The 71,724-nt window shown below is 43.7% G+C and overlaps 2 protein-coding genes and 1 long non-coding RNA gene across 3 annotated transcripts; 1 reads left to right on the forward strand and 2 right to left on the reverse strand.

The window, feature by feature from the left end:
• The first annotated feature begins 3,050 nt into the window (after window positions 1-3,050).
• TMEM179 (transmembrane protein 179) lies at window positions 3,051-18,781 on the forward strand. Its single transcript, XM_071426323.1, has 4 exons — window positions 3,051-3,706; window positions 7,822-7,959; window positions 9,464-9,542; window positions 10,467-18,781. Exons 1-4 carry the CDS (start codon window positions 3,405-3,407, stop codon window positions 10,644-10,646), a joined length of 699 nt encoding a protein of 232 aa, XP_071282424.1. The 5' UTR covers window positions 3,051-3,404; the 3' UTR covers window positions 10,647-18,781.
• A 2,871-nt stretch (window positions 18,782-21,652) lies between these two features.
• On the reverse strand, window positions 21,653-30,302 carry CUNH14orf180 (chromosome unknown C14orf180 homolog). The gene is given in 7 exon segments (XM_071426007.1): window positions 21,653-22,982; window positions 25,702-25,728; window positions 27,455-27,581; window positions 29,847-29,968; window positions 29,971-30,117; window positions 30,120-30,183; window positions 30,234-30,302. Coding segments are annotated over 7 exon segments (759 nt in total). The 3' UTR covers window positions 21,653-22,779.
• A 914-nt stretch (window positions 30,303-31,216) lies between these two features.
• On the reverse strand, window positions 31,217-39,497 carry LOC139590658 (uncharacterized). Its single transcript, XR_011679387.1, has 3 exons — window positions 39,205-39,497; window positions 32,133-32,233; window positions 31,217-31,312 (listed from the first exon to the last, which is right to left on the reverse strand). It is a non-coding gene; the product is annotated as an uncharacterized lncRNA (long non-coding RNA).
• Between the last annotated feature and the right edge of the window lie 32,227 nt (window positions 39,498-71,724).

Raw genomic sequence — 71,724 nt, forward strand, 5'->3', positions numbered from 1 at the left:
GGGAAGAATAGAGGACTCTGGAGATATAGAGGGATCATTTTGTGACTCCACATTCCCAGCAACCTGCTGTGAGGGAATCCTGAGCTGAAGGTTACTTCCCCAGCTCTGCATTTCTCAGGTCCTTGTGGAACTCTTTTTACCAGTAATTCATCTAATATCTTTTGGCACCAGTATTTATTTTTTGCCCTCTGCAGTGTCCTGTGATGTGTACCACAGAACAATTATATGAAGGGAGAAAAATGTGCATCTTTTCCTGTGTTTCAGGGTTTCTGCCTGGCCTGTATATATGGTGGTGTTTGTAGGGGTCTCAGGACTAGGGAAGAGATGAGAATTTGACTCTATGTTTCAGAAGGTTGATTTATTATTTTATTATATATATTATATTAAAATATATTAAAACTATACTAAAATAATAGAAGAAAGGATTTCATCAGAAGGCTTGAAAGGAAAGAAAAAGAATGGAATGATCATAAAATCTTGTGACTGTCCAGCGAGTCTGAGACAGCTGGACTGTGATTGGCTAATAATTAAAAACAACCACATGAGACTAATCAAAGATTTTCTTGTTGCATTCCACAGCATCAGATAATTGTTGTTTACATTTTGTTCCTGAGGCTTCTTAGCTTCTCAGGAGAAAAAATCCTAAGGAAAGGATTTTTCATAAAACATGTCTGTGACAAGTATATCTCATGTTTTCCATTCCCTGTGATAAAAGAATGAATGAATGAATGAATCATCATTCACCTTGCCTTTCTCCCTCACTTTCACCACGCTGAGAAAAGTAAGCCTATCAAATTTACTCCACTGAAATAACTCCATGTTTCTGAAACCAAGCCTAGCAGGATTTTTTTTTAGGATTTACATGAGAGAAGAGTATGAGAAATCCAGGCAGCTCCAAAGTGAAGGCTGACAGGTTTTATCTCCATCCCTTTGCTCACTCCAGTGTGTGCTCACTGCTTAAAACCAAGCTCCAGTAGCTGTCAGGCTGCAAAGTGCAGCTGTTGTATGTGTCTGCTCACATTTGTAAATGCCTGGCTGTGTTTTCTGAAACTCTCCAATAAATGCTCACTTGAGTTAGTTCATCAGCCAAGACAACTTTATCTGCTCTAGAAGTGTCCCCACATTCCCCTGTGCAAACACCCTCGTGCAGCAGAGCCCTGTGGCTGCTGCTGGCAAGATCTGAGCACTGGGCTTGCCCCAGGCAAAGAGCCCTTGGCATCTGCTGGCCCCTTCTCTGGGCTCCAGTGTAAGCAGTAACTGGGCTTTTATGTTGGTGCTGACCTCCCAAGGTAAGTTCAGAAAACATTATCTGGCAAATCTGATGTGTCACATTTCAAAGAAAAGAGTTTCCCACCTCAATCCAGGTCTGATTTCTTTACAGGTAAAGGATAAAACCCTTTGGGAAACAAGCACTTCTTGGAAGCAAGGTTAAGAGCAATATACTTTCCTCCTTACCAATAGACTGAAATATCTTTTCTGTTAGGAGTGCACATCTATCCCCACAGGGCCAGGTCAGTGCTCTATAACTCATCTTACAAAACTGAAATACAATTTTTTGATGATCAGAGCTGGGTAAGGATCAGAAAACTGGCCTGACACATTTCATTTGTACTGAAAAAAGGTTTTATTGAAGAGATGTGGCATTCACAAAGAAATGCTTCCCCTGCACAGATAGAGGGAGATTTCAAGATAATATGCATTACAGATGATTTGCAATGAAACTGTGAATTAATGTCTTCTCTGAGAATTCCCCCAGTGCCCTGCTCTGTATCTGGACTGTATCTGTAACCTCTTACCAGCACACAGAAATAATTGTTTGGTTGCCCAATGGAAACACCAGCCTGAATTCCCATGTGCACTATGTTTGGGATCTCTGTCCCTCATCTGCTTCTCTAAACACTGCCTGGGAAGTGGCACAGTGATAAAATGAGTGGAAACAGCCCTGGGATTAAGAAGTGATTTGAGACCTGCAGCTGATCTCAGACTGGATGTGGTTGGGAAATTAAATTAGGAAATTACCTGGAACTGGACATTAATTGTGTTGTCTTGTGCTGGAGAGAGGATTCATGCCAAGATGGAAAAATGAAATTGGGATTGTGGGGAAACTATAACTTGAGGTCAGTTAAATTTGGATTTTTGTGCCAGAGTGATCTGAGCCCAACTCACATTCCCCTCTCTGATGCCTTTTGCTTTCTGGCATCCTGGCCTTGCAGTTTTGGGCCCTGCAGCAGAGGGGGTGCTCTGGTGTCTTCCCAAGCATGGTGTGGGGCAGGGAGCTGCTCAGCCCCAGGAATAAAATCCCATCTGTTCCTGCCATGTGTTGGACAGCAATGTCCCATTGCTGTGCTGGTCTGTCTCAGCTTGATGCCCAGCAGGAACTTGCTTAAGGTCATTTTCTTCCAGCCCTGTTCCACCTGCCAGCCAGGGAATAACAGAGCTGATCCCAACCCCAGGCAGCCCCTAAATGACACCAAGGCTCAGGAAAAGTTATTCCAGTTCTGGTGAGCCTTTGCTCCCCTTGCAATGCCTTGGTAGGGGGGCGACAGCCTGGGCTAGGAACAAAACCACTGGGTCTGGAGGGGCTGGGGTGGCTGTGGGCTGTGCACCCTGTCTATTATTGCCACCATCTGAGGCTGCTGGCCAGAGTTTTAGAAACTTGGGTCAAAATTTCCTGGGATCCAGCAGCTAGGATGAGGCCAGTCAGCTGGTTTGGGGTATTTGTGTGTGTGTGTGTGTGTGTGTGTGTGTGATGGCATCAACAGGGCAATCATCAGTGTCCTGTGTCATTTGGGGGATCCCCCACCGGCGGTCCCCGGCCCTGCTGGAGACACACGGGCCGATTTAACCCCCTGGGCGCCAGAGGGTAGCGACAGCCAGATTTTCCCGAAGAGAAAACACAACAGCTCTTCCTCTCCCTCTCCCCTCTTCCCCTACAAGCCCTGAAGACATTCACAGGGGCAGCTCGAGCTGCGGGCGAGGGAGCAGCCGTGTCCGGAGGAGGCATCGGACCGCACTGCAATCCATTGCATTGCACTGCGCATCCTCCCTCCCTCCCCACCGCCTGCTGCTGCAGCCTGCCTTCCTCCCTCCATCCCTCCATCCTCTCCGCTTCCCACCTCACATTGCTCCCTCGTGTATCCCTCCTCCCGCATCCCTCCCGCCTACATCGCTCCCTCCTGTAGCGCTCTCTCCTGCATCCCTCCCTCCTCCATCCCTCCTCCTGCATCCCTCTCTCCACTCCTCCCTCCTCCATCCCTCCCTCCTACATCACTCCTTCCTGTATCGCTCTCTCTCTGCATCCCTCCCTCCTCCATCCCTCCCTCCTCCATCCCTCCTCCTCCATCCCTCCCTCCTGCATCCCTCTCTCCACCCCTCCCTCCCTCTGCCTGCGCAGAGCCGCGGACATGGCGCTCAGCAATTTCCTCTTCGCTCAGTGCATCTGCTATTTCCTGGCCTTTCTCTTCAGCTTCATCGTGGTGGTGCCACTCTCCGAGAATGGCAACGACTTCCACGGCCGCTGCCTGCTCTTCACCGAGGGCATGTGGCTCAACGCCAACCTGACGGTGGAGCGGCAGCGCTTCACGGTGCAGGAGTGGGGGCCCGAGGCCGCCTGCCGCTTCAGCATCTTCACCGGGCTCCTGTCCCTGCTGCTGGCCACAGTGCAGGCCTGGAGGACCCTCTTCTTCCTCTGCAAAGGGCACGAGGAGTGAGTATCCCTGGGGATCAGCCCATCCCTGCCACAGGCTGGGGCACGTGGGAGCAGGCTGGGGGTGAGGCGCTGGGCTTGGCACCATCCAGGTCATCGGGCTCCCCGGAGGGGTTTGGGGAGAGCTGGTGTACCACCCGTGTCTGTCTGTCTGTCTGTCTGTCTGTCTGTCACACACCAGGCCGTGTCCAGGGCCCTCTCCAGAGGGTGCACCTGTGGGGTGGGGGGGCTCAGATCCACTGCTGTGCCCCCACTGCCCCTTGGCAGTCCAGTGTGGGCACTCAGCTGCAGTGGGCATGGAAGGATTTGGGGGCTGTGGGGTGATGCTGGAGGCTGGGGCTCGCAGGGGCCTGGTCCCACTACACATCCATGCCAAAGGAGGTGCACTGGGCCTGGGAAAAACCTTGAAACAACATGGTTGTGTGTGGGGGGGCAGAAGGGAGAAGCTGGTGCCTCCCCTCTCTTTTTGGTGCTGCTTTTGCTGTGTACATGGCAGCTACTGCAGACAACAACTATTGCTTGGTTACAGCATGAGAGCAGCACTGAGCGCTCCTGTAGCAGCTCAGGGTGGCCCTGGCTGCTGGCTCCTGGGCTCACATAAACCAAGGGACAATCCCCTCCTGCAGCAGCTCAGGGTGGCCCTGGCTGCTGGCTCCTGGGCTCACATAAACCAAGGGACAATCCCCTCCTGCAGCAGCTCAGGGTGGCCCTGGCTGCTGGCTCCTGGGCTCACATAAACCAAGGGACAATCCCCTCCTGCAGCAGCTCAGGGTGGCACTGGCTGCTGGCTCCTGGGCTCACACGAACCAAGGGACATCCTCTAGCAGTGTGGGGAAGGATTTCACAGCATCCCACCCCAACAGGGGTAGTCAGAGGCTTGGTGGGCCAGGCAGCAGCTCAGGAGCACAGTGATGTTCTGTGCTTGCCTCTCTGGGAGGGCAGAGACCCTGGTGCAGGTAACACAGGTGCTGCAGGGCCAGGTGTAGACAATGCACTGGTGGCTGTCTAAACTAGGAAAATATTTTTCCCATGGTTTAGGATCCATGCCAAGGGTTAATCACTCCTGTCTAGGTCTATTTGGACTAGAGGTTTCTTGAGTAAGGGGCTGTTGCATCTGGGCTTGGCAACCTTGGAGACTGGGTAGCAGTGTTGTCTTTCTGGCTCTTTCCAAGCACTCTCAACCTGTCTCATAAACATGCTGCAGTAAGTGAGGACCAGAAACTTATTCCATATTAAAACATACCTTACACTAAATACAACCACAGAGTTCTTAATATCTTTGAATTCAGCTTCCTCAGGTGATCCAGTATCTGTAGAGGGTTAATTGAATCTCAATGCTTTGCAGGTCAGAACTAGCTAATTTTTAGAAGAAACCAGCAGTGAAAACCTTGTAATGGTGACATTTGGATCAGATGTTTGGCCTGCTTCCCAAAGTGGCTGTTATCTTCAAAACTGTTGGGCAGGCCCCTGAAAAGTGTCCCTTTAGGAGCTCCTTCAGGCTCCTTTGGGAGTTGTATAACTCTGTTCATAGCTGCTCCAGGCAAGAAAGGCAGAAGGCTGTGGGGTGGTGGGGAGCAAAGATGGAGCAAGTTGGGACAATGAGATACCCACAGAAGACCACAGGAGGGTACAACATGGCAAGATGCTTGGGAACAGCAGTTTCTTGGTAAGAAGGAAGGTCTGTCCTGTTCCACATCAGCCACCATGTGAAAAGCAGGCAGGGCTCATGCTGTCCTGATTTTGGGCAGCCATTTTTTAATGGTTCAAATGGGTGCAAAACCATTTCTGTTTGGATGGAGAGATAAATGTGAGCTCCTCACCACCCATGATAATTGTCTGTTCTGATTAGAGGTAGTTGAGGAAGAGCCAGAATGTCCTAACTGATGATCCTATCAAGGAGGATCACTGCTCCTGGGCCAGCTCCAGGGTGAGCCAGCCAAGGCAGTCAGGGTTGGTTAGCACCCTTTGCATCTTTCATGCCCAACGGCTTTGAATGATTGCTGACATGCAATCTAGCAGTTATGACTGCTAAAAAACCTTAAAAGGGTCTCAGCACCCCTTGCCTCAGCAGCCTGGGGGTCTTCAGCTCAGCTGAAGGGTAGAGGTACAACTCAGATACTTCATTGCTGGGATTGCAAAGCAACTTCAGGTGTAAACATTCATTATTAAAGGGCATTCACTCAATCTGCAATGCATAGCTTGAAGTTCTAATCTAAGGAGGAAAAATCAGGTAATCTAAAGATCCAAATAAGCAGTCTGTCACGATGCCCTGGCAGTGATGATGGCTTCTCTTGCCAGATGCAAATCAGGTGCAAGGCTGAGCCCTGCTTTGTCAGTGGAAAGTCAGATCCTGGACCATGGAACCTCTCTTGATGCAGGGTAGGAAATAGAGGGACAACTGGAGACTCTGGGCTGTGATGACCCACTCAACAGTCCTGGTAACTGCTCCTTTTCTAGAGCTGTTACTAATTCTGGTTCCAGGTCTGTTTTATTCTGTGAACAGCTCAAGTCTTTTCTGCCTCCCAGGACAGCATTCCATGCTAAGGTGCACACAGAGGATATGATCTGACTTCAGCAATGCTTGGGATGAAATCTAGGCTAGGTGTGAAGTCAGGGCAGAGAACATGCAGAATTCTGGAATCTCATAGCAGCTCTCACTGTATGGGTGACCCCAGCACCCAGCAAAGCTGAGCTGATCTACTTCAGCAAGCCCAGCTAAGCCAGAGCAGGATTTGGCTTATTGTTCATCCAGAAGTCAGGTATCCTGGCATCCAGCATCCATTACAGTCTATAGGGGCACTTCTTGAAGGTGATTTATTTCACTTTTCTATCAGTCTTGGGGTGGGACAACTGTCACTTTGAAGAGAGCCTAGACAGTCCCTCTAAGGCCTCATCAACCCAAGAGCAAACATCCTAACTCTGCTGATAATTGATTCCTCATCTCATTTTAAAGAAGTTCTCCTGAGGTCACAAATGTATAGTGTGTAACCTGTAGAAATTAGGATTGTCCAGCCCAGAACCTTCCAGGACTCAGGCACTCATTTAAAAAGCCTCTTGGCTTTTCATTTGATGAGCAACCAGGGAAAAGAAATGACTGAGGTTTTTTTTTCTTCTCTGGGGTAAGTAGATTCATTCTATCACCAGGACAATGAGTGGCACTGGTGAGAAATTTGTCATATTCATCTTTACCACACACTGAATAGGATGACCTGCCTCCTGGAGCTGCCAGTCGTTCCCCAACCTGGAGCAAATGTCCAGTTTTTACATAATGTGGCATTCCAAGGTGTCCTATTCTAAACAGCCACTTAGAGAAGTTGCAAGTAGAGAAGGCCTTTGCTGGGTGACTGGGATTAGAAACTTTTCACGGCTAAAATTCAGGTGAGGTGTTAAAGAGTGAAAATGAGAGAGTGATTCCATGGCCTTATGGGAAATCTGTGAGCATCCCACCCATCCCACTCCAAACACTGCATGTACTGAGGGCAGGCCCTGGTGGGGCAGATTTAATGGGCACCATCAACTTCTCTCAGATGAGAGAAGTTGATATTCAGCTGGCAGACACAGCAAACTGACACCAAAGCCAGAGAAATCCTGGGAGAATCTGGCCTGCTCTGCAAATTGCCCATAAAACTGAGATTCGTGTCCTATGATGCCAGTACCTTGTGTTACATTGCTTAAAGTGATTATAGCTATCAGTTCTGTGTTTTTTATTTTTAGTTTCCCTCTTCTAAGCAATTTTTGTCCCAATTATCACTTAAGTCATGAAATAATTTTAGCTGCAGTTACTACATAATTTGAGCTAATGACATTTATTTTAACAATGGTGATTTTCATCATTACAGCTAATGAAAGCCACATTGTGTATGAACAATCACCACTCATTATGTAAAGCCACATCTTATGGTTAAAAAAGAAATCAAAATCAAAAGCATTTGCAAGCGAAGGTAGTGTGACTCAAAATCAAGCCCATAGTGTTTCAATGTATTAGGTGTTCTTAATTAAAGATGTGTTTTAAATGGAAACTGATATCTTTGTGCCCACTCTGTGCTGCTTACAGAGACTGCTGATGTTGTGTTTCAGCTGTTTATGAGTTACATTTTTCTTCCCTTTTATTACAGCTCTTTCTTTTACGCCTTCCTGAATCTGCTGATCAGCGCCTTTGTGGTGTTCATCACATTTATTGCCAGCACTATAGTGAGTGTAGGATTTAACATGTGGTGTGATGCAATTACTGAAAAAGGAAGCATGCCAAATAGGTTAGTATTGAAGAATACATTTTATTCCTTTTATTTTTTTCATATAGGCACAATTGAGCTGTGCTGTTACAAAGTGTAGTTATTACACACAAGGTGAGCAAGGGGGAGAAGGCATCTGTAATATGAAAATCCAGAGTTTTTTCATGTGGAACAAAACATAGAAAATCAAACTTCTTTTTGTTTGTTTATTTAGAAGGCCACAAAGAAAAGTGTGTTTCCATCATATTTTGTGGTCATGATCACATGAAAAACAAATCAATTTTGTTAAATATTGTTTTATTTCCAAAGGAATGCTAGATTTAGAGTTTTTCTAAGAATGGGGGAAGTGTGGCCTTGTGAGCAGGACAGGGGGCTGGGGGCCAGGGCTTCTGGCTTGCAGTCTTGGTTCTGCCCCCAACCCACTGTGTGACACCAGGCAAGACACTTATCCTGCCTGTGCCACAACTCATCATCAGACAAAACATTTGGGGTAGAGTTCCTTGCCTTGTAGTGATGCTCTGGATGCATTGAGAGCCACAGGATGGAAAGCACTTTGTAAGTGTAAAGTACAGATGGTTGATGCTTTGTTACAGTCACAAAATGTACAGCTCCTAAAATGGTCCCCTGTATCCCACGATGCTTATGCTCCTTATGGGGAACATGATAAGTCGAGGAAGATTTGCTCCTGTCAAACAAATAATGATGAAGAGAGAGGAAATTGTGACATTTTATGTCATATGATATTGAATAAATGTACTACTTAAAGCATACATTTATGTTGCTGCACATTGTCATATGTTGTAAAATGCCATAGTGAATGTTCTGTTTAGGGCTGCAACGATTAATCGAATTACTCGAATATTCGGTTAAAAATTCAGTTACAAAAAGCATCTAATCGAATATTCGGGTAAGAACCCAAGATGACCGACAGCACTGAAAAGGAGAGAGAAGAGGCTGCAGAAATCAACCAAGAGGTAGAATGACAACCTCAAAATCCTGGGATATTTTTCACACCAATAATGGTCCAAGTTATTTGTAAAATCTGTAGGCAGCCCCTATCTTACCATCAGAGTATCGTCTCCTTGCTGGAGCATCCGAAACAAAAACACAATTCCTTCTTCTGAGGCTTTTCCTGATGAAGTCAAAAGGTAACAGAGGATCATACACTTTGTTTCATTGAGGGGTGAAACTACCAACCTGGGTGATGCCAGGGGCAAATCTGTGGGAGGCGAGGGGGCAGTGGGAAAGAGGGGTTTAAGGATGCTGGTCATAATAACTATTACAATTCCACTTATGAAAGATTTGTGTTATCATTTACATGATTTTTTTTTTGTAAAAGAAAGTAATTTAGAGAAGATCAGCAAGCAACCTGATGATTGCAATAACTTAATTATCCTCTGATAGAATGTGCCATTGTGACTGCTCAAAATACATTTAATATGTTGTTTCATTTTATATTTGATTTGCCTAGAATATTTTAAATTTTTTTCTTTTGTTTTTCCCTTCCAAATGCCTTTCTGGGTAGCTGTGAAGAGTTGCAGGATATAGATCTTGAGCTGAACTTGGAAAACTCTGCTTTCTATGACCAATTTGCTATTGCACAGGTAGGTCAGACTAAGTCATGGTTCTATTCCAGTTAATTTGCCATTTGCTTATTGTCCTGGGATTACTGGAGCTGAACTACCATTCTCAGAAATCAATGGGAATGTTTCCACTGACTTCAGTAAGTGCTGAATCAGAATGATAGTGATGGGCACATTTGCCTTTTAAATTCAAAACAGACAGTTTTGAATACAGATATGTCAAAGCTTCACCCTGCCACTGATCTTGTTAATCATGACAGAAAATTCATTGTTCATCCAAAGGATCAGGTCTGCAAAAGTTGCAGCAATCTGGTGTCCTGGATCTCATCATTACTGTTCAAAATAATTTCTGACCTGCACAACGTTGTGGGGTTCCTAGTTTTGCCTTCCTTGACTTTGACTGAGATCACCTAAGCTATATAAATATCAGACCCTTGAAAATAAGCAAAGATTTATTCATTCAGATAGGGCTGTTTTCTGATGAACCCATGAGAATTAGACCTCTAAGGCTGTCAGACCTTTCTATTGAATATTCTAGCTCTAAGTCAATGATCAGCCAGTGAACACTGGGACATGAGCACACAGTAATTTTGCAGGGATGACAGGCACATCCCTGCAGGGCTGCACCCTTACAAAAGCTTATGTTGTCCCACATGGAAAGAGGCATGGACGATTCCTTGAAGGTAACCCTGCCTCTTGGGTGTCAGCAAGCTTTTTGCCTTTTTGGCCAATATTGGCACCTAGATGCCCAGCTCAGGCATAACTGCATTTAGGAATGAAATATGCCATAAAAGTGACTCCTTTACCTGAAGAACCCAGGACCTCCCTGGATTTGGCATGACTCCATGGGTTTTGGTCCAGCTGAGGTTTGCATAACCACATGGACAGCTGACTTTGTTTTCACAACACTGTCCTGACCTCTTTATGATTTCTTTCCTTCTCCAGTTTGGTCTCTGGGCTGCCTGGCTGACCTGGCTGGCAATTACCATCCTGGCTTTCCTGAAGGTTTATCACAACTACAGACAGGAGGATCTGCTAGACAGCCTGATCCATGAGAAGGAGCTGCTGCTAGGAAGGTCCCCTTCACGATCCTCTTTGCAAGATGACAAAAGTGGCATGATCTAAAGTGTAAGCAAATTTCCAGGGCAGGATCTAGATTTTATTTTTCACTAATGTGAGCTGAAGCTGAGTCAGGGTATTGAGTGTGTGAGATCTTTTCTTTTCCTGAAATGAAATGTAATTGTGAATTACTCACTTCCCCCATGAGAAATTGTTGGCAGAAATACTGATACTAAGATAAAGAGAATGAACTGCCCTATGTGCCTGTGGCACAGCAAACTTTCTGTCCTGTGCAGGCAAAATTTGTAACCTGCCCTTGTCAGCAGAGCTCCCACGTGCCATGGCTGGCTTTTGGGACAGGGGCCATTTCTGAGGACTGAGCTGGCAAGACCAGGCTACAGCATCCAGGCTATTTCTTCAAACTATTCTTCAACAATAGATGTAACTGGAGCTGCATTCAGTCTCTCCTCTCTCCCTCTCCTCCCTTTGCCAGTGGAGCTGCCCCTTGTTGTGTTTTTATCCTGGGAAGCTGCAGCTCTGGATGGGGTGCAGGCTCTCGCTGTCTCTGCTTTTGCTGTGTATGGATGCAGTGCTGACAAACACGTTGCTCCTGCTCTGATTTTATTTCAAACATAGAGACCTGTGCTCCAGACTTGATATTTAATATTGGACAGTGTTAATGAATTCCATGAAACCTGTGTATTATTATAGCACCTGTCAAAAACTGTGTGTAATATGGAAGGATGACGGAGAACATTTCTTTCTGGTTGTGGTTTTGTTTCTTCTTAGATTTTGGCATGAGCAGCATTTATTATGACTCCTGAAGTGAACTGTAGCTAGAAATTGCTGAAGCTTGCATACTAAGAAATTAAGCTGAATAGATAGTGTTAATGCTTGTGCATTTATAAATGTAACTTGATCCCTAACATTGTATACTATTCTGTTTTGAATATTCGAATTTATTTGTGATATTTATTTCATATAGGATATACAAAATTACTGTAAGCATTTGCATTGTAGGTTTCTATATATAAGCATAGCAATGAGTTCAAACAGCTGAGTTATTTTATTGATTGTTCAGTGCTGAATGGGTCCATTCTCCCCACTCATGGGCAGGAGTTCCAGGGCAGATAAATTTCCTGTGAAAAGGATGAAGGATTGCTGTTTACACAAAGCTCACTGGTGACTGTGTTGCTGATTTCAGTTTTGCTTGGCCAGTGCTTCAACAAATCAGGTGGATTGTTGAGATCAGAGGTAGCTCTGATAATTAAGAGGAGTCACTCAGAGGAGTGTGGGATTTGCATGGCAGAGAAGTAAAGCTGGGCTAGGATTAAGCATTTATCCCCAGGTACACATTGCACAGAAGACCCCAAATCAGCAGAAAACTTAAGCAAACAACTAAGTTTGGACTGAAGATTTTTTGGGAGTACACTGACACTGCCTGTGGTACCTGTGTTTGAGTTGAGACTAATTTTATTGTAACAGAAGTGCAAACCACACATGATTATATGACCTGGTAAATCAGAATGAGGGGAGAGAGGACAGCAGGCTTCTCCCACATCAGAGCTCAAGCCTGGGGTTAGCACAACTGTGCAGATTTACTGTTGTGTTCTAGGGACTCTCTGATGCTTAGTTAAGTACCAGCTTAAGCATTTCATTGAAACAGAATTTGATGTCATGACAAGTCCCTCAATTATTAAGCATTTTAGGGCATAAAATCTGACATTGTATTTAACTGCCAAAATATTCTCATAGGCTTAGAGAAAAAACCCTCCATGGGCTCTAAGCAGTAATCCAGCCCTGTGAACATTGCTTACAGCCCCAGCTGAACATTGCTTATGGCCACAGCTCTCTGTAGAGAGGCCTTGTTCTTCAGCATGATTTCTGCCCACAAGAGAATTCAATTCCTCTGAAAGCTTTGCAGCAGTGGCTTTTTTTGTAGTTGGGAGTTGACATCAGAGGAGGACTCCTGGAGAGGGAATCAGAGACCAAGTTAATTAATGCCAATTTAAAATTCGGATATCAGGACTGTTAGAGTGCCTTTTTTTAATTCATTTGGTCTAATAATTTGGGTATTAAGAAAAGTTTCTTCACTGAAAGGGCTGTCAAGCACTTTCACACACTGAACAGGCTGCTCAGTGAAGTGGTGGAGTCAGCATCCCTGGGTGTATTTAAAGGAAAGGTGGGTGTGGCACTGAGGGACATGGTTTAATGGTGGCCTTTGCCATGCCAGGTTAATGGTTTGAGTGGATGTTCCTAGAGGCCTTTTTCAATCTAAGTTACTCTGTCTCTAGTAGGAGATATACTCTTGCAAGTACTTGAGTCCCTTGCCGGGGAATGACCTTCTTCATATCCTGAAGAGCTTGGGTCTTGTAAGTTAGCCTGTGTCCCCAGTTTCCCCATTTTCTCCAGCTGTAAAAGGCAGTCTCACTTTCACTCAGCAGTGATGTCTCTTCCCACAAATTACTTCAGTGCACACCTTACTCCTTGTGTGGAACCATGATGCTGCTTTGTATAATATATTTTATGTATATGCCAAATCAGGCTTAGGCTGAAGTGAGGTGTGGGTTGGGACCACTGTTCCTGGTGTTGCCTGAGGGTTTGAAGAACCACGAGGCAGAAGATAACAAGTGTCTTCTTGTGGTTCTTGCTCTGAGGTACCAGGGCCCAAGCCTTGTCTCTGGCTCTGAAAGAGAGGATGCTGCTTGTGGGTGAGGCTGTCTGGAGCTCATGTTCTCTTCTACCTCTCCTGTCTCAAAGTCTTTTTCCTCCTTTCCACTTCCATGAGAAGCAGCAAACACTGGTCCTGGGTTTGGAGTTGCCATGCAAAATGGAAAGAGGCTGAAGCTCTCCTATGAGTCCCATGTGAATGGGGCTGTTTTTCACAGCTTTCCCATGCCAGTCTGTTTTTCACAGCTTCTCTGCCTTGGCCAGGTGAGGTGAGGCAGGTACTCCCTGGCAAGCATCAGTGATGCTTAAAAGCAGAGCTGTTTTTGATGGAAGCCCCTGTGTGAGTCAGAAGGCAGAGCATGTAGTGAGAAGCTTCCTGGCTGACCCAAAGGGAGGAAGGGTATCCTGCAACTCCCAGTTTTTGGACACACTTGGTGTTTTTTATTTGCACTAAGTTTTCTGTAACCTCTTCTCCTAAAGCTTAGGCACTCAGGCCAAGCTGGTGATGCCAAGCTGGAAATGGGTAAGAATTGTGGTGTAATTCATGCACACACACATGCCTACCTGTGGTATAATTTATGCACACATACATCATACCTGTGCACACATACATCATACCTGTGCTCTCTCTCATGCACTTCTCTCTTCTGTACATTTCTGACGCCTGATTTTAGTCACCCACAGCCCACCAGCACATCGTGGGGCAGAATCAAATTTTGCATTTCTGTGACATTTCAATACCTTTAATTTGCCATGTCTAAAGGCAGGGAACACTCTAGGAAGAGTTGTATTCAAAGAACTGGAACACTGTATGGTACTTATACTGTATTTATTTATTTATTGTCACATAGTGCAAGGGGGAAAAGCTTTGTGGCCTTTCCAAGGCACTGGGCTGTTGCCACACTATTATTCTGTCATACCAAATATATTCTCTGGCTACCATCTGTGGTTTAATTCCCCACCAACTCCCTGCCAGCAGTCCTCAATGGGCTAGGAGAATCTGAGCTAACAAGTGTCATCTGAGCTTTTAGATCAATGCTGTTTATTATTATTTTTTTTATAATGGAGAAAAAACTGGAGCCATCTTTTGGAACAGAACTTCCTCATGAGTGCATTTATGCTCAAAACATCTTATACCACTAACTCATGAGGCATCTTTCAGCTGGGAAATTTCAGTGGGAATCACAAAAATAAGAGCATGATGGTTTACTGTAAAAACTGAAGGACACATTTGTACTATAGCAACGATTCTATGGCCCCTTAAAAAAGGAGGTGTTATAAAAACCAGTGATGGGATGGATGATTGAGTGTACAGACCTTGTCATGAAAGCATTCTCTGTGTATGTACAATGTACACAGATAAATGCCAGTTCCACTGCTCTTCTGTGATGTGGATTTAGGCTCTTCTCAAAGCAGCTCTGGCTGGAGTAGTTGTTAGAATGCCTTAAATTTCTGCACTTCCTTTTACTCAGCAATGGGACTCGTGCAATGACAATTGTTATTATGATACCCAGAGGAGGAATTGATGTGGGCAGAGTAGGAAAGCACTGGCCAATGCATAACCTGCCAAAGGCTGAGATGAGTTTCTAATGCAGGTTTGCAGGTGTTTTAATTACTCTCCTTTATCTGAGTAACATCCTGCTGCTAGAATAAATTAGTCCAGTTAGGAACAGAGTCAGATTTCCCTTCAAGGCCTTCACTCCCCAGTATGGAACACTGCTGATTTAACCTGTGTGGTGTTCAGGATGGAAGCAGAGTTGCAAGGAAGAGGAGCTCACACTTTACAGTCATGTTGCACACAAACCTGGCATTGGGTGTGTGTGGGTTTTGTCATCTCCCTTTTTCAAAGCCTTCTCAAACATATTGCATGTAAAATCACTTTTACCATTTAAATTATTACTTTAGCAAAAATCCAGACAGTAATTTTTACTGGAAAGACTGACAGTATTTTGTGAAAAACCAATCTGGACTATGACAAAACTTTTGAGTTTTTTTCTGTATCCTTGAGTGAATGAGCATCCTGGCTGTGTCCAGATCCTAAGTCTGTGCCTCAGACCATTTCCTTTGCTGATGGAAAGAGCCCATTTTTATCTCTTGGAATGTTTGCTTTGGAGACCACAAATATCCCTTCCTTCTGGTTAGGCAATCTGGGAAAAGAGGAAGGCTTTACCTGCAGTGACAAAATGCTAATGTAACTTCATAAGCACAGAAGTTGTTTTCAAACTATTTCTATTCATGGCACTAGTGCCTTGAAATACATGTTTCTATTTTTGTCCTCCATAAGAAGGAGGAAAACTATCCTGAGTTGTATTTTAGTACTCACATATCTGCACCTAAATGTTTTTTAATGGATTTTTTAAATAACAAAATTCAACTCTGTGATTTATGAAGTTAAGAACTGCATAGAAAACAGGACTTTGATGCTCTCCTGATGTTGAAGGGAACTGCACTCTCTCAGAAAAACTATTTTTGTTTCTGAACAAACAGGAGGTTAGAACAGAATTTACTTAGGATATTGCAAGTACTGCTTATTTCAGTGCAGGCACTTTATGAATGTCTTTCCATCCTGTTGTTAGGAAGAGTATTAGCATAGCCATGTTTTCTCTTTAGTTTTTTTTTGTCCATGCCAAAGAGTGTAATTTAACTGCTATTGCAAACATAGACGAATCTGAATGTATTCACCCCAGTGCTTAAAGATCTCTACCTCTCACAGCTGCCATAACTGCTTGAACTGTCATTGCACACAGTAGAGAAAAAAACCTGAATCCATGTGAGAGTCTAAATCCTATTTCCATAGACAGCTAAAGGATTTAGGATTTAATGCTTATTAGCTTGCTGTAAAATCCTCTTTGCTAAAAACCAGGCATAAGTACCTGAGAAGTGCTGTGTGAATAGCACTTTGCATTGGTCAAATAATGATATCATTTTAGTTTGGGATTTTTAAATTTATTTTTTTCTCACCAAAATAAAAAGACAACAACAGCAATTCATTAGACGTGAAAGGTTATCCTTGATCCCCCTTGAATCCTTCTGCTGGAGCTCTTCTACTTGGCTTGAAATTCCTAAATAAGAATTATTTAAAGTGCTGGCTCTGGTGTTTATCAAGGAGATAAACTACTTGGAAGCAAGAGCTGCTCTCTGAAATAGCTGGAATTTTTTTGTATGTGGTGGAAACCCAACATGAGAAGGTTTTGTTCCCTCTTGCCACTTGATTGTGTTGTAAAGTGAGGGTTGAGCCAACCTGCCAGGAGGTGAGAATGATGATTTGTAAGTACTGTTGGCATCTTGGATGATTTCTCACACAAGTGGGTAAACTGTCCTGAGACTAAACTACTCTTCATCTCTTCCTTATTTTCTCCTTGTTTTCCCCTAGATTTGGGCAAATTTGACTCCACTGTGGGTACAGACTCTGAAGTGTACTTATGAATGTGAGAAAAATTGCAGTCACTATGGAAAATTTTGTCAAAAAAATAACAAAAACAGTCAAGGATTTTCCCTGTTCTCATTCAGCCTCTCTGGATCGTGCCACTGAACCCTTCCCTTTACATAAGCCAGGCCTGATTTGGGTAATGTGTTGCCCTGGGAGGTTTCCAAGGCTGGTGCCACCAGTCTCTCCAGGAACCTGGTGGAATTAAATGAGTGCTATGTTAAACCATAAAAAAACTGTTTGAAAATTGTCATGGTATCCCGCATTACACAGTCCAGAACTCTTCACCCCATCTCTCCTGCAGCAGAGAGAATTATTTCTCCCAATTAACACTGTGAAGTCCAACAGTTTGTGTCTGAAACACAGCACATCTTCCTGGAACACACAGGATCTGGGTTGCATCAGTGATTCCATTCCACTTTCTAGGCTGCTGCAACACTTTTAGCCATGGTTGTTGAAGCAGGGTCCAGCATTTGACTTCATAAGCTGCTGGCAGCCTCCTTATTAAACCACATTCTTTGAGAGCAGCAGGCAACCCCTTTGCTCAGTGGTTCTGAGAAGCTCTGTACTCAACAGAATCCTTCTGGAGGGGACCCCTCCACTGGGGTCCACAGCCAGTGCACACTGATGGTATCAGAGCAATTCTGGTCAAACACAGTCTAATTAAAACAGTCTGAGCTACACAACTGAGAGGTCAATATATTGTGATCTGAAATACACTCCAGAGAGGTTTTTGAATGCTTATAACCAAAACAAAAATAACAAAACAGCCCAACAGTTCCACTGAAGTTTCCTCCCTCTGCATCCTTTAATCTTCAAAAACATTCCTGCAAACTTCAGAGAGTATTTTATTGCTATCAGGCTGATTGGGTCTTATTTCTCACATCTCTTCATGACAGAGACAAGGACAGCTGAGGTGTGCAGAACAGTGGCATCAGTCTGAACAGAAATAGTTAATGAAGAGTCAGTGCATTTCCTGTGAGGGATTTCAGCTTTTGGGCTGTGACATGAGGGAGTGGTACTGACACTGATTTCAGCCTCTGCTTGGCCTGCTCAGCCCCTACCTGCTTGTGTGGCCTCACAAATTACAGAGCATCCTCTTGAGGCATGTGCTGACCCAAAGTCAGCTTCTGGAGAGAGCCACCTGTGCCAGCTGTGCAGGAATCTGCTGTAAAGGTGCTGACATTGCCACCAGGTTTGGAGGAAAGCAGATCCAGATACTCTGCTGCCCTTTGCCCAGTGCAGCTCTTGACTTGCCCAGGGAAGGACTGGCTGTTCCCAAATCTCTGTAGAGTTGGCATTTGTGAGGACAGCTCATTAGCACCCATAGTTTTAAAAGGTTTAGTGGTTTTGTGTGCTACCACCTGCAAAGATCTGAAGCAGATCTTTATTGCTTATAAGTGAGTGCAGAGCCTGAAAGCATTTCAACCTCTCTGAAATATGTGTTCTCTGATGTATGAATTCATGAGCTCCTGTCTCTTACAGCCACCTGGGAAAAGCTTTATAAGAGTCTAGATTATCTAATTTTCAATGTCTTAAAATTTTTTTTAATGCTGCTTAAGAGGTTCCTACAGTGGGTATTTGGGGAGAAAACAGAACACTTTTTCATAATTTGTTTAACCACTGAAAGCAGTTGAGGAGCAGATCCCTCACCAGTGTACATAGATTATCCTGTGAGCAGCCACACCAGTCCACACAAGCTGAGGGTAGAGCCTGGCCTGTTTTGAATATTATCTCTGTTTATTTGTATGGTCTTTTGCAGTGTAATGACTGCTTCAATTGCATGTGTTTGACAAAACCAGAAAGGGAGTGAGGTATATTATTGTTTTGATACAGTCTCAAAAGGGAAGCTTTTTACTAGCATTTTAATACAGCCCTTTGTAAACACCCAGCAAAGAAAAATGCTGAATCCAATCCTTCTGCTAGTGCAGTCACTGACTTTCCTGTGGCTTTAGTAGGAGCTGGACTGGGTTCAGTGTATGTGGTACTCTCCAGCATTACTGATAAAGAGTTAATGTGTTTTATATATTGATGCTTTTTGCTGAACAGTGCATCGGCTTTTTATGATTTGGTGAAATATAAAAATAAATTATTTGAAAATTCATTGTTTCTGTGCCTGTTCTTTGAAGGTGAGTTTAAATTGTTACAATATAAGATAAAAATATGTTCTCAAAGTCAGTGGTAGAGTCTTTGTAGTCATTCCCCAGCCTCTCCATGCCACAACTTGTGTAGTCAAGGGTATGCCCAGCCATCCTCAGCTGCCTGAGCCCTTTTGGCATCCCCTTCCAACAGTTCACCCTAATTCCATTGGAGACAAGGAGAAAATGGTCCTGTGTCAGCATGCAGCTGGTTTGTTACCAAATGTAAAGGGAGACCACAGGCTGCATGGACAGGCCATTTTTCCAAATGCCAGCTGGTTAATTTCCCTCATGTAGCATCAGTCTTTCTCTTCAGAGGTGGGCATAAAGGTTCCCAACAGCTATCTTGGAGCAAAGAATTAATAAGAAACAAGTCTACACTATTATCTTATAGGTTCCTGAGTTATTCCTTGAGGGCAGCTGGTAACACCCATTTGTGGTCATAAGCTGCCAGCTCTTCTGCTTGTTTCTAAGTGGCAAAAGGCAGAAATGACAATTACAATTGCTGCTATGGGCTCATTTCCAGACTATCAGGGTTGAAGGAGATGAAGGGAAGGAAGGGGACTCGAGGCAGTCTTTGGGACTGCCTTTCACTGGTGCTAATGCTGAGTGCATCAAAAGGTTAATGCAAAACCATCCAGTATCATCTCTGTGTGTCTTTTTCTATCTCCTCTGATCCTGTGGGTGTGGATAGTGCTGCTGCAATCAGATGCTGTCGATGTGCTTGAAGAGGGTGTTGGCAGCTGCCCTCCATCCGTTCACACTGCAGGAATGTGCTGAACACTGTCAAAACAACACTTACCCTTCTGCTGTGCTCTGCTTGTTTCTGCTGTGTGTTAGTTACATACTCCCTGCATCAGGGAATTAAAGCAGCACTTTTACCCCTACTAGGGACTGCCATTAGTCCATTGTCATGCACAGACACCTGCTGCTCTCCCCTGCCCTTTGTCTCCTGACACTGCTCCTGGGAATGCCTCCTACCACTGTCTGCTTCAAAAACTGCCCCACGGGCCCTGTCCTACATCACTCCCTCTTTCAGCCCTCTATGTCTAAAACACAGCCCTTTACAATTCATATATTTGCAGTACAATTACATTCATTATACAATTGCCCAGAGCTGGTTGGCTGCAGCACTTTTGACTTCTGAAGCAATTCATCATGCTGGCTCCAATGTGAATTCTGGTGAGCATCTCCACTTTTTGCAATAAATTATGTATTCTCTCTCCTTTTTATCCTCTATTGGGAAATTCTCAAGAGTTGTACCAAAGGAAAATATTACCCAGCATGGCCAGCAAGGGGATTATTACCCAACACAGATAATTTTATTTAACTTTAGAGAGCCAAACTCATAAAGGTGTCACACCCAGAAAAAAACCCATTGAACAAGAATAAGGAGAAATCACATCCAGCTCACAGTGATGAGGATAAAGCTGTGATGGCTAAAGAATGAAGGGGCAGAGAGGGAAAGGGGGTTGTGTGTGCTTAAGCAGTGTGGGTGAATGGAAAAAGAGCTTCACTGTGAGAAGGAAATAAAAGAGGTAAGTCCACAGTGATGTTGTGCAGCAGTAAAGAAATGCAGACCCACGAGCTGGAATTTTTCTCCTATTTCCAGTCATGTTATTGACTCACTTCATTCACTCCCACATGCAATGGCTTTCTTAGCTTCAGTTTCTTCACCTACAAGATGCCACTGCTCTCCCAGAAACAGGTTTTAGCTTTCATTTATTTCAAACCTCCTGGCTTCAAGGCAATTTTAGTTTGGCTTTCTGCTGCCTGCCAAGTATCTGACTGAGCACAGTAAACAATCCTGACCCAGGAGACCTTTTAAAGCCATGGTGAGACCTCAACAGTGGTCTCAAGATAACTCGAGAGCTGCCTTTTCCCATGCCCAAAACAGTCCCAAACAGAGCCAACACAAAAGCCAAAAATAACTGTTCCTCTGCTGAATATCCCTGACAGCCCAGATGTGATAGCAGTTCTCCCTCACACCAATAAATTGTGCCCCAACAAGAAGAATGTGGACATTTTCCTTTTGCAGCAGGCTCAGTGTAAAGGTGGTCCTCTCTCCATGCCCTGGGGAGCTGTGCAGGAAGGTGAGCACATGGATGGTCCTCACACCACCTCCACATTTTCCCTCACAGTCCTAAGAGGAGTCAGTCCAGAGCCAGAAAGAATCACCACTGATTTGCCAAAGAGTTTCAACATGGACAGTAAAAAGATCACAAACGTTCAAAAAATGCAAACAGAAGTCGAAATCACCCCCCTGCCCCATGCAGGTCCCAATCGAAACCTTTTCCCCAGAGATTCACCAGCACACAGGTTTAAAACCTTTCTTCTTTATTACCTCAACAGCAGGACTGAGGCAGGGTAGAGGGGAGGGAAGCAGGGGTGGGACTCACCCTTTGAGCTGGGGTACCTGAGAGATCTGCACACAACTCCTGGGGCAAACCCTGCTCCTGCAGCACCCTCTGCTTCCCAGGCCAGCTGTGTCCAATGCCTGCCTGTGGCTTTGACAGCTTAGGAGAGGCAGGAGAGCACCCACTGAAGGCACTTCTTTGTGTCTTGGGCTGAAATGTTTCTGACTTGTCCTCAATCAAGCTGCTGCCCCCTCTTCTCCTGAGAGAAGGTTGCAGGTCCTGTTCCTGTTTATCCTCTCCTGGTTAAAGTTCTTGGGCTGCTTGGGAGAAGGTTGTTGGGGCAGATGTATGGCCCTCTGTTTAAAAAATAACTAGAAATAAAGCACCATTTTTGCTTTTTGATGGTTGCAATGGCAGGGGGCATATAAGCCAAGGTCTTGCAGACATCTCTTTGTCTTCTCTGCAGTGTTTTCCCCTCCCCTTTTTTTCCCTTTTTCTTTTACTTACAAGTTCTGATGTCAATCTTACCATACAAAATAAACCCAAGCACACATCAGGTGCTAGCTGAGCAGAATCTAAGATCTAAAAAGCTGGTTGTGCTGGTTCTTTAAAGCTCAAGAACTTGCAGTCATTTGTTCTCTCAGATACCCAGAACACCATTTCACATGGTCTCCATTAAAAGGATTTCTCCTTTCAGAGAAATGCATAGTATGGTGGGACAATGATAAAGGAACTGTGCATCCAACACCTTCATAAGCAGTCCATATTATCATGATATAAGGCCTTGGATACTCAGGCATAACCTGTCTGAATACAAGCACTATCATAAATCTTGCATGTCAGCCTGTGGGGTTTATGGACTGAATCAAACCCAGAGGATTAAACTACTGTTTTGATGATTAACCTGGGTTTCAATGCTGCTATTTATTATGTTAGGCAAATAAACTATTTTCTGTTGAAATGAGTTTCCATGTTCTTTTCCACACCTGGGAGTCAAGTCAAGCATTAAGAACCAGCTTTTGCCCGTGGATGAATAAAATTCATGAAAGGAAACAAGAAAACCATTTACTGTGATTTTACTAATAATCATTTCAGATGTATAAATATAGCAGCTTGCCGAGCCTTTGGCCACCAGAGCAGTGTCTGTGCAATAGCTCAGCTTTATTTTAACCTTTGCAGAGTAATTCTTTGGAGACTTGAGGAGAAAGATGGTTTGGTATCTAAAGTCTTGACCCGAGACTCACAAGACTTTTCTTCTGAGTTCGCTGCTGCCTGCACAGATCAATGTATTCCTCTCTCTGCTTTTGCTCCTCATATCAGCAGCTTATAAACTCTGGGTAACCAAATCCAGATACTTGTTTGCTGTTCAGGGTGATATAGCATGAGTTTGGTGGGACCTCAAGGCATTAGTATGAATGTCCATTGATGTGAAACAAAGAAAAACAGCAAAGAAGGAAAAAGGAGAACAAGTGTTTGCTGGATGGTGCACAGCAGGGGTGATTTCCTTGCTCTTTGAGGTGGATGCTCATGTGTTCCTTGCATGTGGCTGCAGTAGGCTGGGAGCTTTGCATTGATGTTTCTTAGCAGTGTCAGGCTGGAGGATGCTGCTACTGCCTCAGAAACCAAGTCCAGCACCTCTGAGCAACGTGTCTTAGGTGAAGAAAGAAGATGACAAGTCGGGATTGAAATTCCTCCAGGACTGTGACATCCTGCTTCATGCTGGTGTAGTAGAGACTCACAGCAAGGATCAGCACTGCACAAAGCAAGAGCCACAGGAGCACAGGCAACCCAGATGATGTCCTGTCATCTGCTGAATGGTGATGAGAAGAAAAAAAGGAAGCAGCATTATTTTAGTGCCATCTTAAACACTTCCCAGATTTGATCCCCTGCTGATGCCTTTGTCCCAGTTTTGTGGCAGCAGCAGGGTACAGAGGGCTCTGGTTGTGAGCACTTCTGTAGGCATCAGTTAAGTGATAGTGAGTCACACCTCCTGATGGAAGGTGGTGAGCATGAAAGATATCATCTAATGGAGCATTTAAAGAGTTTAATTACATACAATAAGAACAGATTAGCATAGCTAATGCATGATCTCAACTTCCCCTACAGCAATTATTTTTTATACCTTTACCCTAAATGTTAAGTTGAATGATAGGAGAATATGAAGCTACTTGGTCTAATTATTTAATGTTCACAAATGCCCCATAAAAGACAGAAGCTATAGATTTCTGTCCTTTTCCCTGGTAAGTCAGCTTGTTTGGGACTCCTGCTAATTATGGGAAGAACCCAAACATGGCTCCCTTAACTAAGAGGCATGTTCAGAAAGCTCTGGCAGTTTGAACCGCTCTCAGAGTGCTATGTGTGCTAATTACACCACAAGATCCTCTGCACTTGCTCTTCAGCAAGAGCATACTGTAAAGATTTTTCCTGCCTTCAAAATATTTTTCAAACATTTTTAAAGGTGGGGCACAGCACACATGTGGAAATCAGAAGGCTGCATTCAGCCTGCTGACAGCTGTGTCCCAGTCCTTGCCTGTGTGTATCCATCCCTGGGCCTTGGGAATCCAGTTTTGATTCAGCCCTGGCTGCTCTGTCTGACTGCATGGCCATTGCACACTCGGCACTATTTCATAAAGCACTTAGAGTATTAAACATGCAGTATAAAGCCAAAGTCATGCCTGAATAAAACCCATAGTGTGCAGCTATTTTCCTGCCATATGCACATAATCAATAAGGAGATAAAAATGTGGAGTGTATTATTATGGGTAAAGGGCCAACATTAGCTGTAACATATTTAAATTAGCTTCTACTCCGAGCCCTGGAATACACACCAGTCAATTAAACTGTCACACAGATGTACAGAGAGGAAGGTAAAAGTCATAAAACCAAGCCAGAAACACATAATAATGTATCAAAAAGTGTATGGGGAAAAGGTAAAATGTTAATAGGCAGTCATTTTATAGCTAACCAGAAACCAAATCAATGTCCCATAATAGACCTGAGTGAATTATTTGCAGCAAGTAATTTATTCATTTGAATTTAGCCCTTCTTTCTGTTTTCAAATTATCCATGTGCAGGCTTCAGATTTTATAAATTTGTTTATTTGGCATTATTCTATGCAGGGTTGATATGAAGGTGTTTAGCCAGGGAATTGCTCACCACTTTCTGGTTTTGCAGAGATTTGTGAGTTGGTGTTTCCCTCGTGAGATTTCCCACACCACAGGCTAGAGCCCCTGACTGGGTGCCCCACCTGCCTTTTCCAACGTGGGCCTTGGCTGATGGGCACACATGGGAATGGGGAAACCTTCCTGTGGAAGCTGAACAGCTTTTCACATCAACCCTTTCATATGAAGTGCTTGTAACCTCTTTCAACTTTTAAAAAGTTACTTTCCATGTGAAATTTCTGGGAGATCTCAAATGTAAACTTGGGCTTTCCTTATATCCTCTCAGCTATGAAATATGTTCTATCTATGAACAGAAGAAAATAATGCAGAAGAGTAATTCCACTTGCAAAATTATGATGAGTTAAGCTTACAATAGCTTCAGCCCATCATTTAGGTGTTGAAAATCAAATTTGCTTTTCTAGATTACAATTAGAAATTTAATGCTTAAATTTGTTAGTTAAATTGCTTGTTGGAAGAGCACAGACCTGTGCCCAGTCTCATAGCAACTCATCTGAGAAGAGCACTGGACCTGAATACAGGAGATTTTGTTTCAGTTCTTGCCTTGGGTACACATTTCTATCATGCCCTGAAGCATATTTGATCTTTGCCTTTCCCCCAGGCCCTTTTCTGGCTGTAGTACCCTGATTCCAGCCCAATAACAGCCCTAGATGATGCCACCATTGTCATGAGCACACAGCCCCCATTCCTGGACAGGAGCAATAGCTGAGGGATATGGGGATATCTTTTTGTCCTCCCAAAACTACAGCTCGTGTGTGTATATAATACATGTGTATAGGTACCCCTCTCCCCTTCACTGCTTACAGCAGGGGCTGCATGTTGTCCAGGGCCTCTAGAAATGATCACCATCATCAGAATATCCACATACACTCATTTGCTTGGGGGGTCTGTGAAGCTGCCAGACCTCAAAAAAAAAAAAAAAATCAGAAAAAACCTGATTATTTTTATTATTTCTACCCTGCTGATAGCATATAAATGAATTGTCTCTTCCCCTCATACAAAACTCAGCAGGGAGAACTATTGTTTAGCTTGGGGTGCTTTCCCTGCATATCTTAGTGAGAAACCTGTACCTATTCGAATGTCATAAAATATATTAATTATATTTAAATTAAAAATAGCTTCAGGGATTTAATTTTTGTTTCCACTATTTGTCTTACTAGATGTCTTGTTTAAAATTGCACCAGACCTCATCAGCACCTTGTGCTGCTTATGCTGAGAAGAAAAAGCAACAAAACAAGCTGCTGTGCATATGGAGGGTATATTTGCACAGTGCATCCCACCAGCTGCAAAAGCAAACTCAGGTTAATGCTATGGATGGCTCACAGTTATAATGTGAAAAATTCAACTTACCCACTACGTAGTCACAGCAGGAAATTACTAGAAAACAAAATGAAAATGCTCTTACTTGCCTGGAAAGGTCTCTTGGCAGCGAGTGAACAAGAAAAGCCAGGACCAAGCAGTGTCTCTGAAATTGCCTGTCACCTTGGAGATGCTGGGCAACCTCTTACACCACTTTTGGCTCTGGGTGAGGACCTACCCAATCCATGCAAACATGCAGATGCAGGTGCACTTCAGGAAAGTGAGGAAAAATTATTGTGTGAGAGAATTCAGAGGCAGGATGGCTGCTGTTGCAGAGAGGTCAGGAAACAGCTCTGCTGGAACTCCTCCCTACTCCACATAATTCCTAGAAAGGAAAGGATTTAGACCAGCAGGCTGAAAGAATGAGAGTTAAGAAAGCACTGTCAGGCTAACTTTCATCAACAATATCCTGGAATTGTGTCTGCTTGGCAGCCAGGCCCAGACACAATCCAGGATGAAAAGTCCTGGATTGGAAATGGAAAAATTTCAGTGGTGCCAGAAACCTTCATTTTACCAGCCTTAATGTGAGTAATATTGTGTGGACAAACAGCAAATAAACTAAATCACAGACTGTTTGCAACACAGAGTACTAATTATGGGTTGGAACATTTCTCATGTCTCCACGAAAGAGTCTCAGAGTTTTCTCCATGCCTGCAGCTCCCTGCATGAGTTCCAGTGTGGCTCTGCTGAAGTCAGAGCCAGGGGGAGACCAGCCTGGCTGCAGGATTCCCAGTGCTGCTGTGGGGCATGGACTCTGGCAGAGAGCTGAGGGAGTTATTAATTCCCTCCAGAATCCTGCTCTTGAGCAGTCAGATGAGCTTTGAGGAATTTAAGGCTGACTCCCTGAGTCTCTCCAGGAGTTCAGTTTTGGTGGGAAAGCCCAGGCCATGTCAACAAGCTTATCAAGAAACAGCTTCCCCTCCATGCATCAGGAGGCATCCCAAACAATGCATTGCCTATCAAATGAGAGTTCTGTTTATAGACACAGCAGATGCCAAGCCTTATTTTCAGAAGCTGTAGCAGTCCAAACAGGTGGCTGACAGAAATGTTACCATTCTGCCACTTGTGTTTTGACCAACTGACATATCAAACTCACATAAGTTTAGTTCTCTACCAATAAATACCATTTTCTTGGTTGGATGGGTTTGGGAAAGTCAGAAGGTAACACCAATTATTATTTGGTATGGCATAAGTGCAGAAGTGTAAACTGGATCCTTGTGCCAGACCCCTGCTGAAGGTCACTCCCAACTGACCTAATTGCAATATTTTGGCTTATGAATGAAAAGACCAGAGGTTTTGTTAGCTGTGTCAGTCCTTGGGTGCCTCTGTTGGCAGAAGTTATTACATCCTGGCTGCTAGGCTCAGACCTCTGCTGTTGTATTCTGTGGCATCCTAGTTACACACAGTGACATAATTATGTTTAAATTTGGTCTGAGTGGAAACATTGCTCTGGGGAAGCCCTGGGGCCCAGCCAGGCCCAGGGTGTACAATGGCCCCTGTGGGGGCTGACTCAGGAGTCACTGTGACAGCAGCTGAGGGTGAGGCAGCAGTCTGTCCATCCCAGGGCAGGCAGGCAAATGGACCAGATGCAGTTCTGCAGAGCACAGAGCAAGAATCATCCATCCTCTGCTCTGTGCTGAGCTGAAAATCACAAATTATCAGAGGGGGAGGCTGATGCAGACAGACAGAGTGGATGTTAAAAGCTGGAAAGGTCATGCCAAAATTCCTGATAGCTTGAGCATACCATGTTCAATGACTTCTTCTGGCTCACGAAATCGAACCCTTCGCTCTGCTCTCCGCTTCTCCCCCACAGCTTGGTCCACAGGTGGCCTTTTCCTCAGTATGGAAGGAGGAGAGCTGCTGTCATCTGTCTAAAGAGTTGATCAAAACACAGAACACGTGACCACTCAAACAGGGTGAAGCATCTGGGTGAAGTTTTGATCTTTGGTGGATGTGTTACCGTGTCCCTCGAAGGACATGATATACAACACATCTGCTTGGACAGACCACTGTCATATTTACAGCCAAACAAAAGGGATATTCCTACATTGCCATAGATCTGCAGTACTCTAAACTGTATTCTAAGGGAAAAGGATAGTTAAAGCAATGGACAGCAAAATGTTCAAAAAGGGTTTCTCTAAATTGTAACAAATATTTGCTGAAGGTGGCTGCCCAACAGCCTTGGGCTGCTCTTAGAAGAACATAAATGTGATGTGAAATATATGAACCATATCATTTGGAGACCTTTGAAATGTTCTGAGCTAAGCAGTTCCATTCAGAATGCAGCATTATCATTTCAACAACTGGGACTATGAAGCTGACTTGGGTTTGGACACTCCTGATGGGTACAAGAAGGTAATTTATTTGCATTTCAATATAACAATTATGATGTTGCTCTGACTTTTGCTTGGAAACCACATTTAGTCTTTGACAACAGAATCATAATGCTGTGGATTCTTTGAAATTACAAGAAACAGAGCTGCAATAATAGTAATAACTCACTGTTCTGCATGGGAATGCTCCCACAGTCAACTGCCCAAAGTGAATCCAAAGAACCTTGATTCACACACCCACTGCCCTCTGGCAGTAGAGAGCAGATGGCAATTTTTCTGCTTTTCAAAGTGAGGGGTAGAGATTCTTAGCATTTTATTTTTAAGACTGAAGTAATCTTCTCTAGCCCTTTCCATCTCTCCCCTCTGCTCCTCTGCTAGGTAAAGGTTATTATTTCTTCTACATTTCTCTCTGCTCCCTTTTCCCCCACTTTGTTTGTTGTTCCCCCACTCAGTGAATGCATGCTCCTAACTTCAATTCTTCTCCTTGTTTTAATCTTTCTACTCCTCAATTATCCACTTTTATCCTTTTTTTGACCCAAATGCCATTGCCTTTCCTTCTCATTGCATGCTTTCCCCATGCTCACCATTTCACACATCCACTGCTTGGGCTGCAGAAGCAGGATTAGATTCCAGTGACTGCAATCTGGGGGTGTCAGACCCCAAAATAAAGGGGATAAATAGGTTTTCTGACACATCACATTCTGGATAACCTCAAAAGACATATTACATAGCCAGCAGGAACTGCCATAGGGTGAGGAATGTCTTTGATCCCTTCTCCTGAGAGATTCATAAACCCAATCTCATCACTGATAAGGATGCTTTCTCTGATCCTGGGGTCATATCACCTCTGTCTCATGACTGGGGACAGTGTGTGTTGTTCATTCAGCAGCTAAGAATCTGGAAGCCCCATTCAGGTTATGGCAAACCTGGATTTCACTTCTTTCTGAGTCCAAAGAAATACAAAGCTACATCTTATATACATGCCCTCATCATCGGGGTTATGGTGCACACACAGGAGCAGGGAATCTCTGTCTCTGCCACTGGAGCTGTCTTGTTTGGCCTTGAATAATTAAATATTCATTGAGCTAAAGAAAGAAAGAAAGAATGACTTTACAGCCTCGTGTTTGGGTGCTCCCTTGGGGGTGGCAGAAGCCTGCTCCTATCCTTGCTCCAATGAATACTTAATATGTGATACTTAAATATTCATTGGAGTGGTCACTGGGAACAGGGTCTCTCATCTGCCAGGTGAACACCCCAATCCCTCTGCAACAGCCACACACACATTCATTCAATAATCAATGAATATTTGATTATTCTGTGTAAAATGAAACAGGTTTAGGGAGACACAGCCTAGCTCAGGCTGGGGGTGGTTATAGCTATAAGGGCTTCTCCTGTGGCACAACCAAGGAAACTGAACCTTGTATTTGAAGAGATTTATAGCTCAAAGTGCAGCTGTTGCCCATATGAGCTTTTCCAAACACTTAGCAGAGACTTCACATCAGAAGAGAAAAACAAGAAACCACTGGCTGGTTGGATAGCACCTAGCCAAGGAAGACCTTAAAAAGGAAGTGATTTCATGATATTCACTACTTTAATAGCTTACAGAAATCAAAGCTACACATTGTCAGAACAAACAAAACACTGCCCCCTCAGACAGAAATCTGGTGTTAGCATACTGTGACAAGAGCTGGAAACCTACCAAAGTGATAGCTGGGCAATTGTATGACCCTAAAAACAACCCATTTGTAAAAAGCTGCAGGCACTGCACACAGGGACTTCATCCCCCATGAGAAGATGACTTACCTGCAGCTCTTTGGCACTAGGATCAGGAAGTGAGGCTGGACATATTTGGGACATGTACTCTGGATGCCAACATGAAGCCTCCCACATGAAGCTTTGGATGGAAAGCCTCTTGCCCAGAAACTGAGAAGGAGCAGGGAAAAGCTTCAGGAGCCCCCTGAGCAAGGGGACGGAGCCGGCGGCGGCTCCGCGCAGACTGGAGCGGAGAGGAGGATGAGGAGGGGGAAGAAGAGTTTGTGTCCTTTGTACCAGGGCTGGCGTGGGAAGGATGAGATGTACTCAGGAGCCAAAAATAGCACCCAGTGATAATACTGGCTGTGCAGCTGGAAGCAGGGCTGTTCTGGCAGCAGGAGAGGGACTGAATGGAGCAAGTCACAGATAAACACCTACGTGTTTGTTCTGCCTGAATGTGAATTGGGGGTGGGCTTTTAATAGCAATTGCTGCATTTCTGTGATCATGTTAGTTTCCTTTCCAGAATCCATTCCCAATCACAAAAATCTCTCAAGTGGGATTGCTTTTAATCCTCCTTCCATTCAAAAAATGTGGGTAAAGTCACCAGCAAATTATATAAATATAGTGGGATGACAGATATCTCCCTCCAGAACAGTTATGGCCTCACTTTATATGTTTTACAAATTAAATCCATTATTATAGTAATAAAGTGGGATTTAAACATTTGACATTTCTACTCATATTATAATAAGATTATTGATAGAAAGAGAGGTGATTTACTGTTCAAGAGGCTTTAAAAGTCCCTTGTCAAATGCTGAAGGCTCAGCATCATCAAATATACAATTTCTAGTTAGAAATACCTGCCATGATTGCTGAAATATACTGGTTTGTTGTCCCTGCAAGCACAAGCTTGTGCCTTTTTTTTTTTTTTTGTTCTTTTCCTGGAGCTATTTATTTGCAGTGCCATGTGTAATGAACATGGTTTGGTTTTATAGCAGGTGGTTGGATGGACATTTCCATGTCATGTTCAGGCTGGCCCTTGCTCTGCAGGGCAGAGAGGGTGGCAAGATGCTCATACTGACACTGGGAACCAGAGGGCACAGCTGCTCTCTGGGCTTCACTACTTACTCCCTTCCTTTCAGGGATGTGGGGAATGGGTGAGTAGATGAAAAGGGTTGGGATCCTCCTGCAGAGAAAACTGGGCCAGAGCAGCAGAAGAGGCTTCTGTGGCTGCTGTGGGGTCAGCAAACCCCTCAGGACTTGCTGCCCTCCCGCAGCTCAGCCTCTGCATGGGTGCTCTGTCCTCAAGCCTGCCCTCAGAGACATCAGCATCCACGTGGAGAGGAATGGATTGTGCTGGTCTGGGGCTCTCCAATGAATGCACCATATCTAAAAGTCCCCTGCAGAGAGTTACCTTACCTTCTCTTTCCTGTGCATTGGGGTGATGGAGGGCTTTTCCTCATGCTGAAACCAGCTCACAGCTGCAGGCCTTGTGAAATCCCCTCTCTGCTGTGTCCTGCAAGTGTTCCACAGAAGTTATTTCAGGAAACCTAGGATGGCTTTTGGTGGGCAAAGGACAGTCTTTAAAATTTTGTTCATAGGAGGTCCTAGACAGGAAGGTGACAAAACCTGTCAAACCATGGTCCCTGGCTTCTGTGGCTCCTCCTTCCTCCAGTTGTGATAATCACTTACTACTAATTCATGTAAAAAGGAATTTACCTGCCTGCCTTGGCCAGCAAAACTGATGAAGGTGGGATTAGGGAAGTCAAACTCTAGTCCTCATATAACTTTGACTTTGTCTATGGGAATTGTCTCATTTATTTTTATTAGTGTAATCCAGCAAGGCACATAAGGATGTCTTGTGCAGCCTCTTATTCTTGCAGGATGGGGCACTGCACTTGTCAGCTTTTAGATCTGAATGAAAAACCTTGTTCATGTCTTCTTCACTGAACCTGTCTTTGTTCAAAGAAAGGTTTTACAGTTTTCTAAGTATTTGGTCAAAGATATTTTGGTAATTAAAAAAAAAAAAAAAACACCAAAAAAACCCCCCAAAACCCCACCAGAAATGGACATATGGAGAAAAAATTTATAATTTTTCCTGCCAGAAACTCTTCATGCCAAAATTTCTTTTCAGTTCTAGATTCCCCTTAAATGTAAACATTTTTTTTTGTTCATTTGATTGAAAAATAATTGGGCAGCTTATAAATGTTTTCATGAAAGATTGCTATTTGAATGCCAGGGATGATAATTTCATAGTGGCATTCTCACTTTTATCTCAAGATGTGCTAATTATATTGATAGTAATGGTTGTAAATGCTTGAATAATTAGTAGTTACCTGAGCACTCAAGTTTCAGTGGATAAAGATGCCAGGAGTTCAAATCTCATGACAGGGACAGTTCCATTCGTACTAAGTGCTTTTGATTGTAGTTTAACAACCTAAAATTGGATATATGTTAGGAATAAAACACAGCCCAATGCTTAAAGTAAAAGAACCCAGGAAAATAACTTCTCTAGCCTCTGAAATCACTGGTAATAAATAATAGTTACTATAGTGGGATGATTTCTGCATTAGAAGCTGTAAGAATTTCCTTTAATATTGCCCTTCTTTTTAAAGTAATTTTTCATCTAAGATTTGATCTCATTTCATGCAAAGGACATCAGAAACAAAGCTGGACAAATAATTCATAAATGAATTATTTAGCTTGTGAGTGTCACCTCTATTTCTTTCAGCTAATTGTTCACAAATAGATAGTGACTTTTGTCAATGCATTCATTATTCAGATTTATTCAGTGGATAATTGCTGGGAGTAATTCTTTGTCTGTAGATTGCTTGGAATCATTTTGCTGTGAACATTTAATAGTAAAAATCTATCCAGGCTTTCAGAAAAAGACAAACTAAAATTATCTATAACTACTGATGTAGCCCTTAAACACGAACAATATAATGCAGTCTTAAAGAGCAACACCAACATTTTAATCAAGAAATCCACAACTTCCCATGCTACATAGGAGAGAAAGCAAAATCATTTCAACTCTCTGTGTAGCACTGACATTGAATGGTGCACATTGTATATGCAAATAAGTTTTTACAAGAAAAGGGTTGCTTAAATGTTTGCTCAGCAGAAAAACAAAACATGCCTAAACAAAACATGATTGACTTCCCAGAGAATGAATATGAACAGTCCACACAAAGGAATTAACTGCACAGCCAGTGTTTTTTCTGCAATACCTCAGTGGAAGATGTCTAGGAAATAAACATAACATGATAAAACAATTTTACACTCAGAGGATAGCCGTGTAACCATATGAACTCTTTTTCCATTTCCTTCTGTGGGAATAAATATTTTAGACAAGCAAAGTACTTTGTAAATGATGCCTTTGTGGGGATTCATCTGGCCTGGTTCAATTATTCTGAAACCTAGCAATTTTCTCATATCATTGAATCTGCTTTTATTGCAAATAGGGTCATAGAAATAGTCACTCATTGCAATAATGGACTTTGTTTATCTTAACTATTAACACTTGCAGTGGGTTTACACACACACACACACACGTATATATTCAATATTTATGGATATGCACAGTGCATATATATTAATAATGAAGTAACTTTATCTCCAACAATCTGAAAACAAAATCACGTAATCCCATACAGTGTGGGGTGCAGTGGTAACTGGAAGCAGCATATCAGGATAACAGAACAGAAAAGGAATAAATAAATTAGAGGGGAGTCTTCCATATCTTCCTCAACTTCCAGGGTGTCAATTGAGCCTTTGTTCAGTATTCCACCTTTCGCAGTTCAGTGTACTCTTGATTAATAATTTAGAGATGCACCTTTTGGAAGCAGGGTAAGTTTTGTGTTTGCCAAGAGTGATTTTCCACCAGTCAGGGAGTACATCAGGAAATAAAACAGCAAATTGCCCCACAGAGTATAATTAGCTGTTGCCTCCTTCCTTTTTCTGCCTCTGGAGAAACAGATTTACTGCTGAGAGTTCTGGGACACCCATGAGATATCATACAGCTCCATTTCTTCTCCTCAACCTCCCAGTAAAGAAAGCACTTTGTAAATCCCAGCCTCAAGACAAAACTCAGCTCTTTGGACTGCACGTTTCCATTCCACATCCAGATTGATCATTAATCTGTTGGTCAATCCAAAATGGGGCTTTTTCGTGGAGTTGGTGGAAAAAAAAAGTCAACAGCAAAGCATAATGGAAACAGAGCACTGGATGCGAAGATGATCTGGTAACACTTGGTGTGTGTAGCCAGCCAGGATGAAAGCAATCAGTTTTGCTTCCTGTATATCTGTGAGTTCCTGAGATGGCCAGAGAGCTGTGAATCCAAGAGTGGTTTTTCCCAAGGAAGTGCAGTTGGGGTCAGTGCAAAGCGCAGCACCAGCAATCCCTGTGGTGCTCCATGAAGGACCCACAGCATTATCCTACAAGTGGGACCTCTTTGCCCTTGAGTTATTACTGCTCTGTGCTGGAAGCGTTCATGGTCACACAGATCTGTAAGTACCCCTTTGATGGAGGTGGCCAGACCTGGGCCATCCACCCAGGACCTGTGGGCCTGGACTGCTGACCTCTGTAAAAATTGGGTTGGGGTGGTGGTGCTGCATGTGGCCATCTGACCCATCACAGCAGAGCTCACTTCTGAAGGCAGAGCCATGGCCCTATTTGCAGATGTAGCATCTCAGGATTGTTTTGGTTGGAAAAGATCTTTAAGGTCAGTGAGTCCAACTGTTAACCCAGCCCTGCCAAGACCACCACTAAACCACATCCCCAAGTGCCACATCTAAAGGTCTTTTAAATACCTCCAGGGACCACGACCCAACAGCTTTCCTGGGCAGTTGTTCTAGTGCTTGACAACCCTTTTGGTGAAGAAATTTTTCCTTATATCCAATCTAAACCTCCCCTGGTGAAATCTGAGGCCTTTTCCTCTTGTTCTCTTTCTTGTTAATTGGGAGAAGAGGCCAACACCCCCCACCTACAATCTTTGTCCAGGTAGTTGTAGGGAGCGAGACCATTTCCCCTGAGCCTAATTTTCTCCAGTCAAAACTGGAGCTGCTTCCTCATAAATCTTGTGCTCCAGACGCCTCCTCAGCTCCATTGTCCTTCTCTGGATCTGTTCCAGTACCTCAATGCCTTTCTTGTAGTGAGTGGCCTAAAACTGAAAGCAGGATTCAAGGTGCAGCCTCACCAGCCCTGAGTACAGGGGGACCATGTAGCAAATTCTTCGAAGTGATGATCATGTTCCTGGAGCTGTGACACCAGTTTAAAATCCACATTGTGCACAGGTTTTTCCTTGTTTTAAACTGGGCTTTTTCTAAGACAAAGATAGAAGCATGGAGCAGAAGTGTTGCAGGGTTTTGCATTATGGTGAGAACATCCCTTCTGCAGGGCAGAGCAAGCTCTGCTCTATTTGGACTGACTGGGAGTGATTTAACTCTGTTGAGGAATTTGGTCTCAATTTATCCCTGGCATGAGTTCATTGACTTATAAAAGGCATGAATCTGTCTCCATTTCTTAAAATTGCCTCTCTTATTCATGTGTCTTTTCGGGTAGATGTTACAAATAACCACAGAGGATTTGTGATGATGTATCGTAAACATAGAAGAATTTCTGGCTGCTGAAATGAACTTTCTAAATAATTACAGAATGATTCCACATCCATTTCATAATTAGACTCCTGAGATTGCAGCCAAGCTATTATTTGTGATTCAACATGCATTTTTATTTTAGAAATGTCCCACAGCCATTAGGTTTATTCCACCTGAGATTTTATAATTTGTTCTGATCATCCTGTCACTGGGACCTAAAATGTAAAATATGTATTGATCGAGTAAGAGTTACCAAGGAACAAAATGCTAATTTCTGCTGTTGGCTCACTGATTTCAAATCAGTCAGTCCTGTTGATGTGGGATGTGGGAGATGGACAGGGCTGGAGTGAATGAGGTCATTCTGAGTCAGCTTTTGTTACACACTCTTTGTATTTCAGGAACAAAAACTAGTGGAACAGTAACTTCTGCCCAAAGCATTTGGGCTGCTGTTGATGTCAGGGCTGCCATCAGCCATGAGATGAATTAGGAGAAACCCACTGCCAGCAGGAGGACATCTGAGCTGGCATAAAAGAGAAAAGGCATGCAAAGAAAACCCCTTAGAAATAGGGAAAGTGGAATTATCTTCAGGAGTTCTATTTTAGCAGTAATCACTCTGTGCTTGATGTTGTGTTCACTGGGGCTTCCTGCCCACGTTCCTTGGTGAGATTTGACCTGAGGAGAAGTCCAGCTAGGATGACTGCAGGTTACAGCCTCAAAAGGGGATTAGTGGTTTTGTCTTAATCCCTGGTATCAAAAGACTCCAATTGACTTCTGTGAGCCACTGTGCCTCCCCTAAAAAGGATTTTAGAAACCTTGCAGCCATTAATGCCAAACTGTCCCTGAGAGGGGCAACAAGCAGGGCTGACAGCAATGGGAAGGGAAGGAGCCAAGGGAATCCCAAAGCACCAAGACACAGGCAACTACATAACATGATTTGAGGGCACTGATGTAAATGCACTTGTGGTCCATTTGTAGTGTCACCTTGGAAGAGGATTAGATTAGATTAATGACATGAAAGAACAGAAGAATGGAGAAAAGAGCAGATTGAAGTGTAACAAAAGCCCAAATGAGTAAAAAACCCCCGTGAATTGGAAAGCATTTGGATGATGATATTGGATGATAAAGATTATAAGAAGAAAGTGGCAAATCCCTCTGTCATTGGCAACTGCTTTACATTAATGTTAAGTCTATTAATGATGATATTTGTTTTTCTAATTAGCATATAAGTCTCTCTCCTCCACCTCTCCAAGCCCTGGAGACTGGTGATTTCAGAGAAAAACAAATAGGTTTAACAAAAATTAATTGGTACAATTTTCAAAACTGGCTGAGAGCTTCTGGAGCTTATATTCAATTTCATCTCAGTTTAAGCTGAGGCAAAGAAAATAAGCAAGGGAAAATTCAGGCAGAACATCAAAGTACACTTGTTGGCATCAGGCTACACAGATAAGTCAGGTTGAAAGCCAGTTATGTTTTGCAGAGGCAAGCTGAATATTTAAGTTGTGCTTTCATCCCAAAGCAGAGCATCCTTTGGCATCCCTGCAAGAGATTGTAGGATCCTGCTCACTCCAAGACAATTTGTGTCTTACAATGGGGTACCTGAGAGCAGGATGTGCTTTGAGAGCAGAGTGGGAAAACAGGGTCCAGCTTTGACCCCTGGCAGATTTTAATCAGAACCTTCAAGTGCAATGCCCCTAAGATGCTGTTTCTTATTAGCTGCCTGCTAACAGCTCAGCTGTCTCTCTCTCTCTCCCCCATTTCTCCTTCATTCTTATCAGAAATTTGGTCCAGGACCAGGAAACCTCTCAGCTTAAATTAATATGCTGGTCAGAATCACCTCTGCCTCAACAAATGCATATTTTTCTTAATGTGGAGCGTTTTCATCAGTATATTTTTCATCATCTCAAATGTATGAGCCTTTCAATCAACAGAAATTGCTTTGCCTTTTCTTTTAAAGGCAGAGAAATGCAAAGGCAAGGAATGAAGCTTCATGGAACTGCTGTGGAGATGCTGAAATAATAGTGTCTGAAGGGAGAAGCATGGAAGCTGAGCTCTTGTTCTATTATGTGATTCTGACTACACGGCTGTTCCCTGACAAAGACAAAACTTCTGGGTACACTGAGCTGGTGCAGTGTCTTGCATTCTCTCTTTCATGCATTATACCCACTCCAGAAAGTGTTTTTGGGAGAAGTTTTGAGACTGGAGTGTTCCTATCGTTAGCATTTCTTCCTGTGTTGGGGAATCTGGGCAAATATTAGATTCTTTCTGGAGCATACTGGGCCAAAAGGCTCTTGGAAACTTTAAAGTGAAGATGATGGAGAAGTGACACCCCCACTCCTCCTTCCCAGAAGTTCTCTCCTGCCTTTGTGACACCTCTGTAGACCTGAAACACATTTTCCTGACACTCCTGCTTTTGGCAAGGTTTGTTACTTGCTGTGTGGATAATGCCAGAAGTGGGAGATAGTGTCAGTTTCCTCAGTGGTACATTTGAGAGCCCAAATCAAAAGGTTCTTAGCAAGGGATGCTCCAGGAGCCACCACTCTGTCCTGTCTTTCAGGAGGATCCAGTGTGAGCCAGCATCAGTGTCAGAGATTTGGACTAAGAAGTGCCAGGTTAATCAAAGCTGGTGGGTTTGCTCTTTTCTGTGCTTTCCATTGTCATTTCAGAATGGAGACCTTCAGCTCCTTTGCCTTTACCAAACACAAATCAAATAACTGCAAGGCAGCAAAATGACACTATGACCCTCCTTTTTTTTTTTTTTTTTTTTCTATGAAACATAATATTTTAAATATGAAACATAAATAAAAAATAAAGAGGACGAAAAAGTGAATTTGGAGAATTTAGAGCAGGTGGCATTGGTAACTGTCACCTTTACTTGTCAGTTCAGAGCTTGATTTTGGGGCAGTGTGTGGTGGAAATGGGCTGGCACTGAGAGGAGAAGTTAGTGCTCCATGTAGCAAACACCTCACAGAACTCCAAGCTATCTACTTATCTCTTTTACAAAACCAAGGCTGAAGATGTCCTGGGGATGATTTCTTCTAAATCTTGGCACTACCCCAGCTCATGCAGTGGTAATTCTGGCCTTTCTAGCTGAAATCTTTAATGTGTTCCCCAAAAAGTAAAGTAGCTGCTCCAGGATGAATATATAAAACTTTGTAAATTGAGATACTTCTCAGAATCTTTCATTGCAAAACATACTCATCTGAATCATGATCCATTCATCCTAGGTACTTTATCTGAGCAAAATAGAGTTTAATTCCCAGGTTTGGGTATGTCATTAGGAAGGGAACATGGAGCTTTCCTGATCCACAGCATGTTAAGCAGACCAGACCTCCTTTCTGGAGATAAAATGGGTTGTTTGGGATTTGAAATGTTGATATTCTTCTTTTCAACATTCATGAAAAAACCAGGCTCAAGGGAAAACGATTACTGTATTGTTTTTATACTGATTCAACTCTAAAAAGTCTGATGAGTTATTTTATTGCAGCTCCTAACAAGGGTTACTATTGTTCATAAATAATGTGCTCAATTTCATCAGCCTTGTTTAAGACCAGAGCTGTACAAGAGCTGCAGACACTGGCAAAGAGGCTGTTCCTACCCTGCAGTCTGTACAAACTGAAGGAGCAATGCCACTTTTTCTTTTACACCAGCACAAAGATCTGGCCCACAGTTTTCAGAGAGGCTGAATATAGAACACAAGGGAAAAGAAGCCAAGAAGCTGCAGTGTTTGGACAGGAACAGGTTAAGCAGTTTAACAGCAGAGGTTCCACACTGGCCTGTGCAGCCTAGAACACACAACCTTTTTTAGACGTACCTGTTGGTCAGGATGAAAGATGTAGGCAGCATCTCACACTGACATGTCTGGCTTGGGAGGCCTGCTCAGAAAAATCCCTCATCAGGGCAGCAGCTGTCTTCTTCCCCAGGGCAAATTCCTTTAAAGCTGTCAAAGATGCTGTAATCAGACTAGGTCATCAAAACCGGTCCTCCTGAGGACTGGAAATAAGATCCAGAGATGAGCATTCAGCTGCATGGGCAAGGTCTAAAACACTAAAGTTTCCATTGAAATTAAATGAAGAGACTGTAATTGCTGTGAAAGAAAAGAGAGGCAATCATTGGGAGAGGCAGAGAGCTTTCAGAGCACCTCCTGAAACGATGCTTGCTGGAAAGCAGGGATCTGTGTCCTGAATAACAGAATCTGATAACTGAGCACAGCTTTTACAGGGAAACAACTTTGATAACTGCTGGAGCATTTGACTCTGTGGCTCCTGGAGAGGCAAATTTTAATTGAGATTTCACCACACAGCTGAGTAGTTTTATTACCAGGTTAAATAAAAAAGGTTAATAAAGTAATAAAAATGGATTCTTTGCATTCTTGACTTCAAAACACGGAGCCATGGTCAATATGCTTAATAATTTGTAAATAGAGTGAAACAAAGCACAAATAGCCCTGGTGACCATGGAGAGGGGATAGCTGTGAGCTTGCACCCTCCTTGCACTTTTGCTTGCATTAGCAGTATTTCAGTTTCCATAAATAAAGTAAGGTAAAGCAAATGAACTGAGTTCCTCTCTGTCCAATGTTTACTGCTGTTACTGGAGTTACATCTGGTACAAATTTGACTTGGATTTAACTAAACTCTATCTTGGATAAAATAAAAATGTATCAGTGTACTTGATTTTAGCTGTATTTACTGTAAATTATTTACAGCATCTCTGATTTTAAGTGATTGATTCCTGCCTGAGGAATAGTATCAGAGTAAACAGATCAAAACAGATCAAAACTTGTCCTTTATGCTTCTCCAGTGCTCTGGCATTACACCAGATACTGGCTGCCAGCTCTTTCCTACTTTTTAAATTAAAAAAACCCAACAAAACACCGCCATACATGATGTGAATGTTCACATAACTACAGAAAAAAATGAGAAATAAACAACCTCTCTGCTAAGCAGGAATAGCTGGGAGAAATCACTGACTGAGCTACCCATGGGGGAGCAGGCAGTGCCTTGGCTGCTGTGGTGGGTGCAGGAGAGGGCATGGGGAGCTGCAGGAGCTGGAGTAATTAACAGGAGGAATCCCAGGAGAAGGGGAGAAAGGAAATGGAGGAAAATATGCTCCACTGGAGCTTGTGAAAAAAGATAGTTGGAGCAGAGGTTGCTGAAGCACAGGAGAGGTGGAGGTGTGCCAGGGAGGGGTGGGGATCTCTGAGATGGGAGAGCTGGCACAGCAAGGCACGGGAAAGCTGGGGCAGACAGGCAGGCAGCAGTCCCAGGGGATGGATTGTGAGGGATATCAAGGAATCCATTTCCCATTTCTGATTGCTGTATTGGTCAAAGTGCCCAAGAATATGCTATGCCTCTGTACTGATTTTTCCATCTGTCTGAATGGGAAAGAGAGGCACCAGGTTGCAAAGTAACTTGCCCTCTCATAAAGGCAAGAGCAGAGCTGAGTGCTGGGATCTGCTTATTGCTCATCCCACTGCCCAAACCTCCCCTGCTGCCAGGGGCAGGTGACTGCTCTGAGACACTTCAAGCAAAGGCTTCTGCAGGCTGTGCAGCTCACAACCATCCAGGGAAAGCACCCTAAGAATAAGCAGATCATAAAACCTGTGGGAAATGCTGCTGTCAATCCTGTAACACTGAAGAGCAGCCCCGTGGAAGTTTTGCAGTGAGGCAGAGCAGAGTGTGGAGCAGGAGCAAAGAGGAGCAGTGCAATAGATACAAAGCCATGTACTTGCCTGAGCACCCACCAAAGGCTCTGTGTGAGTGAGCAGCAGGGCTTCCTCAGCTGTTTATCCTGCTGAAGGATATTTAACCACCCAGTCCACTGGCTAGAGCTCAGCTGGAAACACACAGTGCCAAAAGCACAGGAGATGGAGCCAGTGCAATAAACACAAGGCTGCCTTGATTTTTTTTTTTCCCTGTCTAATTATATATCCATGTTCAGTGTTCCTGGGACTGAATTATAACCTTAAATTTGCTTTTCCTTCCTCAAAGGCTGTGTCCCTGAGTTAAGTGACCAAGAACAAAACAAGAAGTGATTTTACTCTGCAATCTCCTTGTTGCATTATCCCCATATCGAACCTGGCAGCTTCCAGCCCTCCCAACACTATAATTAGAGCATCCTCAGCCATTGGAATAGCCCTGACCCTCACCACAGGGCTGCCCTGCCTGCTTTGCAGCTCTCATCTCTCACACACAGCAGCTCCTTCCCCACACAAAGCAAGTTCGTGGAGGGGACAGGGATTTTGCATTTTGGCACCCTGGACCTGCACATCATCCTGCACACCCTGCCCTGTGTTAGGGGAAGCTGACTGTGCCCCAGTTTGCCACTGAAATGGGGGAGCTGGAGGAATTAAATTTGACATTTGACATCTCTTCAACCAGGCTGCTTCTTGAATTAGTGCATGAAATTCAGCTCTTGTGTCAGCATTTCATTCTTGTTTGATATATAGGAACAGGCAAGCAGGCTGTGGCTGGCCGTACAGACTGCTGATTTAGGGAGAGCTGAGACCCCAGGATCAATTAACACAGCCTGGTTTTCCTCAGTCTGTTCTCTTTGTTGGGCTTCCAGCTCCACACTCCCCTCACTGAGGGCTGGGAAGCCCCCATCAGCTCCCAGACTCCCTGCAGGGTCTGGGATAAGAGGAAAGAGCAGAAGGTTTCCCCACCCAGCAAGGATTGCCATCTTGTGCGTGGATGGGCTAAATTTGCCCTCAATCTGCTTTCTCCAGGGGGCATTCAAAGTGCTCTCAGTATTTTGCTGAGTTTCATTTAGAGGCATTTATCCTCCTCAGCAAATGGAATAATCAGCCAGGAGAGGTGCAGGCAGTCACAGGGAGCACCGTGCTCATCCCATTCCCAGAGCCCTAAACCAGATGAGCTGATAACCCCTGCCCTGGGCTAGGGGGGAGCTAAAAGCTTTCTGCAGGGAGCCACCATGCCTACCTTGGGTCAAATATCTCAGTTTGATGTAGCTGAGAACACTCATGGGCTGGCTTCCACTCTGAGTGGGAATGGGCCAGAGCAGGAGCCAGTGTCAGGGGTTTCACTGCTGGGCACACATTGTTCAGCTGCCTTGGGAACTGCAGGCTCTGAGGGTTCAAGTGCTCTGCTGAGATGGCCAGGACTTCTGCATCTTTCCCAAAATTCTTTTCCCAAATGAGCTCTCATGCCTTAAGCACAGCATCCCCTTCCTTTGTCTCCTGCCTCTTCCCAGTGGAAAGATGCAAAAAGAAAGTTCAGCTCCCCTTCATATCAGCTGATTGGCAAATCCTTGCTCATCTGGATGGAGCAAAAGCATGAGTCCTTTCAACCTGTGTGGGATTTCCCCCACCTCAGTAAACACTTTCCTCACTGACTGCAAGGTCAGGATTCAGCTGCTCAGACATCTGCTGCCATGCAGGTGTCCCACAGCTCAGCAATCACCCCAGACTGCAGTCAAGGAGACAAACAAGCACTTTTAGGGGCAATTCATCCACACTAATTAAAAACCCTAAAATAAATAAGCTGTGGGTGAATCCTATCCTGCAGGTGCCTTTTCCTCTCTCCACAGCAGGGAGGACTGGCTCTGGTGCTGATGTCTCCATCCAGAATGGTGGATCAGACCTACCCTGCACTAAGGCAGAGAAAATTGCTTTTCCTGAAGGCCAGAATGACATTTTAATACATACTGCTTGAGGCAGGGGAGGGGGAGATGTCCCCTGGGTGACCTTGCACTGGATGTGAGTTCTCTGTGGTGAATTTTCTGGGCTGCAAGGGGAGAGGCAGGGAGGGGTCACCAAAGGGAAACTGCCCCCACAGTGAAGCCTCAGTGCAGAACTACCCAGGTGAGCTGCAGGTGCCCTGCACCAGCATCTCCTTCTGTTTCAATGTCTCTGTTACTGTGTTTCAGAGAGTTAATTTTAAATGTAAGCCAAGGCTTTCCCCCCATTCTGAAGTCTCTCTTTGTTTGTCAGAACATAACTTACATTTTCTTTTACTTTTATGGGAGGTTTGCATTTCCACGTATGTCAGCAGTGCACGGAACCAACATCTGAGTGGGTGAAGTGGAATTTTGATTTACTGGAGGAGAGTGCATTATCAGTAAATACAAGAGACTAAATCTGCCATGGAGAGGACTTCTTTTGTTTCCATCATCAAGTCAGACATTATATCCTGTCAAACATCCCAGGGGACACTTTTGCTCCAGGCACCAGAGGTAATAACTCAGAAATGTGTACTGAACCCTTCATCTTACCAAGCATTCAACTCTTGTTCAAATGCAGAACACAAGTGAAAGAGAATAAAAATAGGAATGAATCCTTAGCCTTACCAGCCCAGTGATAGCTCTGCTTTTTTAAGTGCAGACTGTGAAGTTCTTAATCTGAACTTCTTCTCCTGGTATGACCCATGGCTGAGGGTGGTGTTGTGTGATGAAATTTTTAGGTTTGGATACACTGTCACAGCATGGCAAACATCATCTGGCAGTGTCTTATCACTCCTAGGATGACTTTATCACCTGCCAGGCCTCAGAGCAGCTACAATGCTTGTAATTAAAAGATGGATGGGTTCTCCTTCTTACTTTTATGCCCTTGCCTGGTGGTTATGCCATGGAGAGGTGGCCTCTTGCTCTCCATTGTGCCCCCTGGCATTGCTCCTGGTCCACGGGCTCAGCATGGTGCCCTTGCACAGAGGGTGGCCATGGTCAGATCCCCTGCCCCAGTCTCTGTTTCACTGACACCAGTGCTGACTACAGCACCCACACCGTGTGGGTCCCTTGTGCTCTGATAGAACATTTATTCTGTTCAATACTGTTCTGTATTGAACTTTAGTTCAATATGCTCAGCTCTGGTGGCATCTGTGGAGAGCCACCAGGTCACCCCTGCAACTCGTCCTTCACCAGAATGTTCCTTTGCCAAAAGCATCCTTCCTTTTTTTCTTTTGATTTTTTTTTTAAAGAAGCCAATGAGACCTGTGGTGCAGCAAAATACCTCAGACAGCAGCATTTTGCAGCATGTAATGAACAAAGTTCAAAGGGAGTTTCAACCCTTCTGCTTCTTCTAATGCTTCTGTGGAACCCTTCTGCTCTTGACAAAGGTGTGGTGACCAGCAGCAAAATTTAGTGACAGAATTTTGACTCTATTTCAGGCTTCACAGATCATTGAGTCACAGAAAGGGTGGCTTTCTGTGGGTTGGAAGAGACCTTAAACCCCATATAATTTCCAGCTCCCCATCATGGGTAGTGGTCCTTCCTTCCAACCCTCCAGATTGTTCAGAGCCCCATCCAACCTGGCCTTACACCATTCCAGGGCTTGGGCATTCACAGCTTCTCTGGGCAACCTGTTCAGCTGCCTCACCACCCTCTGAGTAAAGAAATCCTTCCTAAAATCTAACCTAAACAGTGACCCAGTGTTGGCTCACTGGATGAAGCTCACAGCAGCTCATACAGGGATTGTTTGGTGCAAATTGACTGAGGAAATATATGGTTTAGTGAGTTCCACAAAGCAGAGGGAGACTCACTGAACAGCCAGCTATTTATGAATAAATATATCTATTCAGAGGGGGAATCACATAAAACAATGGGCTGGCAGTGGCTGGTAATTTAAAATGCAGCAGGCAGCCTGTTGCTGGCATTAGTAACCTACAAGACACATAGCTTAAACAGCACAATCAGCACCAACCAGCTCCTTGGGAATTACTAAACCATTTGTGCTTCTGTGCCTCTACTTAGAGAAACTTGCTCTTCAGTCTCTATTGCATCTGTTTTCTTTATTTACATAAACTTGCTAACTTTATGTGACTATGGTTTCCTTTAAACCATATGCTATTGTTTTACAGAAAGCCACATATAGTCAACCCTCAGTATTACTTACTTTGGGTTCTTGGTAGGATAATAATATTTAATAGTCCAGTACTATGCAGTTTGTTTATTTTTGTAATTTCTTTTCTTCTCTGAAGTGCATCATATTCTCACCTCCAAATTTGCAGTTAAACTCCATGAATTTCCCATGTATTGATTGTGCCTTTTCCTAATCATTTCCTGCTTATAACATTTCCTTAATTTTTGCAAATACCATCTGCTGTACCACAGACACTGTAATGATGGGCTGTGTTTATCTGGTGGCCTCTACCAAGGGGCTGTGAGGAAAATGGAGGTTGGGTCATATGTTTGATGTTAGAGGTGGATTTTTGAGAAGCAGCTCTGTAGATCCTCACCTGCCCTCAAGTCCAGATGGAATTAGCTCTGCTAAATGCAATGAAAGGTGCTGATTTGGCCCAAGTTGTCCAAGCATGAACTTGGATGGGATCATAAAGCAGAATAATCATTGCTGGGATCACCACTGGTGATGTTGGTCCTGCTCAGCTTTTCCTTTCTTTCCATTAATTGTTCAGTCACCCTTTTTCCATCAACTACATCAGGCTGAGCTGAGCTGAAAAATAGCAACAACAACAATAACAAGGCAGGAGTTCACCCAAGTGAAATAAAAAGAAATAAAAGCTTGTTTTAGTTCTCGTCCTTAAACATTTTAGTGACCTTTTTTTTTCTTTGTTCAAACAGACAAGATATTGACATTGTTAATGGAGATTAAATTGTCTCAAAATGACAGTTCTTAACATCAACAATGAAGAAATGAATTTAGAGACTTTCTAAATGCTGACTGAGAAGGAAAAAGATGCAGTAGGCATTAAATCCAGTCCCCTATTACAGGCAATCATATCATACAATTCCATTTCTAAATGTGGTAGACTTCACACAGTGGAGCAACTCTCAGTGCCCAGAGTCCTTCAGAAGCCTTTTTCAGACTTTCCTGCATCCTAATCATCATGTTTAAAGTTATTGATGGCTAATTTCTAGTAATTTATTCTCATGGCAACATCCTTTGGCTTCCACAACTACTCCACAAAAAAAAAAAAAACTGCAGTGCCATTTTACTTTAATTTTTAATTATTCACATTAGAAATAATGCTGTTAAGTGCTAAAGATCAGGATGAGACCTAATGTGTAGCTGTGAAGGGGGAAATCATTCCCAGATATCCTGCTGGGCCCATATGGTAATTCCTATGTTTGGGAATGCTTGTAAATGTCTGATTCAGCATCAAGGGGGAGTGACAAAGTACTGAGGGAACAAGAGAAAAGACATTGCTGAAGACATTTTCCCTCCCTCCCTCCCTCCCTCCCTCCCCCTTGGCTCTCCTCCTCTGAATAGTGAGCCTCTTGCACGCCATCCTTCAGGAGCAAGAGCTGCAACTGAGATTTTTATCTCCTGAGGCATCATTTCAGAAAGTCCCTCTGCTGCACTCTGGGCAGCCCCTGTGATGTGCCAGCAGACAATGGTGCTGTGGCAGCCCTTGCTCACCAGCACAGCTCCATCCCAGCCCATCCCAGAAGCTGAGACAGAAGCTGATTTTACTGCTTCTTCCACATCCAATTTCATCTCACTCTTGTGAGTGACAAGGCTTACGATATGTTCATTATGCAAAGCTGCATTTATGCTCCAGCCTGCTTTTTTGGAGAGGGCTTGGCCAAGACAGTGTCTTTGTGGTCCAGGAATTTTCACACAGCTCTCTTATTCCACACAAGGCTGCTGTAAATGATGATTCTTCAATTTCACTTTCCTCAGTAAACGGATGCTTAGATATTTAATTAGGAAGCAAACCATATAATCAACCTTCTGCAGATAGAGCTGCACACTGTAATCAGTCCTGTTCAGCTTCTTTGCATGCTGCTGGAGTACCAGCAACTCCTGAATTTATCAACACTGAGGCTTGAGTGGCAATTTGCCCAAGGATTTCTCAATTAATAAATATAAAGCAGCAGGGAGTTTGAGCACTACACAGGCTCTGCTGCACATCTAACATTGTGGTTTCACTCTATTTTTGCTGGGAAAAACAGCTTCAAAAAAAACCAGGCAGAAATAAAAGTTACATAATAGCAAACTGCATTTATCTTTTTGTGTTTCTTTTTTTTTAAATTTTTTTTGGTACAATTTCATCTTCCAATTCCCCCAAAATGCTTGTCTCAGTGCTGTCTAAGTTATCCCAGCTGGCATACAAGGCTATCACATTCTTGGTGAATGGTCCAGAGCCTGCCTGCCAGGCAGGTAAAAATATGGAAAACAAGAGCAGGATGCATGGCAGACATCAGACATGGAACAGAGATAGAGATGCCCATGTCAAACACAGCTCATGGCTCCACAGCTCTTAGACCAAGGAGTCTTGAAAAAGAGAGGTAAAAAGAGGTAAGTCTGGGTCAAAGCTGATGCTGGATGGAAGTAGAATTCCTGTGAGGGTGGTGAACTGGAGGGAACAGGAATGGATGAGCATTTCTGTATGCTCAGACTGGAAATTTCTTTTTCTGGTACTTCCCATGTAAGCATGGAAGGAAAGGGTTGAATTCTGAGTGTGAATTGAATTGAAGGTGTATTCTGAATAAAACCTTCCTTCTCCTTCAGCAGCTGAAGGAGTCAAAGAATACTGACCTCCAACAATGCCTGTGGTGTGTCTTTGGGAGCTCCCAGCAAAAGTGTCCAAACTTGCAGTCTGTGACTGCCCAGAGAGTGCAGACACTCCAACAGTGGGATAGTCTGGATTCTCATGCTGAAGTCCACCAAATCACTGATACCCACCACACCTGGGTACTGCTAAAGTCTAAAACCACAAAAGGTGTGTTCTGTGCTCATATGCTCAGCACCATTCATTTTGTTTGCAATGGTGCAGCAGCAGCAATGTCTCTGATCTGACCAAATCATCTGGTTTTGAATAAAATGCCTGCAGGATCCATCCCAAATCTCCTCCTGGTCCCAGGCCAGAGAGGATGCTGCAGAGGAGCCTGCTCTCCACTGGCTGTTGCAGTTAGTGAGGAGCTGCACATCTGTCAAAGCAATGCATCAGGAGAGCCTTCAGAGACACTTTCTTGTTATTTTGGTTTTGGCAGCCCTCAGTCCCTTCATGCCACAACCATTTTAACCACTGACTCATTGATCCTTTTTGACACTTCCTCTTCTTTCTGCAGTCAGGCTCCAATGAAACATGAAGTGTCTCCCATGTTCCCACCTCAGCCTGCTCAGAAGCATTTGCCTGATGTCCTGGAGGAGGCAGAGCTGCTCCATCCCTGCAGGAGAATTCTCTGCATCTGGGCTTGGTGCATCTGTGTGACACCAGCATGGGCAGCAGTGGGACAAACTGGGACAACCTCCTGTGGCTCCTAGCCACCCAAGGGATTTTTGGTGCAGGAAACTAAGGGCAGTAGACAAGGCAAAGGGCTCAGACAAACCATGCACCTCTGAGAGTTGAACAAGTGACTGCACATCAGCAGGTCCAGAGTAAAGTGGAGCCTGTGTGTGCTCACACTGATCATGGCAAATGAGTGGGATTCAATTTACCACAGAATTAAAGAATGGTGTGGGTTGTAAGGGGCTTTAAAGACCCTCTGGTTCCACCCCCTTGCCATGGGCAGGGGCACCTTCTACCCAGACCAGATTGTTCAAAGCCCCATCCAGCCTGGCCTTGAACACTTCCAAAGGTGGAGAATCCAAAACTTCTCAGGGCAGCCTGTGCCATGGTCTCACCGCCCTCACAGTACAGACTTCTTTCTAACATCTAATTTAAATCTATCCTCTTTTAGCTTAAAGTGATTTCCCCTACTGCTATCACTATCTACCCATGTAAAATGTCCCTCTCCTATTGGATGCTGCTCTGAGAGATCCACACTAGGTCACACTATTGTCCTTTTTTGGCAAGTTAGGAACACTTATTTTAAACTGCTACCAGAGTGCCCCTGATGTGCAGTAGGTTTTTTAAATATCATTGAAGTGCACATATATCTGTGTAGCTCTGGAATACAGAAGGATTAATTAAGTTTACATGTTCTCTGGAAGAAAGAGTTGGAGACTGACTTTAAAAGGAGGCAAACTGCACACTGAAAAGTGTGCATTGAATTGGGTGTCCAGGGCTATGCCTGAACACTCACAACAATGTGAGTTTTCCAGCCACATGATGTTCAGGCTGTGTAATAATAAGCCAATGATTTTTTTTTTTTTGGCTTTGACTCAGAAATGGAGGCTTAGAGATTGATAGACTTTTTAAGCCCAGAAAGATTCATATTATTTGATTACCTCCATAACACTGACTCACACTGAGCAAATATGTAGTGTTTGACCAAAACATGATTTCCCAAAAGGTGCCTGTACATCATTTGCAACAGAAAATAATTGAAAAGTCCCAAGGCCCAATTCCCCACTGCTATGTAATTACTGATGCCTATGTAATACACTATTGATTTGCTCATGTTTTCCTACGCTCATTTTGCAGTTGCTAATGACTTACAAAACATAAAATGTTGACAAAACACCCCCAAAGTCTTAGCAATAATAAATCACAGTTCAGAGGCCCTTAATTCCCTTTTCTCCACATTTTTTGTGGTCTGCATCCCCCAGTAGTCACCTTGAGGTTAAAGTGACCTGAGCATGGTAATGTTCCCTGTTTATGGCCTTTTCACCTGTAAATGTAGCCCCACACCCTTCCCTGCTGCCTTGTGCACTGCTTGCTGCCAGCAGTTTTCCTGCTGTTTTTGGGGACCAGAAGCAACAAACAATGTCTGCTGCTCTGGAAATCAGGAATGCAGGGATTCTTCATGACTTCACAGCCCTTTTAGGGATCCCAGTGGTCCTGGCAATCAATGTTTACTTTTAATGAGCCCAGTTAAGTGCATCTCTCCAGTGCAGGATTATGAGGATTAGAAAAGGGTCAATTTGTAATTGTTCTTGTGGTGGTCACTGCTACTTGCCACTTTAATGAAGATTTATTAAATTAACAACAGATGTTTTTTCAGCAATTCAAAGTTCACATACACACACAGAGTTAATTAGTGTTGGATTCTATACATGCACCAATTTGGTGAGCTGCTTGTATCTTATGTGTGCAGAATTTATTAGCTCTGGTCTTGGAAAATACATCCAGAACTTTGCTATACCTACTTATCATTTGTTTTGCTCCTCACAGAACTATTTGAAACCCACTGGAGTGCTGCCTGTATTTTAACCAGAGACTCCCACAAAATGTTTTTTCCTCAGCATATTGTAGAGTCCTCAGACAGTAGGTAGAAAGTGCTGCAGAAAGGTCTGGGTGGGAAATTGATTTATTTTTTTAACATTTCCTTTCCCCCCCTCAAATTTCTAATTAATGCATAAGACAATATTCAACAATTTCAACAAAATCACTGAGACATTAGGAGAAGAAATGTCACCATAATACTTCAGGGAGGAATATTCATGTAACCAACCAGCCCATTAATTTTTTGCTCACATTTTATCACCTTAAACAATATCACTTGGTCAAGGAGGCTGAAGTATTTTTGGGAAATTCAAAACTGTTAGCTTCAAGGGAAATGTTCAGGCCAGATTTGTGATCTGGATGGGATATCTAGTAAATATTTAATCACTAAAAATCAGCCTTCATTCAGCAAGGAGAATTCAAAACATCTGACACAAGAGTTTTGGACTTCCTATCTCCAACTGGAAATGGACAGGGGTTTGTCTTGTCCTGCTGAGGTGCAGGAGGTGTCCAGGTATTTTGGAAACTTTGAGAACTATTCTCCAATTTATTGAAAATTTTACTTCTGTCCTGAGCAAGCTACTGTCTCCACTCAGCCAGAGGGGGATTAGGGTTGTGTAAATAGATTTAATCTGATTTGGTGGCTGTAGCAGAATGGGCTGTACTAATCACATTCCTGCTGGAAAGGAGACTCTTCCAACATCCATCCAACTAAGATATTTCCATGCTTCTCGCATTACTGGCATTACATCCAAGCATAAATCTTAATGTATTTTCCACCTGGAGTACTGGGTAGGCTTTCAGTAAATAAAATCTAAATAAAATCCTCCACCCTGGGTTTAGAGTTATAAGTGTCTGATTTAGAAAATTCAAACTTGCTTGGGTGCTGAATCAGTTGTTGGGGACATACTCTCAATATCTTTTATTCTTGGTGCTCCTTCCCATGAACCAGGGCATAATTAAACACCTTAACCTGGCTGATATATGGACAAATACATGAAAGATCATGAGGCTTCTCAGTTACTGTTACAATGGATGCCAGGCAAATAATTGAGATGGACACCCAGCTGCTCTGCCACGCCACTGTATGCAAACCATGACAGCAGCTCCTGCCTAGGGGCTAAGGTGGCTCTGGTGTCCCATTAGATGGGCACTCTGCTGCCTTTCATTTATAGGAATGAGGAGCTGGACTCCTGTTTCAGGTCTGACCCACTGAACCTGCTCCCTGTCCCCCGTGCCTCCCTCCCCTGGGCATTGCTTCACATTTAAAACCAGATGCTCTCACAGGAGTGGCAAGGGGGGAACGTGGCAAGTGCAGCGTGGCAATGTGTGGCTCTGGGAAGATTGGGAAGAGACTCTTTAAAATAATGGTGACAAATGCTGAAATTTCCTCTGTTTCCCCAGAGTTCCACACAAGCAAAAATGTTAACTGGGCAAAAAGAGATCATCAGTTGTGACCGTGTTCACAGGGGTCCGAGGATGAGGGAAGAGAGGAGGATCTGACTCCATGTTTCAGAAGGCTTGATTTATTATTTTATGATATATATTATATTAAAACTATACTAAAAGAATAAAGAAAAGATTTCATCAGAAGGCTGGCTAAGAATAGAAAAAGAAAGAATGATAACAAAGGCTTGTGTGTCGGACTCTGTCCGAGCCAGCTGGGCTGTGATTGGCCATTAATTAGAAACAACCGCATGAGACCAATCCCAGATGCACCTGTTGCATTCCACAGCAGCAGATAACCATTGTTTGCATTTTGCTCCTGAGGCCTCTCAGCTACTCAGGAGGAAAAATCCTAAGGAAAGGATTTTCCATAAAAGATGCCTGTGACAATCAGTCTTTGATTAAAATCATTGGCAATATTTGTACTGCTCCTGTTCTGAGTGTCTCCAGGAGTAAAGTGAATTCCATATCCCCTCTTCTCTGCACTGGAGCATTTTTCTAACCCTGCCTTCTGAATATGGTTTGGTGGACAAGACACTGACCTGGAGCCTGACATTGGGCTGAGTGATGGCTCCACAGAGTCTCCAGGCCATGCTGAGTCCTGGAGAAGTTGTGTCCATCTACAGCTACAAGTGTGCTCAGCTCCCTGACTTCCACTTGAGAAAATAAGTCCCACTGATGTCCCTATGCTGATGGTGTTTTATTTGCCATCTCTGGGAATTAGCTGTCAGGGATTAAAGGTTTTACATAGCTTTGGTGAATAAAAAACTTTGTTTCTTGTGCTTGGTCTTCTAATGGGAATAATAATATTGTCACACCTCACTGGCCTATCGTAGGAAGTCTTAAAGATTATGAGTGATACCATTGTGAAAAAGGGAAGAAAGATACTGCATTGACTGATAGATTTTTTTTTTTGTCTTGTAATAATGCACACAATCAGTGCTGATCAAACAATGAAGACTGTAGAAGCTGACCAGGAATTCAATATTTTTACAGTGCAACTCTGATATAAAGGATTGATCCAAAAATGGATCCTTTCTTTCATTAGTGCATAAAAGTTGAGGGTCTGTGTTTAAGAACTTGTGCTGCTTCCAGCATCCTGTGTGGCTGTCCTCAAGGCATTTAGGCCTCTCTGTGCATGATATTATATGTGACCAGTGAGGGTGAAAATAATGAGTGTGAAAACTCTGCAGAGGGCTCATAATCCTGTTGTGCCTGTTCTGTGGTATCAGAGCTGGATGACACAGAGCAGTGTGGACTGTGACTGGCTGAACCAGGGAGAGGTTCTGGCCTCTGGGCCTTCATGTCAGTCAGAAATGATGAGAAGATGTATTTTCAGCAGGGGATGTCTTTTTTCACCAGGTTTGCCCAGCAGTGTGCAGCCACAGCATGGAAGGTGACACAGCTCAGGCACACCTTTGGTGGTGCTGGAGCCAAGGAAGCCATTGTGAGTTACAGAGGTTTCACAGGGTATTTCACAGGGTATTTCTTTGCCTGTGCTTGCCTCTTTCACATCCTCAGGTGCATGAGGGACTGGGCTTTGCACTGGTGAGGGAAGGGATCATGGACCTGCTGCTTTTCTGCACCCCTGGCCAGGCTGTGAGGTGTGGGGCCAGGGCTGGGGCTGGGGCTGGGGCTGCTCTGTCCCCAGGGGTGTCCAGTGGAGCTGCTTCTGTGGAGGGACAGGGACACAGGGTGACACAGGGTGGCCCTGCACTGCTGTGTGTGGCTGTACACCTGCCCAAGGCCCTGCATCATTTGGAGGGAAGAATTTGAGATATGTGACCCACTATCCCACTGTGTGCACTAGGAGCATCTCCAGCATGCAGGAGTAACAGCAGCTCTCTGTACATGCATGGGGTGCTGGGGATGTTCAGGGAGACATTATCTGAGTGTCACCCTCCCAGCATGAGCTTTCCATTTAGAGAGAGAATTGGGAAAGCCAGAAATGCAGGAAACAAAACTTAACTCTCATTGTTTTTTAGCAACAATTCAACTGCTGTCAAATACCTGTGCAAACCAGAGGCTTTCTTTAAGGAGAGGAAAGCAGGCAAACAAACCCTGACCTTGTCAGTGGTTGGAAAGTGGTAGGAAAGTGCTTTGGAACAGCCTCATCTCCCCTTGCTGGTGTTTGACAGCTACTGCAGCCTGGCTTTGTGTCTGTGTTCAGAGCGAGCACTGCTTCCAGCTGCAGGTTTGCTGGATTTCCCAAGTATTGTCAGAGAAAGAATGAGATTTTCTGTGTAAATGCTTATGAAGCTAGAATTGACCTTGCTTCTTTTGATGAGGTTTAGCTAAATAGACTTTTTTTCCCCTTAAAGGCCTTCATTCATACTTAGCACCTGTATTCAGACTTGCTGCAGGGTAGGTCCAGCAGACCTGTAGCTGCCAGGGGCAAAAGGGAAATACTTCATTAGAAAACAAAAACTGAAGAAAACCAACCAACCAACACTTGAACCAAAGCAGACCTGCAAAAATGTTGAATTCATTACAAACAAAACTTTTGGGCCTTTATGGTCAAGGATTATGATGATAAATTATGATATCACCTGGGAGGAACTAGCAGAAGTGGTGGCACAGGAGCAAATGGAATATGAATACACTCAACTTGGAAATAGCAGGAGGATTTCTTGCCATCAGAAAAATGGAACAGCTTGGTAATAAAAACAGAGTTGTACAGAGCCAAATTGGATTGGTACCAGCTGATGAGGGATCTTCATGGTGTAGGAACCAGCTGTGGCCATTCTGGAGGCAGTTTCCAGGACTGGGATCCTAAGAGGGTGGTCAGACTTTGGAACAGAGAGGCTGCAGAGTCTCCATCCCTGGAGGTTTTGAAGACCTGAGTGTAGATGGCCCTGAGCACCCTCCTGTCACTGACTGGGCTCTGAGCAGGGGACTTGGACAGAATAATCTTGCAGGGTGGTTAAATATACAACCCAGTGACAGGAAAGCAGCTATCCACCTCCTTTTCTTGTGTCTTTATTTTTTCATTTGCTCTTTATGGGTAAATACTCTTTTATTCCTCTCTTGTATTTATCCCCAAGCTGTACATCATCTTGCAGGAGTAAGTGAAATGTGAGTAGGAGCAAGGGTGAACTTTTGTTCTGAAATTTAAGATCAGCCAAGATTAATTAATTTTTTTAACAAAACTCAGCAGTGTTGTGCTGTATATGACAGGAAGGTTCAAACCCTCACACAAAAAGCCAGAGAAAGAGCTAACTTAAAGCTTTGCCTACAGCAAAGGGCTCAGGAATATGTGTGGGTCAGCTATTCCAATGGGCTACATTTTGCTTTACTCTTCTTTCTCCCTGCAATCTTCTTTTTCTCAGCTTAGAGGTTTTATTCACAGAGGAAGAATCCCTGATGTTGCTAATTCACATACTTCAGCTCAGCACTGATTTGGGCATGGAAGCCATTTACTCTTTCAAGTAAAGATGATTTCCTCTCTGCCCTGGACTGCCTGCCCAGGATGATGCAGGTGTGTGGAGCCAGAGCCAGGCCAGGGGCTGAGCTGACTGATGGCCAGCACTGTGCCTGGCTCCTGCCTCACATCCACATCCCAGAGCCTGTTCAGACCTGCATCCATACCTGTCAGCCTCATGAGGGCTGCAACCTCCACATCTAGTCAGTTTTTTTCCTATTTATCTCTGAATAAGCTTTGGGAATGACTTTCCTCCCCTTTAAATTATTTTTTTTTGGCACAAGATCCATGCTTCTGGCTCTACTGGTTAAAGAGCCATGGCTGGATTTACTGCCCTCCCTGACTTTAACCTGCTGTTCAAGGCTACAGTGATTGAACACTGCCTTGCAAACCCAACTCCTATATTTTCAATACCATATAACTTTTGCTGGTATTTCCCTAATGGCCTGGGAATGTGAATCATTTTTTTCCTGTGAAATAACCACCCATATATATATTTCTCTTGAGAGACAGCATGATCTGACATTGCATTTAACCCACAGCAAGGTATTTAATTTGTTGAATGGGTACTAGGAGGAGAAAAACTTATGCAGCACAGTCTATAATAGACAGTCATTTACCAGGTAAAATACTGCTCATATTGAAAATGCAGCAGGATTGAAACAATGGCATTTTCATTCCCTTCTTTCTCCTTTTCTCCTCATAACCTTTTTACACAATTTATACGAATTTACATAATATAGCAGCTAAACCTCATAATTAACAATTTAGTATGAAGCAAGACCAATAAATAAAGACTTTTTTCTGTTCTGTATGGGGAATGAAACAAATCACAGAGTTAAAACATGTCTGTGCAGTGAGAAAAGGCACAATCACAGATAGATAAAAGCAGACTCACCTTGCTGGAATCAGGATTACAGCCAGGATTTCACCTTCTGCTGATTATGGAGTCATGGAATGCTTGGGGTGGAACTGAGGCACCACTCAGTTCCAGCCCCTCTCACCATGGGCAGGGACACCTTCCATCACACCAGTTTGTTCAAAGGCCCCTCCAGTGTGACCTGGGAGCATTTCCAGGGATGGAAGCCTATCTGGGCAAACTGTTCTACTGCCTCACCACTCCCTGAGTCAAGAATTGCTTCCTGGTATCCAACCTGTCAGTTCAAAAGCCATTACCCTTTGTCCTGGTAAGGATCAAATGAGCACAGAAGTATGTACAGAAACCTGAAAATCCCTGTCAGTGTTTGCCTGGGTCAGGTGTGTGGCTCTCAGTGTTGCTGTCACACCTTGCAGCCCTTTCTGAGACTGATGTCCCAGAAGCTGTGGAGCTTCCCAGAGTCCTCATGATAACCCCAGTGTATTAAGCCCCCAGTATCCCACCATTGTGCAGGGCTGGGACTCCCAAGTGTGAGCTAAAAGCCGCTGAAATCAATCACCAGAATATTCCTGTTCGTGTCAGTGCAGCAGCTTGCTCTTGGATTGAAATCTCCCACTAATGTAATTACTCTCTGCTAAGGGAGGAAAATGGAAAAGTGAAGATGGCATTTTGTACATCAAGGTCACACACAGCATCCAGCTCTCAGAATCTTAAATGGCCCTGTATGGAGCTTTTATTCTTTTCCAGACAGAAAGATGTGTGAAGTGCATCACAGCACTGCCTCCTTCCTGCCACTCAAGGTGAGTCTTGATGGAGAGCTGAGAGAAGAGGCTTTGTACCTCAGGCAGAGGGGCCATTGGGGCACATGGGGGATGAGCTCCACATCTGACCTGAGCAGAATTAGGGGCAGGGGATAGAAATTGGGAAGGCTTTGCTGGGCTGACCCCATGACAGGTTTCAAACATCACAATGCTTCCCCTGACCCTGCTCCAACCACACATAATCTTTATTGCCAGAACTCTCACCCTCATAATCCTCCTCATTCTTACATTGAACCAGCAGAAAGCACTTTCACAATCAAAAAGTATTTCTTTGTTTTTTTAATGATCATTTTCTCAATTTTTAGGAATTGAATCATCTTTGTTCTGATTGGAGGCATGAGAAAATCTATATCACAACCTAACTTTGTGCTTGTGCTCTGAATGAAATTACGGTTGATCAGTTTCAGTCAAATTAGTTCAAATAAAACTGGAAAGAATGGTTTTTTTAAAAGCAAATAAAACATTAAAACCACCCCGTTTCTGGTCCAAAACTTTCCATCCATAGAAGGTTTGTATAGTTGAGTTTCCTTTAAAACTCTTCAAGAGAATACCTGGTTTGACTATAGCTTATCTATTTATTGATCACATGAATCATTCAGCTCCTAAAAAGTCAATCCTCTCTGCTCTCCTCCACCCTAATTATGGACAGAAGTCAAGGTGAATCTTTCCATTAACTCCTGTGATCTTTGGATCAAACACTGACACAGGATCCTGCGAGCTGGGCATTGCTAATGAGCCGGGCACAGGGAGGTTATCTCTGCTCTCTGCTCCAGGTATCCCAGTACCAGGGCAGAGCCAGGGCAATGAGACACAGACACTGAATTTGGGCCACACACTGCAAATGTGAGCTTGGAAATGCTTGTTTTATGGTCTTAAGGGAGATTTGCACCGTGAAGAACCTTAAGGATGATTTGCACCTTGCGCCTTCTGTAAACAAACAGCAGCCTCTTAATTGTGTCACATCATCACTCAGTAATAGAATGGTTTAAAAGTGTGACTACAGCAAACAGGAATTTCTGTTTTGCACCAGACCACTTAGAAAGCTTTGTCTTTATGTAGAGCATCAGGACCTTTCCATGTCACATTCTATTTCCCTCTCTTATTAAGAGAAAAATTGATTTGGTGTGCCAGGGGCTTTCCATTTGCATTTCAATTAGAGATTTCACTGGCTTCTTAGGCTTTCCAGGCTTTTAAAGGACTAGTATTTCCTACAATATATTCTGAAGAAAAAAAAAAATTAGGGTTTGAGGTGGAATGGAGTTCATTAAAAATAAAGCTTATCACAAGGGCTGCCATTCCCACAGTCAGACTCATTGATAATTGCTTATATTTCCATTGTTTATTAAATAAATAAAGAAGAACTCATTACTCAGAACTGAAAACCACTATATGTGAACACATGACTTCCATGATTTTCCACACCTTAAAGACTTCATTTAAGCCAGCTTAGCAGTGCTGTAACAGAACCTGTGGGGCTGTCTGGAAAGGGGTAAAGAAGGTGATAAGGGCAAAAGCTGGGGATGTGGGAGTTTGGGCTCCCAGCACTTCAGAGGCAAGCAAGGAGCCAGAAAAATTTCCTTCAGGCTCAAATTCCCAGAGCCTCACCTTTGCTGACATTCCCAGAAGCCCCCAAACTGAGGTGCTCTATGGTTCAATTGCAAAAACCACTTGTGCTCTATGGTTCAATTGCATTTATAAAATTTTAAAATAAACTGTTGGTAAGGTTTTGAAAGCAAATTGAAAAAAGTCTTCTCTCCCCACTCTTAGCCCCATCTCTCTTACACTGAGCACATTCTGGATAGAAGCTCTGTCTGCAAATCTCACAGCAGGAATTTTCTCTACACTCTTCTGTGAAAGGGGAGGGGGCTTTACTCACAGAGAAAAAGGTAAAGGTGAGCAGTTAAACACCTTTTAAAAAGTTGTTTAACACAGCATTAAATCACATTTCATCACTTAATCTTTGTGGAACTCAGCAGACTTTTTATCAGTCATTTACTTCTCTCCAGAAGGGATTTTTTTACCCACCCTTATTGTTTTGGTGCACTGTGGGGACTCCTGGCCACGCTGCCATCAGTTTCCTTCATGCCACACACTCTCCCAGGCAGGTCCTTGTGGACCAGCTCTCCCCACTCCCTCTACATCTCCTCTGGCAGAGGCAATGCAGGAAATACAGCCTCCTGCATAGCAGGAAGGGATTTCCATCCAGTCCATAATTCATTCTGCTTTTCCATGTACTGCACATGCCCTTTCCTACCGTTGGAAAGGAAATTAAATAATTACACTGCCTGCAAGAAGCATGCTTTATGGCTTACATTTATGATAAAATTATGGAGCTGTTGCAATGAAATATTCCATCAATACATTAAAACAAAGCAAAATCAGCGTGGCAATAAAAAACTCTTATTGTCCCTGTTTCATTCCTGGTTTTCTTTTGTTTGGTTTATTTAGTGCCTTTATTAAAATATTTCTGTTATAATACTGGTTTTAATGCTCTATTGTTTTTATAATGGCATGATTTTTATTGTAACATCACCTCCAATTTAATATGTCTTTCCATTATATTTGAATTGCTACTAAAATGGAATTGCTCTTGTTATGAATATAATACCCTTGTAGAAAGCTTTAAGAGCCACTTCCACTACATAATTACAAAAGAAAAGCCAGGAAATGGCATGAGGAAGAGGGAAATCTTACATGTCCCAGTGTGAAAATCCAAATCTGGAGAACACTGAACTGATAGGATAGCTGTCCCAAAAAAGGGAACATTTACCCAAAAAGCTTGGCCTAACTTTACTGAAGTACTTCCAGCTATAGACTTAGATATTGAATCTGAGGCAGTCATATTTAACAGTAGCTTCTGCTATCAAATGTGCCACGTTTTAGTGAAATAATAATAATAAAATAAATCAATGGGCTTTAAAGTTCCACAGATCAACAGATAAGACATGGATGCATTTTATTTCTCATGTGACATTTTGAGGGAGGAATAAAACCCCTTATGTTCACACAGTTCTCTTTTGAATCATTGAAACATATGGTAGCAGATTTATGGCAGTTTATCAGAAGATTTGTATATACATAGATACAAACTAAATATGCATGTAAAACTGTAGCTGGCTCTTTTGCACTCTAGCTGAAATTTATCTCAGGGTGGATCTGCAATTTCCAGAGAGTGAATTATAGTCTGAATTCTGAGTGACAGAACTCACTGCATTGGTTATCTAAGGATAATGCATTTTAATCTCAGCATCTCTCCAGGGTGGTGCAAATTAAAAAAAAAAAAAGAGAAAAAAAAAAAAAACAAAAAGGCAACACATGCACACACACAAACCCCTGAAGCCAGTTTGATGAATTTCTATGATCTTATCTCTGCAGAGCATTTTCTTTTAGGCAGGGTAGAGTTTTTTGCTTCAGAGGATAATACGGGAATTCAATCATTGTTTTCCAAAGTAGATATTATTTGCAATAGTGCGGTCTGGGCGATTGCCTTTCTCAAAGAGGAGGACAATATTTCAGCTAACAGGGTGGAAATCAATAGCAAAAGATTAAAGCTCAAAGGATGAACAAGTGCACGTGAGCCAAAGGAGAAAGTGACAGTGAGAGCTGCCTTTAAGTGATAGCAGGTGCTCCCCCAGCCAGGGAGGAGGAGAGGGGGAGATGCTTCAATTAACTCATCCCCGTGCTCCCGACAGAGCCTGCTTTGTTCTTGGCTTTGAAGGATTCTTTCCTTTCTTCTGATAGGTTTGCACCTCCCTACCAATTTCTAGTTGCTGCTTGATCCCATATTCCAGTCGGGCCCTGGTCAGTCTGTTTTCCTGCTTGGTGACTTTGCTAACTACATCCTGGCTGGAAATCAGTTTAGCTGCCTGAGTTTCACAGAATAATTCCATGCCTGCCCCACCACTGCCAAGGCTCACATACCTGATAGCAATGCCAAGGTGCTTTGTTGCACCCCTTACCCCAACATCTTAGCTCTCCTCAAATACTACCACACAATCATCAGATTATCATCATCAATCATCATCAGATAAACAAACAACCAGCTAGAAATTATAAGGAAGAAAAGCAAACTAATGATATGCAGCCACATGCTGAGTACTGTGTGTATTTTGGCTATGCTCATCTCTAAAAGGAGAGAGAAGGGCTGGGAAAAGGCAGCACAGATGCCCAGATGTGTGGGGAAGGAATGGCTGCACAGATTTGGGTGCTCCAGTTCAGAGAAGAATTGGTTTAGGTAGGATATGATTAGAGGTTACAAAACCAGGAATATCATGCACAGGGCAACTGGGGAGGAATGTCTCTGTGCTTCTCCCAGCTGGGGAGCTGGGGAGCAGCAGTTAGATTAACAGGTTTGAAAAATGAAGGAAAAAAAATTAATTGCCAGTGTGCATTTAAGCTGAGAAACTTCTCCTTGCAAGACATTGAGGATGCTGAAATAAGCTGAATTACTTTGAGCTTGCCCTCTCTAGGAGTTTGCATAGAGATACTTTCTGGGCATCTGCTGCTGCACAGGAGATTGCTGAGATGTACTGAGGTTATTATACACCTGAGTATGTAGAGAGGGAGAGAGGGCAGAGAGGGAGAGAAGAGGGGGGAAGGGGGAAGGAGGGGGAATTTTGGCCACTGACATGTTTTCATGGAAACACATGGTTATCACAGTCTTGACAGCTTTACTTACTTTTGGGGCTGGGATGAGCATTACCCTGACAAATTGTGCTTGGCAAACTGAAGTAAACAGGCACCTTTGCCAGCCTGTTCCTGCCATGGCATTGTCCTGCACCAGCCCATCCCGGTCTCACTGACTGCCCTTCACTGCCACTGAGTTGCTGTCCCTCCTGTCTGGGAAAGTGAAAATACACCAGCATTGATCCTGTGTGTGCTCATAACACTTCAGACTCCCAAAGAGAACAGAAAATGTTAACCCTTAATTAAACTGCATTTGGTGCAAGTTTTGGGACCATCTCTTACCTTAGGCACAAGCGCCTTTTCCCAGAGTTTAGTCCCTCTCTGCTGTGCAGGCTGGGAGCAGAGCAGGATTCCCAACATGCCCCATTTCAGAGGGGATCAGTGAAGGTTCTGCCTGTGAGCAAGGCTCTGACTGTGATTTTGTCTGGACTGAAACTGTGGATTACTTTTCAGGATGTAAAAAAGTAAATCCTGGTTCTGTTGCAAAGGTTGAGAATAAGCATATTTATTCTGAAATGATGACAATTTTTCTGCATTCTGGGGATTTGGGGAATAAAAAGGAAATATTCATGTCCAGGACATCCCCCTGTCACTTCAGGTGACAGGTAGGTTGCTTGGCCCTTGTTCCAGTTCCTTCTGTAAATGAATAAGAATTCCTGAAAGAATTTCCTTACACTCCTACCTGGGTGACTGCTTTGCTTTCCTGAGCCATGTAAAGCAGACAGGCAGAAAACTCCAGGGTGGGATGTCCACCACTGCTGAAGAACTGGAGATAAATCCCTGAGTCTATGCAACATTTGGTGGAAAATAAACTGGGGTGAGACAGAGGATAAGAGTGACAGGTTTTGACAGCCCTTTCCAGGCTTGAGCTCTACAAACTCAGCCTACATGAAATTCCTTTAGAAATGCAAAGGTAGAAATGCTCCACATCAGGTGCAGAAGCAGAGTGATGGGCTTGTCAGAGTGCTCTGAGCCTCAGCTAAAACCAGAGGCAAGGTAAATATCTTGGGCAAGTTGCCATTCCCAGACAGAGTGGTAGAGGTGTGTAATTTTCTTCCAGGGAAGCCACTTGGGTGAATTTTTTTTCTCAAGATAAATCCACACTTACTATGTCAAGGACAGCAACATAAAATATATCCTCTTTTTCCAGCACCAAGAGAGAAGCACCTGTGAGAAGAAACCCACAAATGCCAGGTGGCTTAGCACCCTCTTTAACTTCTGGGCTTTTATGACCAAAACAAGATTCATGGTCTCCTATTCCAGTTAGCTTTACTGAAGCAGAAGTGAAAGGTTGATGTTTCCAATAAATGGCACTAACACCCATTGCACATCAATGATACAGAAATGGAGGCCATGAAAAAAATTTGAAGGGCTGAAAAGAAATAAGGCTGTAGCTTAAAAAAGGGGCAAAGTGCAGCCACAGAGAGCACACAGAAATAAAAATTTTCTCTTCAAATCATGAACTGGTGCAATGGAGCCACAGGAATTTTGGTGTGCATCTGGCCTTCAGGCATTTTAGTTCTATTCCTGTGGTTTTGGCTCTGTAAACTCCTAACAGCAGTTGTGTAGAAATATTTGCTGACACCATGTGCAAGGAGAAAAGGGTAGGAGGAGAGTCACACTCACAGTCTGTTTTCTCACGTTACTGTCTCCCATCCATCCCAAAATACAATTTTATGACACGAATTCAAAGTTGAAAGTTTGTGACTGGCATATGATATAAAAATTCAGGGACAAAAAATAATGACCAGTCAATCAAATTTTGATTTGTGGGGCATTTTTGGTGGGTTTTTTTTAGTGGTGTGTGGTTTTGTTTTGTTTTGTTTGTTTTTTCTTTCAAAACTCTTCTAGCTGGGATCTTTCTCTAAAATTTGCAAGGATTGGAATATGTTTGTATTTCTCATTGTGTGCAACTTTCCCACCATGTCTTTTCTGACCCAATATTAATTTATTTATATTTTATGGACATAGAGTAGCATTGACTGATAAGCTCTTCTAAAGATCTCCAAACACTAAAAGTTGGCTGAAGGAAGAGAAGTAGGGCAACTCCCACGATTTGGATAACAAAATCACCTCCTTGGGGACTCAGGAATCACATTCTCATTTGTGTGAGAGGACAAATGCTGATGTCACTCTACTTTGGCACCCAATGTAGTTTGCAAGGTCAGAGCTTCTCTCCTGCTCAGAGGTCTCCTCCATTGTCATGGGACCATTCCTCATTTGCTTCTGGGGGTTGTGCTGGGCACAGCTGTCCTTGAGTGTCACAAAACCCCTTGGAGTCACTGCTCCCAGTACTTCACACTGGGGAGAAGGTCCTGGAGAACTTAAACTCTGTTGGACATAACTGAAATCCAGCAATTTCCACCCCAACAACAGCTCCTCCTTAGGAAAGAGAAAACTCAACATGCAGAAGAAATGTTGCCCTGCTGAGACTCTGGATTTTTGAATATTTACCAGCCTGGAGACACAGTGGAGTCCCTCTAATTTTCTGATACCACAAATGGCAAAAATTGCACCAGCAGCATGGCTCAGGTAACTTCTCTCGCCCTATTTTCCTTCCAGCCCTGCAGAACTTCCCTGCTCATAACCCAGCAGCAGCAGCAGCAGGTGAATTCACAGCCCTGCACTGACACCAGCCCAGAAGCAGAGACTCATGTCCAGCAACCTGGGAAACAAAACGTGCCACTGGTATTTATTAACATAGCCTTGTAAATCAAACCAGTCTGCCTGTCTGGTGTCTTGTCCAGAAATTATTGCCTCATTCATCTTAGCCATATTAAGCAGGCCACATTTATCAAGGTTGCATAAAAAGAGATGTATAAAGACCATTCCTGGACAATACCTACATGCAGGTATCATGCCTACAGCAACTGCCCATTTTGCAAGGATGCTCAAGCTGTTTGACATTGCCAGGTTGTAGAAAAAAAGAGGGAAAAGTTGCTTATTTGTGTGTTAGTGTAGAGGCAGGGACACAGAAAACTCAGAGGTAAAACTTAGAGAAACTTCAAAACTTAAAAGCACAGGCTGAAACACGCTTAACTCAAGGACCTTCTTATGTTTGTGTGAATATTTTGGTAAAGATGTGCAACTGCATCAGGTAACAACAATATCCTCTCTGTGCTCCCAGTATCTTACTGGGAACAGGGAGACATTGTCAGAAACACCTTTATATTCTGCCATTCACTCATTTGCTAAAGCTATCATCACCAATGCCTTGATTTGGATAAATTTCCAGCAGGAGAGAGGCTGCATTTCACTGGAGCCAGCTGCCAAGAGCTTTCCCATTCCTGGCTGCTTGGTGCCCAGGTGCCTCAGGAGTCTTTTCAGCTCCTTGAATGAAGACATGGACATTTTTTCCCACTGACCACTTTGCCACTGTCAGTAGGTCCAGGGCAATTATTTGAAGCTCTCTGTTCCCTTTTACCATTCAGGGGTTATCTTCCAAATCAAATGCAGGCAAATGTTAAATGGTCCACATTAAGTCCATGAAGTGGAGTTATATTTCTTTTCCTGTGATTGCTATAAGGTCTAGTACATAGCTGGACTCTGTCAGAGTAGAATATTACTGTGCTGAGCAGTGCAAAGGCACCCAGAGAGTCTCTGCCTTTGGGAGTTCCCACACTGAGAGACAATCTTTTACTCAAAGAATTTATAGTCTAATCAGAAAAAAAAAAAAAAAAAGAGGAAGGTTGGGAAAATGGGTTTCCATGAACCCATATCAATAGAGCTTCTTCACAGAGAAAATCTGTCAAACTGTTTACATTGTTTTTTTATTAAAAAGAGATATTAAATGGGTGTTTTAAAAATGGATGTTCTGGAAAAAAAATAATTGCTTTAAAAATTCATCTTTTTTATCTTCTTTATTGAAAAACATTATACAGGAGGCAGTACAATTGCCTCTGGGAAAACTTTCTTTTTTTTTTAGACATCACCATGAAAATCACAGTATAAGACTTCTCATTTCCAAGGTGGTCAAATCACACATATAAAAAGATATGCTCATGAGTATTTGTAAATACAATTTGGAAATTTTTACTTTAGAACTGTAGAATATTTTTACTAGTTCTTTTTTTTTTTACTTACTTCAGTATCTGTAGCCCCACTTTGACTTAGTCACTACCTGTATGTTCCAGATGACAAAATAAATGTTAAAACCCTTTACTTCTTCAGCAATAGATTTTCCATACATCACTGTCATAACCTTAAGGCCTGAGAGCCAGCAAACCTCTGGAGCTTTCTGGAGACAGTTATATCATTAGAAATCTAAACATGCCAGACCCCCAAGACAGGTGTTTCTGGTGATGATGGTGAAGCTGCTATACCTTCAACCACTCCCTGCTCCATGCTCAGACAATGCTCACATGAATGATCAAAGCAGAGCAATTTGGGGAACAGATTACAGCACAAAGGCACCGTGGTCTATGTGTGCTGTTTTGGGACATTCCTGTGAGCTGGATTATTTCTGAAAGGAAAATTCCACTTTAGCCAGAGATGTTGAGGTTTTATGATATTTTCTGTATTAAACTGAGAACCAGATATTAAAATTGCATGTGTGTGTGTTGCTAAGTGCAGGACAGAGGGACCACCCCTACCTGTGGAAGCTGATATTCCCAGACAGGGGATGCAGGAGATTCAGGGTCAGCTCCTTGCTCTGAACCTGCAGAGATCCCACTCCACCCCTGGCTGTGGAGCCAGCCTTGCACCTGGATCTTGTGGTGGTTTCCTAAACCAGGAATTCCCAGGAAAGGCCAAGAGTTCTCCCTGTAGGCTTTTTGCTGTGTTTCACCTCCTGAGTGATGGTTGTGCTGGTACCTCTGTGTCCCCCTGGATCACTGTGGTGGGGTGCTGGGTAATGTTTGCCAGCACACTGAAACCTGTGGGTGTACACCCACCAGGGGAATGGGAACAAAGACAGGGCAAGAGAAAGCTTAGAAAAGGGGAGGAGTTGATTAGGTCCTAACTGTTTCACTGCATTAAATACACATATTGTATACAATGTATAGAAACATGGTATATTCATAATAGTGGCTAGCTGTTGCCCATGGCCACTACTCACAACCAGATGAGATGAAAAAAGGAATTGTGTTGAATGGAGGGAGGGCAAAACACCTCAACAGGCTGCTGGGACCTGTGGAGTCTCTTTTGCAGAAGAGGTTAAAATATGGGCAGAGAAAACATTTTATGCAGGATTTTCAGACACTGGTGAATCTCTTTTCCACATCAGTCCTCTCCAGAGGATCTCCTGGAGCTCCCCCAGACACATAATTCCTACCTCTTGACATTTTGGTTCTTTGGACAATCTGCCATCCCAGCCAGCAGTATGAAGTTCCAGCTCTGCCCAGCTTTTGCCCAGAATGCAGAGAGGAGATGCTAAATCCCAGCAGAGCTGTTGGGTGCAGGGTGCCACCAAGGAGCTGCCTGGCTCCTGGCCCTGTGCTGAGCTGGCCTGGGGCTGTGCCATGGGGATGCTTCCCTGGCTTGGTGCCCCTGCACTGTATCCACATCCCTCAGGGATGTTACACTGCATGGAGGAGGGGAGGGAAGCAGCAAATCTGTTTTCCAGTTGTGTCCACAGCAAATAAATCACGGTGTATGAATTATGGAGCGAGATGGGTACGCAGCATGATACTGCTGTTAGAAATGCTGGGGTTATTAGTTATGCTGGGATGCTGGAGGAGACAAATCAGTGTGGATGGAGTGGGGATGTGCTGCACAAAGATTAGGGATGATGGATCACTGTTGCCTGTCTCTGGGATGGCAGCACTGCCCGAGATCTGTGTGTGGTCAGGCAGCCCCAGAGCCAGAGGGACAAAACTCACTGGTGGAGCAGGGGAGATCTGGTGGTGTTATGTGGGTGGTCATGTTGGGATGCACAGAAACCTGGATTAACCCTTATTTCTTATTTCCTGCTGCTCCTGAGCAACAAATGGAATTGAAAATGCAAGCCTGTGCAGCAGCAGCTCTCTCAGGGGTGTCTGTGAGGCAGTGACAGGTATAAATTGTAGCCCCTGCCAGCAGTTAGGAGGCCTGTGGGAGTTGGAGGTATCATAACATGAAAATGAAGGTCAGCTGCAATGCCATGAACATGGACTGATCACCCAGTATATTACAAGGTCTTTAGGAACTAGCAGAGGGACTCAGTCTTTTGCAGCCCTCAGGGGTCAGGGGGCTGCTCAGTGATGCCCATCAGAGCCAGGGATGCCTGCAGGATGGGGCAGAGCCACAAGCCCTCTCCAGGGGTTGGTGTCTCTGTAGCTGTCAGCAGGAGGTATTTGCTTTGGGCTTTTTCCACTGCAGTACAACTCTCTGGGATTTAACAAACAGGTAACAGGAGAGTTGGAGGGAAACGGAATCTCCCCCAGCAATTAAAGCCCAGTCCTTCTGTGATGCTTCTATTCAATTTGTGGTAAAAATAAAAAAATCATCTTTATAATGACCCAAACACAGCTTATTTTCACAAATTAATTTCACTAAAATATATTGGAATAAAAATACGAAACCAGAAAAAGCAAGAAAGCATTTAAATAGATCTTATTGCAAAAACACAGCCTGATTTTCAGACACAGAGATCCACATTTTTTACTTTGTTTTTAGTTGTTTCTGTGCTCAAAGAAGAAAAAGACAACTTTGAGGAGGAGACATTACCCATTTTTCCAAACTGTTCTCAGGTAAAACATTCAGAACTGTACGAATGACTTAGAAAATTACTATTTTCCCTTCAGAAGGGACATGGTTTGTTTGGCAGTTACTGCCAGGCATTTAATGGGTAATAAAACTACCTCCAAAGATTTCAGGAAAAAAGCAAAACTGGATCAGGACAGAGCAAGGTCCACCAGAGACTTTTTTACTTGCTGGGACAGGGAATCCAAAGCCACCATCATGGAGGCAGTTTGTGGGCCCTGTTTGTGGATCCTGCTGCGTGCCCCTGAGCAGAGGCTGCTGGGCTCCCAGGCAGGTGTGGCTCACAGCATTTTCCTCTGCACTCTTCCTCACCTTTCACTGCCTCCAATTCCCATCTGGGCAGAGGTGGGAGGCTGGGGAGATGAGCTGCCCTGAGCCCTCTCCTGCTCCTAATGCACTGCTGTCTGCATGCCAGGAGTGCCTTGTGCCCAGGGACAGATACCTGGCATGGTACAGCTGCTAAAATGAGCTTTAGTTGCAGATGTAATGGACTACATGGATGGAGTCCAAATGGGGAGTTGTAACAGCCACTCAGCAGTGAAACATATCCCCAAACCCCAATCTGATGTGTAAGGACACTTCTCACAGCTGCAGATGAAGAGACTTCTGGTAACAGCCTCAGTCTCTGGGAAATCCTGCAGGGATTTTGTGGGCTCTGATCCCTGCTGTACCCTAATTTCCATTGTCCACTAGGGCTCTTATGTGGGAAAGTCTGGTTTAGTTTTCAGTCCAAACCATGCAAAAGGCAAATCCTCATCAGCCCCTAGCAGATGTGATGGGCTGATCATTATTGAAGATGATGTATTTGGGATTTGTAATTAAAATTAAAGCTATTTGCTATAGAACATGTAGAATTTAATTTCTCTCATTAGATATCTTAGGCTAATTGTTGTATCCAGCAGGGAGCAAATAGCATTGTAATTGCTTGATATCTCATGCTGGTTTGATTAGAAGATGATAGGAATGGGAAAAAAGAGAGATAACTCCAAGAAGAGCTTTGTCTTTCTTTCTTTGACTTCTGCTTGGTGCCAAGCATTTCTAAAATAAAATTAAAATTTTCAAACTGACTTTCTCTTGCTGTCTCAGTGAGAAGGTTATTGGGCTGAGGAGTGAAAATGCTGGTTTTGCTCACTCCTGGAGAGGTACTGGGTTGAATGGTGCTGTTTTAGGGATGTGCTCAGAAGGCACTCACTGGTCATGCAGAGGAGTTCTCATGATTGTTCTTTCCATCCTTCTGTCAGGGAAACTGAGGAACTGAAAGGCAAAGTGACAGGTCTCGTGTCACATAACAGCAGGCTGGCCCCAAAGACCTTCCCATTCCTTCTAGGATATACAACTGGGAAAATGACCCTGTGCAGCTCAGAAAGGAGCTGGCTCAGGAAGCTGCCCTTGGCTCCCTGAATGGCACAAGGCAATGAGCCATGGCTGGGCACCTGTGGCTCACAATGGAGGCACCAAAGTGGAGGAATGTGAAGGGAAGAAGTGAGGTGAGCAGACAAGCCTGACAGGATTTGACTTATTAATGGGAATTTGAAGACTCATTGTGGAAACTCAGGGCACTGGAATATTTCTCTGTCTGCTCTGGGGTGCCCTGAGCCCAGGGGAGCACTGACTTTGACCCTCATTCATAGAGAAAGTTTCACAAAAGTGTGAAATAGATCATAGAGAGTGGTGTAGGTCTATCACTTGGTAAGAAATTGAGGTTTTGGTATTTTTAGTATGTTGTGGATGGAAGCAGGATGGAGGGCACAGGGTGTTGTCCTGGGTTTCTCCTTCTTGGGTTTGGGTGGCATTTTGTAATTGGGTAGAAAATTCTGCATTGCAGGCTCTTTGGGATCAGTTATTGGGTTAAAAGGGAAAATAATCTAGGTGTCAGTTCTTAATTGGATCTAAAAAAAAAGTCTTAAAAGACCTTGTAACAAGAGATTGTTGGCCATTTTGTGCCTTCTAATGAAAATCTGCCCAAATCATGGTTGTGAGACTGTTTTATTGATAAGAAATAATAAACACCTGAGTCCCCACATGAACTACCCATCTCAAGTGCCTTCAATCCAGAGCCAGAGCAACCAATAACTCACCACAGAGGGAAAACTTTCCACAGAAGACATAAAGGCAGGGAAACTGTGTCAGGCAGCCACAGGCCTTGGAAAAGTGAAAACAGCAGCCTCTCCAGCCTCTCCTTTCAGTCTATAACATGAGATTTTCCACATTCCCCTGGTACAATAATTAATACCATTACCAGTTGGTGAGCCCAGCTCAGCCACCTGCCTGCCACTCCATCCTCATCAGTGTGCAACTCAGAGCCTGTGCAGGAAACTTCAGCCCCCAGCAATGACCCTTTCATTAAAAAGCTGGCTGTGCAGAGCCCTGTCACAATGCAAGAGGCAGGTCACACATCAGTCTTTTAAAGGTGTTTTTATGGTACTTGCTGCTTCAGACTCTGAGCACCTCGTAATCTTTATTAACATCCTCTTCTCAGTCTTTCTACAAGGTAAGAAAATGCCATTGCCTTGATTTTTGCAGGTGAGGAAAAGAGGTTGATTCACACCATCCTTCAGGTACTACAGATATTTTCTGACCCTACACCAAAGCTCATGTATCCCTGCAAGCAGCCAAGTTTTGCACCTGGGCAGATCATCTCAGGTTCCAGGAGTTAATGTAATTCCTGGCCAAGGCTGAAATCAGCTCTGTAAGAACTCAAAAAACCCCTGGTATTTAACCAGAAAAGGTCCTGGAGGCAGGATCATGGTGCAGGCTTGGAGCACACTGATTCCCAAAGCAGTCAGGCTGCAGCTGCTGTGCAGGGATGCACCAATCCCCAGCTGCACCCTGTGAGTGGAGCTGTGACACAGGATGTGTGGTGGCACAGGGTGAAAGCAGGGTCTGGGAAGGGATCTCTTCTGCCCTCACCACTGTGTTAGAACTGGGCTTTGTGAGTGGGGCAATTTTTCCTTTGTGTCTCTGAATATTTGATTTTTTTCTTCTTTTTCTGCCCTCATTTTTAGTTTAGAAAGAGAATTGCCACTGGGTATTTCCAGCCCTTCCTATGTGGTGACAATCTCTTATTAGAGGTTTTTTCCATCTGTGCTACCAGCTATGACTGGCTTTTGCTAATAGAGGTATGCAGGCACCTTCTGTGCTTTCTGCTTTTAACTGTTTTAAATCATCTCCCCATACACACACATTAAATAAGCCTCATGTACATGAGTTTTGTCCATGATAAACGTGGCTTTTAAGTCCAAACCCCAAACCTGCTCTGCACCAGGCTATATTAAGCCCATCTAAGCAAGACTTTTTTTCTAGTGAGCAGAAGGGGGGGAAAGTCTCTGTGGCTGCTGTACTGTCAGCCTTCCTATCCAATTTAATTAGTTCTGTG

This window comes from Agelaius tricolor, unplaced genomic scaffold (genome assembly GCF_023055355.1).
Source record: "Agelaius tricolor isolate 1412-34295 unplaced genomic scaffold, bAgeTri1.0.p SCAF_5, whole genome shotgun sequence".
NCBI lineage: Eukaryota > Metazoa > Chordata > Aves > Passeriformes > Icteridae > Agelaius > Agelaius tricolor.

What these genes read in the sequence shown, in the direction of transcription:
- TMEM179 (XM_071426323.1), top strand. Translation starts at nt 3,405, where the DNA reads ATGGCGCTCAGCAATTTCCTCTTCGCTCAGTGCATCTGCTATTTCCTG. An exon ending in CTCTGCAAAGGGCACGAGGA is followed by an intron (nt 3,707 to 7,821) that starts GTGAGTATCCCT and finishes CTTTTATTACAG; the next exon opens with CTCTTTCTTTTACGCCTTCC. An exon ending in AAAGGAAGCATGCCAAATAG is followed by an intron (nt 7,960 to 9,463) that starts GTTAGTATTGAA and finishes CTTTCTGGGTAG; the next exon opens with CTGTGAAGAGTTGCAGGATA.